This window comes from Monodelphis domestica, chromosome 5 (genome assembly GCF_027887165.1).
Source record: "Monodelphis domestica isolate mMonDom1 chromosome 5, mMonDom1.pri, whole genome shotgun sequence".
NCBI lineage: Eukaryota > Metazoa > Chordata > Mammalia > Didelphimorphia > Didelphidae > Monodelphis > Monodelphis domestica.
Window position 1 is genome coordinate 247346174 of NC_077231.1, and position 72089 is coordinate 247418262.

The 72089-nt window shown below is 34.4% G+C and overlaps 1 long non-coding RNA gene and 1 pseudogene across 1 annotated transcript; both read left to right on the forward strand.

The window, feature by feature from the left end:
* Nucleotides 1–8881: 8881 nt before the first annotated feature.
* Nucleotides 8882–15070, forward strand: LOC130454265 (uncharacterized). The gene is made up of 3 exons (XR_008911923.1): nucleotides 8882–9380; nucleotides 10292–10438; nucleotides 13489–15070. It is a non-coding gene; the product is annotated as an uncharacterized LOC130454265 (long non-coding RNA).
* Nucleotides 15071–42166: 27096 nt separating this feature from the next.
* On the forward strand, nucleotides 42167–42844 carry LOC130454734 (60S ribosomal protein L4-B-like; annotated as a pseudogene).
* The last annotated feature ends 29245 nt before the right edge of the window (nucleotides 42845–72089 follow it).

Sequence of the window (72089 nt, forward strand, 5' to 3'; positions counted from 1 at the left end):
GGCAAACCCTAATAAGTCAGTTGTAATTGCAACAAAGGGGAATGTTTTTACTTAGATGAGATCTGTGACTGAGCTCTGTATTATTGGAGTTGTAACCCCGAGATCCATGATTCCTGCCAAATAAGAGAACTCTCAGACTCTCTTTTTATAATGGATCAAAGTGGTACACAAGGACAGAGAAAGATTGCCTACTACAGACATTATTACTGGGACTAAGAGTGAAAGAATGAAATCTCAGTCCTTACACTTTGAGCTACAAGTTACCACAAAAGGGATTTGCTGGCACCAATAGTCTTTTAATAACTTAAGGAAGTGATGCTGCCCAAGATCTTGTCTAACTATGCCATGTATGTGACTATTAAATAATTTAGACTCTATATCAGAGGTTCTAAAACATTTTATATTTTTTTATCATGAGCCCCTTTAATAATTTTTCTGCCTTTTCCTTATCTATAAAATGAGAGAGTTCAATTAGAGTGTCTTGAAGGTCTAGGAGGTCCCTTCAAATTATTGATCCCATGAAATGTTTAATATTAGACATTTAGATATTAAGATCATATAGTTTAACTTCTTCATTTCACAGATAAGGAAAACAAGATTCCTAAAGATCAAATGACATAGAGTGACAGTGGCAATAAATGACAATTAGAAATGGAACACATCTATTATCTTCAAATTCAAAACTAGGAGCAACTAAACGACAGAGTGGATAGAGCATAAAACTTTTTGTCAGGAAGAATTGAGTTCAAATGTGACATCAAATACTTAGCATCTTTGTGACCCTGGGAAAATCACTTAATCTCTTTTGTCTTACATTCCTCAGTTGTAAAATAGGGATGGTAATAGCAGCTACTTTCTACATCTTGTGAGGATTAAATTAGATAATTTTAAAGTGCTAAGAATAGTATCTGGCACATAATAGGTGCATAACAAATGCTTGTTCACTTCCTTCTATTTTCCTTTTTCCTTCCCTGTCTTCTTCCTTCCTTCCCTCCTTCTTCCCATGTTCCCTACTCTTTTCTTTCTTTTCTTCCTTTCTCTCTGTTTCTTTTCTTTCTGTCTTTTTTCTCATTCTTTTCTTTTTTCCTACTTTGTCACATTCATCAAAATGCTTTTAAATTGTGCAATAAATTCATCATTTGCACCCCAAATTCCCAATATTTTGCAATTGAAAAAACATTTTGGAAACCATGGCGGTTTTTCTACGATATCATATCTTAAACTGGCCCATCTTCCTTTTTCTTCTTAACTCTTTATAATGTAGACTTCCCATTTTGGCCCACTGGTGGGCTGATATTCCATCTACTAATTTTAAAGCTGTGGACAGTTAAAATTACATTTTTAGTTGATATGCTATATGTCTAAGTCATAGATGTATAGGAATCTTTGATCTAATTCCTAAGCATTAGAAGATGAAAAGGAAATATTAATATTGGCTTCCTTCAAAATTTGAGTGACTTGATCTATGGTACAAAGAATAAAGAAAAATAAGATGAGAAAAGTAGGTCTTTGTTCCTTTGAAATGAGAGAAGGAATAGCATCTCTCTTCCCCTCCCTGTTCTTACATCAATTATTTATTTACCCGAAACATATGGTGACCATTATTAGACAAAAGTTTCCTAATTCCCATAGAGATTATTTTAAATCCTTCAATGAGGGTGTGAATTACACAGCTTAATATAGTCCATGAGTGACTAAAACAGAGTATGGAAATTTCACATATTTTATATAATAATAATTAAAAGATTGCCTTACTAAGTGCTTACCCCAATCCATAAATAATGCTTCATATTATAAGTTTTCACAGACCCATAACTAGGAATATTTTTGATAGGATCAAAATAATTTGGAGTAGATATCAGGGGTCAGTCACCTGTACCATGATAGATAGTCTAAACAGACGCATAACTACACCAGGAGAGACACCTGACATTGGACCCTAAAAGAATTAGGGCAAAGTTAAAGGAACTAGTGGCAGATATAATTTAATCTGGGCATTTGTGGTTGTATTGGGAAAAAAAACTTTTTTTCAAAGAAGTGCCCCATTGGGAAAAAAAACAAACTCCTCCCTCATGTTTTCTTTCTTTGAAATTAAAGAGTTGTTTTGGTAATAAGTAGGAGAAATAATACCGACATATCCCTCAATATATATAAATATGATGGATTTTATAGGTTAATTAGGGAGTCTCTTCAAAATGTAGTATATCTGAGGATTGTTTTTAGAGGAATTTGATCTTAAACAATAGAGTAAATAACTACTGTGAAAATATACTCAAATATTCCCTCAAATTATAAGGTTTTTATACCTTTTGTTAATGTAATTAATTTGTGATGCAGATTTTATCAATTAGATAAATATTGAGCTTCTGCTTTATGCATGTCACTATTGTAATTCCTGCCAGAATTATAAAATATATGATGGAATTTTGATCTCCAAGTATTAACCATTTTAGTAGGTAGATAAGAAATAAAAGCTTAAAATATCAATAAAGTAAGACTGCATAGAAGGAAATATCAGATACCCAATAATTGGAGTTGATAACAATAATATAGATTCAGAGATCAGGTCACTGTGTACTATAGAAATCGAGTAAACTTCAAAAAGCATGAAAAAGGATAAAAGTGGTCCTTTGGAATATGTATTGGATTTTAGTAGACAGAGAAGATAAGAGAACTTTCCAAATATGGAAGAAATAAACTCCTGATTTAATTTGTAAAGACAAATAATATTAAAAATAAAGTATCAGAAAGAATAATTTTTACTTTTTCACTATTTGGGAAATAATTATTAAAAGATGATGAAATTAGGTTGGTTGATAAATGGAAAGATGACTCAATTGCAGCTAAAATGCTATTGACTTCAATCCAGGGTTTACTTTGAAATAAAATCCTGGAGTGTGAAATATTAGAAACCTTGTTGAATAGTATTTCTGTGGATAAAGTCTTGATCAGAATCCCAACTTCTTGTTATCCACTGCAATAGATCTGGAGAAAAGAAAGAAACCTTAATATGATCCTGAGGGATGGTTACATTTCAATGCTGTTTTGCAAGTTATGTAAATAAAGTCACAGAGGTGAAAGAATGAGCAAACCTCTTACAATACTTAACATTATGTTAAATGTAATACATGATGGACACACTGTCTTTTGAGATTACCTTTCATTTGGACTAGACTTAACCTATTAAAATTAAATTCAACTTTTTTTCAATCAATGAGAATCAACCTTTTTGCCTTCCTACTTCCCTTCCTTAACCATTAAGAAAGCAAGAAAACCCAGTTATACACACACAAATGGGTATATGTGTGTGTGTGTTCAAATAAAACAAATCCTCAAATTGAAAATGCCCTAAAATTAAAGTTGAATAAAACCATTTCTTAATGTGAATTCTGAGTTCATTACCTCTATGCAGAGTTGGAAAGGCAGCTTTATTATGGGTCCTCTTGAATTATGGCTAGGCATGGTGTTAATCAAAGTTTATATAAATTTTCAGAGTTTGTTTTTGCTCTAACATAAAATGTTCTCCTGGTTTTTCTTACTTTACTAAGTACCAATTCATACAGCCTTCCAAGATTTTTCTACAATAATCACCTTGAACCATTTTTATAGCATAAGAGTATTCTGTCATACTACATAAGTGCTGTCATCTGTCCATAAGCAGTATACCCTTGTTTAGTCCACCACATCTATTTGCTCTTTGCCTTTTTCTTTTCACTCCTGTGCTTGTATAAAGAAGTTTCTATGCAGTTCTTATCTTTTCACAGGATTACTTGGGAACTTACTATTTCATTAAAGATGCATTATTTCATAGTAATATTTTACTGGATTTTTTCTGCATATGTAATTCTCAATTGTAGGGCTAGATCTTTACTATCCTTGAATATTATATTTTAAGTTCTGTGCTTATTTGTTGTAATAGCTACTAAATCTTGTGTAATACTGACTGGCACCTTTTCCATGTATTTTTTTTTCTGGCTACTTTTTTTTAACTTAAAAGCTCTTGAGATTAACTATATTCTTTCTTGCAGTTTTCATTTTGAAAACTTTTTATGGAAGTGATTGCTGTATTCGTTCAATTTCTACTTTATCTTCTGCTTCTATGAAACCTAGTTAGTTAAGACTTAAACAAATATGTTTAGAATATTTTTTGATAATCATCTTTTAGATAATTCAGTGATTCTTAAATGACCTCTCCTTGATTTTTTTCTTCCATTGAGCTTTTTTTCTACCTACTGCAATACTTTATATTATAGATTATTATTATATACATATATATATATATTTTACTTTTGATTTATTTTCTTTTCTTCCTCTTGTCTCAAAGAGCCAATTTTTATTTGATGCATTTTCATTTTCAGGGAATTTGTTCCTTGAACAAGATTTTGTACCTCCTGTGCCAAACTATTAATTCCTTCTCCAATTCTTTATTCCAGAGCTTTCATTTATTTTCTATTTTTTCCTCTGGCATTCATAAATGCATATACATCTATGCCTTTACATATGTATGATTTTATTTCTTTAAAATTATTGTTTCATTTTTTGTAGTGGTTTGAGTTGAATTTGAATCCAAACTATTTTTTGTTTTGTTTTCCCTGCTGACTCTTCAATTGTAGATATTTGGGGCATTGTTTTCTTCCTCTGGGTTTATGTTTTGAGCTGCCTGTCACCACAATACCTCTTTATGGTGAAATTTATTTTACTGTTGTAATTGTTGTTTCTCTCCCTATGTGTGTTTGCTTATTCTTCCAGCCTGCTTTTGAACTTCAAACTTGATGTTAGGGCCAACTTCTGTGCACTTCTGAAAGTTATCTTAATTACTCCTGTTACTGCTTTCTTGACATATAGAGTGCTGTGTTATTCTAATTTCACACAGAGAATTCTGGCTGGGGAATGCAAAATTTCAATGTTTCCAACAAAAGTGATCCAATACAGCACAAAGTCTGATCACTACCCTTTTCCTATTCTGAGTTCTTCAAGTTCCTGTACTGGATTTGTGGGCTGAACCACAGTAGATTACTACTGGATTCAGCCCCTTTCAGCTATCTATAAAGCTGAGCTGGTTGAGTGACAGCTTTGCAAACTTCATTTATTTCTGGGATTCCTGGTCTGGTTATTCTTCTGCAGACTTCATATTGGATTAGAGGTTAAAAACTGAAACTGTGTACCACTCCTGGCTTGTGAGGTACAGTGTTGCTACTTGCTTCTGAATTTCTTCCTCCCTACATATACAGTCAAAGGCATGAAATTGTTCCATATTCTGGAATAACATTCCTGGGAACAGATCCCTTTCTAGTTTCTCAGAATCCATGACCTGGATCTAAATAGTGGCTAACAAAGCTACAAATCAGGACCTGTTCCCAGACACTTCCCAAGGTTGCACCTCAGTATGGATTGATAATTTTCTTGCTACCCTTGCATCTTGGTATTGCCCTCTCTAATCTATTTCTTAACCTCAGATTTTATATTAAAACTGAGTTCTGAGCACTTCTCAAGGAAAGGAGAACAGAGTTTTTCTTTCTTCCTTTCTTTCTTTTTTTCTTCCTTCCTTCCTTCCTTCCCTCCTTTCTTCCTTCCTTCCTTTCTTCCTTCCTTCCTTCCTTCCTTCCTTCCTTCCTTCCTTTCTTTCTTTCTTTTTTCTTTCTTTCTTTCTTTCTTTCTTTCTTTCTTTCTTTCTTTCTTTCTTTCTTTCTTCCTTCCTTCCTTCCTTCCTTCCTTCCTTCCTTCCTTCCTTCCTTTCTTTCTTTCTTTCTTTCTTCCTTCCTTCCTTCCTTTCTTTCTTTCTTTCTTTCATTCTTTCTTTCTTTCCACCTATGCTGCTTTCTTGAAGTGTTGAGAGTGATATTATTCTAGAATCTAAGGATCAGATCATTCTAGGGTCCTGGTAACTTTCACTGCTCTCAAAGCGGTCTGATCCAGAAATGAATCAATCAGTAAAACATTTTTAAACTCCTACTATGTACTAGGCCCACATTGGTGAATGTTTTCAAAATTGCATGCCCAAACCACACTTTAAAGCTACTTGTCAATGTCTGCTTTACATCACAGAGTGGAAAGAGGAAGTACTTGGCATTCAGCCACTGAGCAGATGGGTGAGGTATGTGAAAAATGTTCCTGGGCCCTGTGGAGAGAGGGAATGGATCAGTTCCCACATACACATGCCTGGGCAGCCATGCCATGACTTTACCAACATGATACTAGGCTCTGTGGTATTTGTTGGGGATATAAAAAGAGGCAACAGACATCCTCTCTCTCCAAGGAGCAATCCAGTGGGGAAGACAACACATGCACAAAATACATACAAAGCAAGTTATAACCATATAAGAAAAATGCCCCATAATTGATAAAGGGAAGATATTTGACTAAAAAAGAGGTTGGCAAAATGTTTCTTCTTATAGAAGGTGAGTTTTCAGTTGTGACTTAAAAAAAACCTGGCAAGTCATTTGTCATAGCAGAAGAAGGAGGTTTTTACAAACATGAGGAACAAAGAGAAAGTGTTGGGAGCCTGGGGATGGAGTGTCTTGTTCATGGAATAGCCAGGAGGCCAGTTTCACTGGGTGGAAGTGTATAAGTCATGGGATAAGCTGTAAGAAGTCTGGAAAGTTAAGAGGAGCTATTTGTGAAGGGTTTTGAATTCTATACAGAAAATGTTGTATTTGTTCCAGGAAGCAAAAGGAAGCCACTGGAAATATTAAGAAAGGGGCAGTGTGTGACATGGTAAAACCTGCACTTTCTAAAAATCACTTTAGCAATACTTGGATCATTAACTACCCTTTTCCTCTGATCTCTTATTTCCCAGTAAGAACCTAAAAATGAACCTGGGAAAGAACTTGAGAAACTGAGGCCTCATTCTGATGTCGGTCAAAGAGACAAATGTCGTTTTCTTAAAAGTTTGTTCCTTAATTCCCCACGTAGGGTCTATGGCAGCTTCTTAATTTGGAATATTATCTCCATGCCGAGGTCCTATCTTCTTGTTCCCCTGGATCTGTATAGAGAGTGATAGAATAGGCAGTTGGCGCTTGTATACTTCTGTGCTGCAACTGATTGAGCTCCTTCATATCATTTTAGGACTTTGTTTTGCCCTGGGATGCAACTCAGACTTCTTTCAGTTGCTTTGTTAAAATTTTCTCCTAGCTATACTACTTTCTAATAGCTGTAGGCTCCTCTGAATGTCTCCCTATTACATCCTAGGCAACACAAATGATTCACTCTGACTTTTTTTTCTTGTATTTCTCAATCAGAAGGTACTTTGATTTGTTTCTTAGATATATATGGAGCAGTTTGGGGAGGTTAGTAATAATTCCTTTGGTTTCATAATTGGGGTTCTCTGAATGTTATATTCATCTTGTGTATACACAGTTATTTGCATTTTGTCTCCCTCATTATGATGTTAGCCCCTTCAATTCAATAAGTGTGTATTACATATCTACAAAGTACAAAACATTCTATTAATTTCTGCAAATACAGATAAATGCGAAAAATAAAAAATAAAAATCCTTGTTCTCAAAGTCATGCTTCCTTGAAACCTAGGACTATTTTTTCCCTTTCTTAATATTCCCATTCCTTAACTGAAAATATGAAACTCAGTAACACTATAAATTCTTTAACACTGGACTTATTACTGATCATTGAATATAAAGGACAATGATGAATGTAGAATTGAAAAGAAATTAGCTACATATTATCTTGTAGGTGTGATAAGTTAGGATGAGGTTATCCAATTCAACCTCCCCTTTTCATTCAAGAAACAGCTTTCCTAAATGATTTTTGATATTCATGTTTCATCTCCTTAAAAAGGAATTTAGCAACTTTTCCCATGTAAGACTTTTAATTTTATCTTTGTTTTTTAAGTAGATTTATTGTTAGACAGTCATAATAATGATTCTTCTGTGAAGAAAAGTTCAGTCTTCTTTCTCAAGAAGATATCCCTCCTTAGTATTATCAAAACACAAATTTAACAACCTATATAATTACCAACTGCAGCTCATCAATTTAGATAGATTTGGACAATAGAGACAAACAAATTAAGAAAAATCTTAAATATAGAAGGGTTTAGAATAAGTCAATGAGAAGTCAAATATGTACAGCATTAAATATGAATGAGTAAAGAAAAAAAAGATAAATTATAATTGTGTGTAATGTGTCACTAGTTCTAGCAATAGCCGCTCTTGTCTTCACATTATAAAGAAAACTGATGTAATAGAGGTAATTGAAATACTTGAGCATTGCAAAAAACACGATAATCATTTAGTACTTTTATCTGAAAAGATTATTAATTGTGTTCCTTTGGTTCTGGATATTTTCTGGTTTGTTTCTTCTAAGTCTTATGAAAACTCTTTGTAAGACAGAACTCTGGACTATTTGGGATGTTTATATGTATAAGAATAACAATACACAGCATTTTTATAATTTTTAAAATATTTTTTAAAAAATTCTCACCTTCCCTCTTAGAATCAATACTGTGGCAAAGGGGGTTAAGTGACTTGTCCAGAGTGTCCAGAGTGAAGTACAGAAGTGCCTGAGGTCATATTTGTACTGAGGACCTCACATTTCTAGACCTGGCTCTTTATCCATTAACCCTCCTATCTACTCCCTCTTTAAGGATTTTAAAGCACATTACACATATATATAGGGGTGTATGGGGTGCTCAGGGAGGGATAGTATCTCTGGTAGGGAGGGCTTGTCGTGCCCTCCTAGGGCAGCTCTCCAGCCTCTGAGCCTCACCTGACACCCAGCTCTCACTTGTGGCTCCCAGTAGCTGCTAGCATGAGGCAGCGGCCACACCCTGGGCAACGGCTTCGACAGGCCGGCCAAACCTTGTGAGGGTAGCCATTGGGTTGTCGACCCCTGGTGAACCAGGGCTTTTCTCACCCAGCATGTGAAGACTGCTTCAGCTGAACAGATGGAAGAAACCAACAAGAAGGTTCAACGGCTGAGAGGGCGATGCAGCAAAGCACTGTGGAGTGCTTAGGGCGTGTTGGAGCACAAAAGACAACACGGCCATCCAATGCAGCTGAGGAAGTCTCCAGGTGTAACGACTTTTTGTGCCAATGGACCCAGGCTTCCAACACCGAGAGAGTGGGGCTGTCTCTGTGCATCGACTTTTCCACTTAAATCTCCTTCACGCACAAGTGTCTTTGTGCACACTCATCTATCATAGATGAAAACACACAAAGACAATCATCATCCTCAGTTACCAAGAGACTACTACTACTACACATAATATCTTATTTGACCCTTCCAACAACCATGTGCAGTAACTACTACTATTAACCCCTTTTTTAGATTAAGCTAAAGCTGAGACTTCAAGTGACTTGCCCAAGCTCACCCAGTAAAGAAACTTGTCTGAGCCAGCATGCAGATCCTGGTCTTCCTGACTCCAGGTCTGGCTATCTAATCACTATGCTCCCTAGCTTCAATTTAAGTGTTTATTTGTTTGAACTCAACATTCCTAAACTGTGATCAAATGATTTCAGAACTCAAGTAATATTTCCAAAGACATTTTAAGTGTTGTCTTAAAGGTCCATTAGAATGCATGATCATGTATTTGAATATATGTGAAAATTTTATACCAAAAGAGAAAGTAACATTCATTTTTTGCCATTTTCCCCCTGAAGCCATCATTGACTGCAGCTTCCTTATGCCCAATGTAGTGTCTAATTAGGTGGAACCCATACCTTCTTAGGTCAGAGATATTACATCATATTGAAAATGGAAAAAATATTTAAATAGGAAAATTGTTTGAAATTAAAATAACAGTGGGGAAATGGTTGTTGCTTGATATAGAAGACTTAGTTACCAATTCCTAATCTGCAATTTAACTGTATTTTCCCCTTCACTGAACCTCTTTAAAACTTAGTTTCCCCAACTAGGAAATTCCTTTTCAATTATTCCTATCAATTAGCCCTCAACAACTGAACAAACTTTCAGAAAATGGAGAACTTCCCTGGGTGAGGGGCTATCTGAAGAATGATTCATATTAAAATGCATTAGAAAAACTATAAAAACTTAGAGTATTCTGATGGCTCCTTGAATGATTTATTGTTGAAGAAACAGGACATATGGTTTCTAGGCCATTGATTTAACTGAGGAACATTGTCTTTCTAAAATAAATTAAGATAAAATTGGTGGTGGTGATGGTGGAGGTGGTGGTGGTGGTGGAAGTGGTGATGGTGAGATGAGTAGTCATCCTTGTTGTCTAAGTAATTTAACAATAATGGGAATCATTACATCTATGGGGAGAGAATTAACCACAGAGACAGAAAATAGTTCATTCAAGTCTCTCCACTAACAGATACTGACATTGGGACCTTGTCAAGTTTCTTAACTTGTCAGCACAGCAATCAACTCTTCAAGACAACAAATTCCAGAGTAGTTACGGATTGGCTCTGGTAGACAAGAATTTCTTCACAGGAAAATCTCAACATCAATAAAATCCCAGGTAATGACTATTATTTTCATAGTGTCTTTTTTCCATTATCTCATTTTGACCTTCAAAACATTCTGATATATAAGCACTAGTGACATCCTCATTTTGTGGATGAAGAAACTGTGTCTCATGTTGGTTAAGTGTTATTAGCAATATTGAAGAAAGGATTTAGCTCTAACTCCTTTCTGTATGTCTTTCTCATAGGACTAGGTTAATTATATTCCTTCTTCCCTTCTAGGATGTAGTAGGCAGCTATTTTTTTTTACTTTCATGCTCTTTGCTATTAGCTAGGTCATATCTCAGAGAGGTATTTGGTGGATGCAGGAGCCATTCACAGCCTAAAAATACTGAAAAAGGATCAGAGCCTCCTTCCGCCCGCCCCCCCCATCCATCTGTCTGTCTGTCTGTCTGTCTGTCTGTCTGTCTCTCCATCTGTCTGTCTGTCTCTCTCCATCTCTCTCTCTCTCTCTCTCTCTCTCTCTCTCTCTCTCTCTCTCTCTCTCTCTCTCTCTCTCTCTCTCTCTTCATCTGTCTCTTTTTGTCTGTTTTTCTTATATTTTTCCCGTATATTTACTCAAACCTTAGACTACTTTTTGGGATTTATTTCCCCACTCAAATCTAAATATTTAATCATTTTAACCTGATTCAATCTGAAGATAAATATGGGGTAGACATAGAGATGAAGCCCACAGCATAAATTGCTCAAAGACATGAAACCTTTTTGGAATGGATTTAGATTAGGGTCACTTCTTGTTTCATATATTGTTTGTTTCTTGTTTCATAGTTACATCTATGAAATAATCCTAGAAGTTTCATGAATAATAAGAATACTTATTTTCCTGCAAGAATGTATATCTAACATCACTAATGAAAGATGGTAGACTCCTTGGAAGAATTTTTTTCAAGTCAAATGGTTTGGGTATTATTTTCACATGAAATATGCCTATGCTTTTTAATGAAAGCAAGATTGCATTAATATAAAAAGAACAAATAGTTTGAATTGATTTTAATATTGGGCCTTATATTATAGGATATTCCATCACATTGAAGCCCTCACCTCCATACCATGCCCTAGTCTGAATCTTTTAAATGTGTCACAGATAAAGAATGTTAACACAAGATATAGCACCAAAAAAATAGTTGTTCTGTTTTCTAGTTCTCTACAGAAAGTTGTAATGTAAAGAACACTGTATTCAATGTCAGATAACTTGACTCTGAATCCTTATTTAGACTCTTTATATGTATGTAAGCTTTAGTGAAACATTTGAATTTTCTTCATCTGTAAAATGAATTATATATCTATTCATCATAGTCCATTAAGGTGTGGTTGTATTTGTGTATGTGTTTGTGTGTGTGTGTGTGTGTGTGTGTGTGTGTGTATTGTAAACCTTAACATTTCTTAGACTTATAAATGTTGGAAATTTCACCATTGGGAAATTTCATACTTGAAAAATTTCTTACTGATAGTCTATTGGAATGTGAACCCCATTGGCATGGGAGGTTCCTCCTCCTCCCTTCTTAAGATTACTTTAGGACAGAAACCTTTTGCTGAACAATAGAAAGGGCTTTGACCTATACTTAAGCATAGAACAGGAATTTCTTTGAGTCATGATTGATTTTAGAATTGATACAATAGAGATACTTGGAATGACAGAACCAGGTCTTGGAAATTACAATCTCCACCCTACTCAGTTCTAACAGGATTTAGGAAGGGCTGCAGCATAGATCAAAATTTAATTATTCCAATCTCTACCCTACTCAGGGTAACAGGATTTAGAAAGGGCTGTAGCAAAGGATCAAGATTTAATTATTTGAGAATATGACCTTCAACAGACATGTGCAAAGCCACAGACCTCTGGGCGGTCCTGTGTTAAGCTAGAGCCACCATTGGCACAGGGAAGACATGGACAGTGATTGGTAGATGTGAGAACTGAGGGGAGAGAACGTGGATGGTTTGCTTAAAGAGAGAGGGGTCTGAGGACTGAGGGGTTGTTGGTTGGAGAGTTTTGGCTCTGAGTGGTTGGAGAGGTGCTCTGAGAAGCTTGCTCTGAAGGAAGCTGGAGGTGGAGGCCCTGAGACTGTTTCTCCATTTTGGTCACGTGAGTAATAGGGACTGATCTCCTTTCTTTGCCCCAGCTATCTAAGGGCTTGGGCCTTTTGGCCCAGCCTAAACAGAAGGGGTATTTAAGCCCTATTCCCTTCTCTCCCCTTTCTCTCTCCCTCTCTCTCTCTATCTCTAATTCCTTTCTTCCTCCTGTTTGTAATTAAACTCTATAAAAGGTTGACAGCTGACTTGAGTTTTCATTTAGGAATTACATAGCTGAATTCCTTGGCGACCTTAAATTAATATATATCAGTCTTTTAAAGTGATTTCCTTGTCACAGTATGTGTGTGAGAGAGAGAGAGAGAGAAATATGTGTGTATAGTTGTAGACATAGGTAGTAGATAGAAGTCTTGTTAAATTGTAATTAATTATATTAATGTCAGATATTATTATTAGTTCTGTGACAAGCTCATCAGAAAAGATAAATAGGAATACATCATAGCCATTAATGGGGGTTACTCTGTCAAAATTTCAGACAGAATTCAAAGACCATCAGATTCTATAAATTATGCCCCATTGCAAATATCTTTTATAATATACATTAAACAAATGCACCATCAAATTACTAATTAAAAGTGGAACCAACTGGTCCTTGATTGTAATAAAACTATGGATTTATAGTGAATCTGAACATGACCAGAATAGTTTCCAAATCTAAATGAAACTGTGGTTAGTTTAATGATGAATATTTTATTGAGGGATTTATATCAATTCTTCAGATTAAATGCAAAGTTTATGTGTATATATAGATAGTGTGCTATTTATATAAATATTCATATGCCAATTATCCAAGATGTCATGTCCTTAGATCTTCAATATTTAGTTACTGGTTTGGTAGATAAGTTATCCCCCTGTTATAGATATAATGTATTTCCATGGTAAGCAAGATCTTTTCATTAAACTATAAACAGAAATATAGAACCTTGGGTGCTAGATAATAAATTTTCCCCTTGGGCAGTGCTGGGCAATTTGGAAGCTGTGATTGGCCCATGTGAAAGGGGGAAGGGACAAGAAGTCACTATAAAAGGCCATGAATTTCTGGGGATAGAGAAGTCTACTCCAAGAAGGAAGTCAACTTAAGGAAGATTTGCTCAAGAAAAAAAAAAAGTCAGCTTCAGGAGTCACCTTCAGCTGTCACCTTCAGCTTGAGTCATTGTCTTCACCTGCCTCTTGGAGGGAACTTGGGTGAGTAGATAGCTGGCTTTCCCTTCTTGTCTTCTGGAGAGAGTTTAATTTTAGTTGAAGGTCAATAAGCGCTGGCTGAGCACCCAAGCAATATTTGGTTAGATAGGCTAATGTCTACTATACCCTTTTGTATTTCTCTGCTTTCACTCTTTCTACCTCTTTTGTAAATAAAAGCTATTAAAGTCATTTAGACTCTGAGCAATAATACTTTTGAATTGGCAACAACCACTATCATTTATAATTTTCATATATTTTAGTCAAACCATTAAAATTTAATTCTTACATATTTTGACCATTTGAGCTACATTTATCTCTACACATCTGCAGGTGTGGAGACATTATAAGACTATATTATTCAAACAAAAAAAGGCTTAAAAATAACATAGCAAAATATTTTTTCATTCTTTTGAGTCAAAATACAAAGAATAAAGAGAAGGCACATGTTTGAATGTCTCCTCATTCCACTCAATCATTATTATTAATAATAGGACACTGTAAATAAGAGTAAACTATTTTCTTGAAGTATGTCTTATGAGAAAAGTAGCAGAAAGAGGATGGAATCCTAAAGCCTTCCCAGCCTAGGATGCTATGAGAGATACTTGTACAATGAGATCTATGAATATGTGTGTATGTCAACCTATAATTACATATATATGGATGTATGTACTTTTGTTCAATGTATGCACACACATATGGAGATACACATGCATTTTTATGCATAAACATGTGTATATGTGTGTATATGTATCTTTTTGGAAGAGGTAATACTTGATTCTTAAAAGTTATATTTCACTTTATCATTATAAAACACTACTAAATTATCTCATTTTATCTCGTCAATACCCTTATGACAGTATGTGTTTATATAGGTACCATTTTATAAATAAGGAAAATGAGGCAGAATATAGTTGAGTGATTTGTTTATCAATTAATTACAAATATAGGATATAAATCCTGACACATGTTCAAGACCTATGTTAGATTAGTTCACAGTTTCTTAGGCACAGGGGCCATCTAGTCTGACCTTATTCCTATACATAAGGAAACTAAGGTCCAAAGCAGGTAAGTGACTTGGCCACAACCACAAAGATAGAATTTGGACTTACGCCTCTGGTGCCATATGCATCAAAATTTCCATTTGTAGCAGATTGTTTGTGGGTTGAATTTCAAAATGACATTTGATTGCCAACTTCAGAAATTGGAACTTGACCCTGAAGTATTAGGGACCCATTAATGATTTTAACTTGGGCAATGAATCTCAGTGCCCATTCTAATTCCCTAATATTTCCACTAGAATTCTAAAGAAAATTCCAAGTTAAATTGTCAGCAGTATTCAGTACTCTATTTCATGGAAAGTGCACAGTAACTCACAGCAGTGTTATATTTATGTTTCCAAAAAAACATAATTAAAGTAATAAGCATTGCCAAGAAAGAGATCATCACTTTACCTTTCTCACTTTTTAAGAAAGTGGTGATTTTAAAGCCAATTTAAAAAGTAAATCTGAATTGTGATACATGAGATTCTTCTAACAGGAAAAAAGAAAAAAGAACATTTCAAGTGTTTAACAATATTTTGCTTTATGGAAAAAGAAATAAGCCCAACTTGAAGTAACTTGCTTACCATGGCCAAGGTAGCAGAAAACATGTACAAAGACTAGGGAAGGGAAGGAATAAGGAGTTATTAAATCAGGAGTTTAAGATAAAATATTATCAATACAATTTGATAACTGAACTGATAACGGTGAAGAGTTAATATTCAAATACCTAATATATTTGAATGTCAAAATGGAAAACTTCATTTGTTCAAGGAAATGTGATAGAGAGTTGTGTATGTACACCTGACTTTAATTAATAAATTGAAAAAAATCCAGTTTTATGGCTCCAAAAACAGCATGAGTAGTGAAATTTTATTTTTATTAATTTTTACAATAAAACTACCCTCAATAAAATGTAAAAAATCTGAATCTCAATAAGGATAGGTACAGACAGTAGGAGCATTTTGATACTCCACAACTGGGACCTGGCCTTAGAAAAGAACTTAAAAAATAAGATAGTCTCCAGAGAATTTTATTGTAACAAAATGAATGGAAAGTAACATAATAATAGTATGTTGGTTCTCTCTCGAACCGAGGATGATTGTCTTTGTGCGTTTTTGTGCACAAAGACACCTGTGCATGAAGATTTAAGTGGAAAAGTCGATGCACAGAGACAGTCCCACTCTCTCTGTGTTGGAAGCCTGGGTCCATTGGCACAAAAAGTCGTTACACCTGGAGACTTCCTCAGCTGCATTGGATGGTCCTGTTGTCTTTTGTGCTCCAACACGCCCTAAGCACTCCACAGTGCCTTGCTGCATTGCCCTCTCAGCCGTTGAACCTTCTTGTTGGTTTCTTCCATCTGTTCCGCCGAAGCAGTCTTCACATGCTGGGTGAGTAAAGCCCTGGTTCACCAGGGGTAGATGATCCAATGGCTACCCTCACAAGGTTTAGCAGGTCTGTTGAAGTCGTTGCCTGGTGTGTGGCCACTGCCTCATGCTAGCAGCTACTAGGAGCCACAAGTGAGAGCTGGGTGTCAGGTGAGTGTCAGTGGCTGGAGAGCTGCCCTAGAATATATATATATATATATATATATATATATATATATATATATATATATAATAGTATATAATAATAAAATAATCATAATGGAAATTAGGGGGACAGGTGACATTTTCATTAGACATTTAGATTTTAACCTATTTCTAAGCACTGCATGTAGATTTTGTCTCTGTCTCTAACTACATTTGTAAGTGCAAATCTTGTCACTTCAGTACTCATTTCCCATTAATTTTCTGAAAAATACATATATATATATATATATACGTACATACATACATATACATACATATATATATATATATATATCTCACAACAAAAAATCCTTTCAAAAGAGGCTGAATGGTAAACATTTTATGGAAGATACTGTATAGTATGTTTGGTTATGGGGAACTGTGTTGTTTCACTAGCCATTTATTAATTCTGAAGTTTTCTAAATTTCCTTGCATTTACTAGGTATGAAAAGATGGAGAGGTATAATTTTGAAAGAAGAGAAAATCATAAGTTCAGTTTTAACCAGACTGCCAATTAATTCTGGCTCATTAAAAATTACAACTAGTTTCAGATAGAAATTGAGGCATGGAAGAATTTTGAGTATTCATAGCTTTTAAACAGTTGCAGTCCTCACATGCCAAATTATATTCAATCCATTATGGTTTGATCCAGACAGAAATTCTTAAATGTGAAATGTGACAATGTATAATTCTTTAAGCTAGTCTTGACAAAGTATATATGCTAATGAGTTTAAGAACATTATTCCTAAACTACCAAACAATGGATTTAAGGGCATTCTCTTAAAATCCAAACCTGTCACTTAAAAATCAAGTAAATGAATACTTCCCATATCCAAGATGGTCTCAAATGTCAACCTTTTCAAATACTGTGCAAAAATGTGACTTCATTCCCTTACACAAACTGCCTCCTTTAATTCATGAAAACTCTCCCTAGATTTTTTTCTTATACTTCTTATTTATAAAATTTATTTCCATTTATTCTGACCACTTTTATGGTCAGCAATTATTAGAGGCATGACCATGGACAAGAAATGGTTCATTCATTGACATTTCTTAATTTTCATGGGGGTAAGATTTTGGAGATACCTTAGAAAGGAAGCATAATTAAAATAACATGGAGTTTCTCTGTCAGAAAAAAAGCCCCAAGCAACAATCTGAAATTCTTCTTGGTGTCCCTAATAGTGTTCAGTAAAGATTAAATTTTTAAGATTTAAGTTTGGGGCAGAGAGTTATCAAGTGGTTAGAACATTGGGCTTAGAAGGCTCATCTTCAAAAATTCAAATCTTCTCTCAAATATTGATAACTTGTGTGGCTCTGGACAAGTTACTTAAACCTATTTACCTAAGTTCTTCATCCGTAAAAATGAGCTGGAAAAAGAAAAGGCAAATCACTCCATTTTCTATGCCAAGAAAACACCAAACGGAATCATGTAGAGTCAGATGTGACTGAACAATAACAACAGAAAGATAAAATATCATATCAGTCCATCATTGTGGTATTGGTTTATTAAGTTCTTTCAGTATCAAGAGGCATTCTATCTATCAAGGTTTGTTTGTTTTCAAAATATTCCATAACCAGCTTTCCTAGTTTCAAATCACTAATGCTTAGGGAGATTATCAATCTCTCTCACATATTCCACAAATTCCAAAATTCAAAATTTAGCAGCAAGAGATATCTAATGGAGAACTACTGGACCACTACTGACAGGGTGAAAGTAAAATGCAAATCACAACTTATGTTTTTTTAGCAGGGTTTAGAGAATGATGTTATTAAGTTAGAATGACCTATTAAAGATATAAAGTGTATAGCATACAAAAACTTCTATAGTTTTATGGATGTTTCCAGATAGGAGGCATACTCTTTAGCATTTGTAGATCTCCTAATAACCATAACTATATCAATGTAAGCAATAATACCTATTTATAAGATAATACGTTAGCAGCAGTGCAGTTTGAGACTGAATTCTTACTGATGTAGAAAAAAAGAGTTATGCTTCTGATGTGATTTATAACAAAAACAATTCCTTGGTCATATGAAAACCAAGTAGATTATTATTAGATATTTTTTTCAAACCTCACTTATTCTCAAAAATTCCCCCAAATAGAAATTATGCAAAAAAGTAAAGCAATTACAACTACTTCCACAGAAAAAGGCACTAAGGAGAAAAACTTGACAATAGCCTAATGAATGAAAAAGAACAATTAATCTTTTAGTACTGATAGATTTACACCAGGCTTTTATTCAACTTTTTAAAAATAATATATATTTCCCCCTATTTTATGAAAAAATTTAATTCTGGACATTCAATTTTAAAACATTTTGAGTTCTAAATTCTTTCCCATAATCTGAATCTCCACTCCTGATACCCTACATTCTTTCCTTCTCCCAGAGATAGAAAAAAAAATATGATATAGACTTTACATAAGAAGTCATTAAAACATATTTCCATATTAATCATTTTATGGAAGAGATGAAAGAAGAAAGAAAATTATATATAGTATGCTTCAGGCTGCATTCAGATTCCATTAGTTCTTGCTCAGAAACAGATGGCATTTTTTATTATGAGTCTTGAAGCACTTTATTGCTGAAAATAATTAGGTCATTCACAGTTGTTCATCAAGAAAATATGCTTGTCACTGTGTATGATGTTCTTTTGGTTCTGCTCACTTCACTTTGCATCAGTTAATGTAAGGCTTTTCAGATTTTTCTGAAATCATCCTGCTTGTCATTTTGTGTAGCACAATAATAATCCATCACTATCATATACCACAACTTGTTCAGCCATTCCCCAATTGATGGAGAGCTCTTCAATTTCCTATTCTTTGCTACAACAAAAAGAACTGCAATCCTTTGGTCAAATAGGTCCTTTTCCATTTTTTAATCTCTTTGAGATACAGACTTGGCAATGCTATTGAATAGGCAGTTTTCAGATGAAGAAATCAACACCCTCCATAGTCATTTAAAATAAATGTGCTAAGTAACTCTTCATTAGAGAAATGGAAATTAAAGCAACCTGAGGTACCACCTCACACCTATTGGATTTGCTAATATGACAGAAAAGGAAAATAATAATATTGGAGGGGATGTATGAAAATTTGGACATTGATACCCTATGGAATTGTGATGTGTTTTAAGTATTCTGGAATTTGGGTATATGAAATAGACTCTAAAACTGTAGATACACTTTGAAACATCAATATAATTAATTACCAAATCTGTCTCTTATTTGGTCCTGTAAACCTTAAAATTTCTTAGACTTATAAATGTTGGAAATTTCACCATTGGGAAATTTCATACTTGGAAAATTTCTTACTGATGGTGTATTGGAATGTGAACCCCATTGGCATGGGAGGTTCCTCCTCCTCCCTTCTTAAGATTACTTTAGGACAGAAACCTTTTGCTGAACAATGGAAAGGGCTTTGACCTATGCTTAAGCACAGAACAGGAATTTCTTTGAGTCATGATTGATTTTAGAATTGATACAATAGAGATACTTGGAATGACAGAATCAGGTCTTGGAAAATACAATTTCCACCCCACTCAGTCCTAACAGGATTTAGGAAGGGCTGCAGCATAGATCAAAATTTAATTATTTGAGAATATGACCTCCAACAGACATGTGCAAAGCCCAGACCTCTGGGCAGTCCTGGGTTAAGCTAGAGCCACAATTGGCACAGGGAAAATGTTGGACAGTGATTGGTAGATGGGAGAACTGAGGGGAGGAAACTTGGATGGTTTCCTTAAAGAGAGAGGGGTCTGAGGACTGGGGGTGGTTGGAGAGTTTTGGCTCTGAGTGGTTGGAGAGGTGCTCTGAGAAGCTTGCTCTGAAGGAAGCTGAAGGTGGGGGCCTCTGAGACTGTTTCTCCATTTTGGTCACGTGAGTAATAGGGACTGATCTCCTTTCTTTGCCCCAGCTATCTAAGGGCTTGGGCCTTTTGGCCCAGCCTAAACAGAAGGGGTATTTAAGCCCTATTCCCTTCTCTCCCCTTTCTCTCTCCCTCTCTCTCTCTATCTCTAATTCCTTTCTTCCTCCTGTTTGTAATTAAACTCTATAAAAGGTTGATGGCTGACTTGAGTTTTCATTTAGGAATTACATAGCTGAATTCCTTGGCGACCTTAAATTAATATATATCAGCCTTTTAAAGTGATCTCCTTGTCACAGTCCTAAATTCTTTCCTTATTCATAGATCTGACAGGAAGACTATTCTGTGTTCCTCTAATTTGGTTTTGTGTCGTTTTTTATATTTAGATCACATACCTATGTTCCCATGTTGATCTCATGCCGATTTCTGATATAGCACTTTTTTTCAATTTCCTCAACAGGTTGTTTTTTAATTAAATAGTGAATTTTTGATCCAAAAACATTGGATCTTTTGAATTATAAAACACTGAATTATAAAAAAAATATGAAACACTATAAGTAAATTAGGTGAATGGGCAAGGGACACGAATTGGCAATTTTCAGATAAAGAAACCAAAACTATTAATAATCACATGAATAAAGTATTCTAAATCTCTTATCATCTGAGAAATGAAAATCAAAACAATACTGAGATACCACCTCACACCCAGCAGATTGGCTAACATGATAGCAAAGGAAAGTAATGAATGTTGGAGGGGATGTGGCAAAATAGGGACATTAATGCATTGCTGATGAAGTTGTGAATTGATTCAACCATTCTGGAGGAAAATTTGGAACTATGCCCAAAAGGCACTAAAAGTCTGTCTGCCCTTTGATCCAATATAGCACTGCTGGAAACCCCAAAGAGATAGTAAGGGAAAAGACCTGAACAAGAATATTCATAGCTGCATTCTTGGTCGTGGCAAAAATTTGGAAAATGAGAGGCTGCTCTCAGATTAGGGAATGGCTGAACAAATTGTGGTATATGTTGGTGATGGAATTCTATTGTGCTCAAAGGAATAATGAACTGGAGGAATTCCATGTGAATTTGAATGACCTCCAGGAATTGATGCAGAGTGAAAGGAGCAGAACCAGGAGGACATCATACACAGAGACTGATACACTGTGGTACAATACAATGTAATGGACTTTCTCTATTAGTAGCGATGCAATGATCCAGAATAATTCAGAGGTACTTATGAGAAAGAACACTTTCCATATCCAAAGGAAGAACTGTGGGAGCAGAAACACAGAAGAAAAACAACTGCTTGATCACATGGGTCAATGGGAATAAGATTGGGGATATAAACTCTAAATGATCACCCTGGTGCAAACATCAATATGGAAATTGGTTTTGATCAAGTATACATGTAAAACCCAGTGGAATTGCATGTCAGCTATGGGAGGGGATGGGGAAAGGGGAGAGAAAGAACATGATTCTTGTAATCAAGGGAAAGTATTCTAAATTAACTAATTAAATAAAATTTTCAAAAACTATTAAATGACTACAGTCATTTATTACTAGGTTTTGTGTACCCAATATATTCTGCTGATCTACCACTCATTTCTTAGCTAGTATCAGATTGCTTTAATGATTATTGCCTTTTAATACAGTATGAGATCTGGAAGGACCACCTTCCTTTACTTTTTTTTTGTCATTAATTCCCATTATAGTTTTTTTTTTCTTCCAGGTGATTTTTTTTTATAGATCAATAAAATATTTTTGAATGTTTTCCTTGGAATGGGACTGAAAAAGCATATAAGTATTTTTTTCATTTTCATTATAGTTCATTGGCCTCTCTATTAGCAATTAATATTTTTGTCATTGTTTAGATCTGACTTAATTTGTATAAAGTTTTTTGGGTAATTAAATTCTTACAATTCCTGAATTTATTTTATCAGATAGACTCCCAAATATTTTATATTATCTATTTTAAATTTAAATGAATATTTTTTCTATCTCTTGCTACTGGACTTTTTTGGTGATATATAGAAATGCTGCTAACTTATGAAGTACTATGTTAAATCTTGCAAGTTTGTTAGTTGTTAATTATTATAATTAATTTTAGGTAATTCTCTAAGTATTGAATTATATCATCTGCAAAGTGATATTTTTGTTTTATCATTACCTATTCTAATTCCTTCAATTTCTGTTATTTCTCATTGTTATAGTACATTTCTAGTACAACATTGAATAATAGTGGTAATAATGGACATTCTTGTTTCACTCAATCTTATTTGGAAGATTTCTAGCTTATCCTGCTCATCATTTTAAGAAAAGCTCCATTTATTCCTATGCTTTAGTATTTTTAGTCAGAAAAAGTGTTGTATTTTCTCAAAAGGTTTTTTTTCTGCATCTTTGAGATAATCATATGATTTTTGTTGGTTTTGTTATTGATATGGTCAAATATACTTATAGTTTTCCTAATATTTTAACCATCCTGAATTCCAGTTATAAAATCCACCTTGTTATACTGAATGGCCTTTTTGACATATCACTACAATCTTTTTTGCTAGTAATTTATTTAAAAATTTCCACCAATATTATTAGGATTAGCCTATAGTTTTCTTTCTCTCTTTCTGTTCTTCCTCATTTAGGTATCAGTGTCTTATTTGCTTCATTAAAGTAATCTAGTATGATTCCTTTTTTCTCCATTATTTTTAAATAATTTATACATTATTGGTGTTGATTTTTTAAATGTTTCATAGAATTTATTCCTGAATACAGCTGACTCAGGATTTTTTTTAAATTTTTTTCTAAAATGGGATTATTTAAGTGTTCTATTTCTTCTTCTGTTAATCTAGGAAATTTATGTTTTTGTAAAGATTCATACATTTCACTTAAATTATCCAATGAATTGGCATATAATTGGATAAAATAACATGTATTAATTGCCTTAATTTACTCTTCATTGGTAGTGAATCTACCTTTTTCATTTTTGATTCTGATAATTTGCTTTTCTCCTTTCCTTTTATTAACCAAATTAACCAATGCTTTAATCTATTTTATCATTGTGTTTCTTTTTTCATAAAACCAGCTTTTAGCCTTATTTATTAAATGTCTTTCTAAAGTTCAATTTTATTGATCTTTTTTTTCTAGATTTCCTATTTTGTGTTCAAATTGGAATTGTAAGGTTCTTCTATTACTAACTTTTTTAGTTATGTGTCCAATTCATTGATCTGTTCTTTTTCTAATTTATTTATGTAAGAATTTAGAGATAAAAATTTTACCCTAAGTATTCCTTTTATTGTATCCCATAAATTTTCATATGTTATATTATTGTTGTTATTCTCCTTAATGAAATTGCTGATTTCTATGATTCGTTCTTTGTCCCACATATTCTTTAGAATTAGGTAATTTAGTTCCAAATTAAATTTTAATTTGACTTTCCATGACTCTTCATTGAAGGTAATTTTAGTTGTATGATGATCTGAAAAATATGTCCTTAACATTTCTTCTTTTTTACCTTTGTAAAGTTTTTATGCCTTAATGCATAAATAGTTTTTGTGTAGATATGATATACTACTAGGAGAGAAAAAAAGCATATTCTTTTATCTTCCTTTTCAGTTTTCTCCAGAGGTATATATATATATATATATAAATTCTATTCATCTCTTTCAGTTCTTTTTGGTTTGCCTTTGGGTTCAATTTATCTAATTCTGAAAGGTGAAAGTTAAGATCTCCAATTAATACAGTTTTATTATCTATTTCCTTCTATAAGTTGTTTAACTTCTTCAAAAGTTTTTATGCTATACCATTTTGTGCATATAGATTTAGTATTGATATTACTTGATTGTCTATGGTAACTTTAGAAAGTTATAATTTCCTTCTTTGTCCTTTTTAATTAGATCTATTTTTTGCATTTGTTTTATATGAGATCATGGTTACTACATTTTTTTTTCTTTTCTTACCTCAACTGAAGCATAATAGATTCTGTTCCAGTCATTTACCTTTACTCTTTATGTATCTCCATGATTCAGATGTTGTTTCTTATAGATAACATATTATCGGTTTCTGATTTTTGATTCATTTTTCTATCTAGTTAAATTTTATGGGTAAATTCATTTCATTAACAATTAATGTTATGATAATTAGCTGTGCATTTACCTCCAATTCTATCCATTCATTATGTTTCTAATATGTGGTTTATTTTTAGCATTATCTCCCTATATCCTTCTTTCTTTCTCTCATTCCCTTCTTTCCCCCTTCTCTTATCGCAGTCCCTTTTTACTTTCCTAGAGGGCAAGAAAGATTTCTATATCAAATTGAGTAGTTGTGTTATTTCCTCTTTGAGCCAAAACTGATGAGAGTAAGGTTCTAATATTGCCAACCTCTCCCTCCTATCTTCACCTCCATTAAAATAGCTCTTTTATGATTCTTTTTATTTGAGATGATTTACCCCATTTGATGTTTCTCTTCACTCTACTTCTAGTTCAGTCTTATTTCTCCTCTCTTAATTTTGACTTTTTTGGATAAAATCCCATTGTAATTAATTACACCCATTCTCTGTCTATATTCATTTTAATTGCCCTAATATTGATAATGTTTCGAAGAATTAGAAGTATTATCTTCCTTTGAAGAATATGAGATTATCTTTTTTGAATCCTTTATAGTTTTCTTTCCTGTTTACATTCTTATACATCTCTTAAATATTTTATTTTCATGTCGAATTTTCTATGTAGTTTTGATCTTTATATTAGGACTGTTTGAAAGTTCTCAATTTCATTTAATATCCATTTTCCCTTGAAGAATTGTATTCATTTTTTCTGAGAATATAATTCTTGGAAGTAATCCTAACTCCTTTTCCTTCCAGAGCACCATATTACAAGCCCTCTAGTCTTTTACAATAAAAGCAGCTAAACTTTATATTAGCATGAATGTGGCTCCATGATATTTATGTTGTTTCTTTCTGAATGTTTGGAGAATTTTTCTCCTTAGACTGAGAAATATGGAATTTAGCTATAAGATGCTTCTTCCTATAAGGATTTCTTTCTACAGGTCATCAATGAATTATTTTAATTTCTCTTTTACCCTCTGGTTTTAAGGTATCAGGTAAATTTTCCTTATTTATCAAACTTCTAAAAACAGTTAATACCAATACTACATAAATTATTCTTTTAAAATATACATCTTTTGTGAGAGTAAACAGGGGAACAAATAAGAAATGAAAATGTGAGATTAATAAATTAACTGAATATTGATTCAGTAATTTATAATGAAATTCTGCCAAATAGTCTTAATAATTTCAGCCAAAAAACCTTTTATTATAATTAAGCTAAATTTATATCAGGAATGCAAGGATAGTTCAATTTTAAGAAAAATAATCAGCACAATTTATATTAATAACAAAAATAATCCAAAATGACATGGTTACTTAAATAGATGGAGAACAAATTTTTTTTAACCCTTACCTTCTGTCCTGGAATCAATATTGTGTATTAGTTCCAAGGCAGAAGAATGGTAAGGGATAGGTAGTAGGGGTTCAATGACTTGCCTAGTATCACACAGCTGGGAAGTGTCTGAGACCAAATTTGAACCCAGGACCTCCTGTCTCTAGGCCTGGCTCTCAATCCACTGAGCTACCCACCTTCCCCCAAGATTAAAATCTTTTTACAAAGTGAAGAACTAATTTTTGTTAAAAAGAAAACATACAGTGCAATGTGTTTAAATATCAAAAATAGTACCTGCTGCAAACCAAAAGCAAGCAACATATGCAGTAAGGATCCACTAAATGTTTTACTAATAACCTGTGAAGACTGGATTTAACTATCTCCTGATTGTAACAATGAAGGTATGTAGGTCTTCCTTTATTGGGAAGATTGAATTGTAATCCACAATCTGTTTTTAGATTTTAGTCTACAAAAGGTGACTCATTATAACTACAAAAAGGTCTTAAGTAACTACAAAAGTTGAACTAACAAAAAAAGGTGTTAAGTAACCCAAAAGATATATTCTAACCAAAGAAGGTGTGAACTAAAGAGTGGGCAGTTCTGGAGAGGAGTGTCTGCTGTGATTAGTAGACATGAAATTTAGGGGAAGTGACACAAGAAAAAAAATCTTTAAAAGAAGACCAGAGGCCAGAAGATGATATATTCAGTTCGAGGATTCCATGGAAGATCTCTGACTCAGAGTTGTACTGGAGCAATTGGACCCCTGGTGGAACTCATGCAGGAGACATCAGACTGCTTTTCCTTTTCGAAGGTCACCTTTGGTGAGTGAAAGGCTGACTTAGACTCCCTCCTTTTAGGAGGCATGAAGCCATGAAGCCTCCAGGTAAGGCCCATCGTCTTGAGACTCTCTTCCCCTGGCTGGGACTTACAATTTCTAACTGGTATCAGAGGAAGCCAGAGCTCCATATCTCTCTCTCTCTCTCGCTCTCCCTCCCTCTCTCTCTCTCTCTCTCTCTCTCTCTCTCTCTCTCTCTCTCTCTCTCTCTCTCTCTGTCTCTCTCTCTCTCTCTCTCTGTCTCTCTCTCTCTCTCTCTCTCTCTCTCTCTGTCTCTCTCTCTCTCTCTCTCTCTCTCTCTTTCTCTCTCTCTCTCTCACTCTCTCTCTCTCTCTCTCCCCTTCTCTCTCTTCCTTAATATCTTCCATCTATTGTAAAAAAAAAAAACCCTACCATAAATTCCATTTACTTTAGTAATTCATTTTGGGATTTAGAAATTAAATCCGTGGTGACCACCTAATTAGTATATTCAGAGTCAAAACACAATTAAATTAACAAAACACAATAGTAAAGAAGAGGTTTCCAGTCTCCCTGCTATAATTTGTTATGCTTTTAGAAATACTGGAAATAGCAATAAGAAAAAAGAAAATTTAAAAATATAAAGATAGAGAAAGAGAAGATAAAACCATTTCCATTTTCTAAATACATGGTGGTTTACTTAGAAAGTTCTACAGAATCAGCAAACATAATTATTGAGATAATATTTTAGCAACATTGCAAGCAAAAAAATAACCCTAAGAAATCATCTTTCTATTCAAAAAGCAATAATCCAAAAAATCCTATTCATAATAATTACAAAATGAATAAAATTTGATGAAAATTCTACAAAGCCCAAAGAATACTTCCATAGATTTAATTGCAAAGAACCCATTAAAGAAGTGAAGAATACTTTTAAGAAGTGGAGGACTTTTGAGTTCTCATTTCTGGGCCATGTCAAAAGCATAAAATTAATAATACTAACAAAATAATTTTATATTTTTAACACTAAATAATTAAATAATCAAATAGATAGGTTGTGGATCTATAATAACTATAAGAAAATTAGTTTGGAGAAATTTGGAGAAAAAAATCTCTACATTATTAATGAAAATAGTAGATAAGATGTAGGAATGAAAGAGGAACATATCTAGACTTCAAAATATATTATAAAGCATAAGTAATCAAAACCTTTTTGGTGAAGAAAAGATATAATCCAATGAAACATAGTAAACATGGGAGAATGAGAAGAAATGCAATTCAATTACCCAGTGTTTACTAAAGGAGAAAACTTTAATTAGTAAAGTATTTTTCACTTAACAAAAATTCTGGGGAAAAAAATCAGATTGGCAGAAATAAGTCTTAGGCCAACATGTTACAACATGTTCACAATAAATATAAAAAGGGTAAATTAGTGATATAACTTCCATAGCTATTGGTAGAAAAGTATTCTTAGCCAAACAAAAAATAAGAATAGTTACTAATAAAATAAATTATTTGAATAATATTAAAGGCAAAAGAGTATATTATATATATATATATATAATATGTATATATTGTGTATATGTATATATATAATTATGTGAATGGAAATGATTGAATGGGAATAAAATATTTGTATCAAATTTCTGATACACTATTAAGGATTTGGTGTCTAAAATCATTGTATTTATTTTTTCCTCATTTTTTTAATTCTGAAAGGCTATTCTTTGTTATGTGGAATGTAGGATAGGAGAAAAATATGAGGTGAAATTTGCCAGTGTAAAAACAAAATATATTGATCAAATTATATGAAAAATTATAAAATCTCACTTGATATTCTAATCTTGAATATTTCTCAATCTGGATGGGTATGGGTACTGAATTTGTGGATACTATTTATAAATATATATATTTGTTCTTTTGCTCAGATCCAGCCTTGGTATACAATCAACATTCCATATGTTGGTGCCTGGTAGTCATTGAAGGTGTGAGGTCACAAGGTAGGAAGTTATTTTTGCTATAATAGACATCTTCTTATCCTAAGAATTACTTTGGAAGAATTGTTTGAGATAGAAAGCAAAGTCCAGTGACTCTTTTAAAATGTTACCAATGAGGGAAGAAAAGTTTGCTAGTTGTTAAAAAATTGATTTTTTTAACTTCTAGAAAAAAGATTCTTGGAGGCAGAGTAAAGATGGTAGCTTAGAAGCAGCAGAAGTTCAGACCTCTGAAAACCCTTACATACTGATCACAAACTGAATGCTCCTAGGGGACTGAAAATCAAACCTAACAACAGGAAAGAGCCAAGGAACCCTCCTGCTGGAGTCAGTCCAAAAGGTATGGCCCCCAAAAGCCAGAATCCAAGAACACTCGGTTTTAAGGGGAAGGCAGAAGGGAGGTTCCCCCACACACACCTAGAGAGCTAAGCCTACAGGAGCAGCAGGAACCTCTGGGTGGGCAAAGGTGCTGGTCTGGAGGGTATACCTTGTGGGCAGGGCTGTGCCAGACTCAGAGCATAGAACATAGGTGGTGGGGAAGGAGCTGGAGAGGGAGTGCAGAGATGGAAGCCTAGACAAAGCTGTGGAGACCCTCCATATTGCTCCAGCCTTCCAGAAGGTTTTGGCCTCAGGGCACATCCAGCCCAACCCAGCTGAATTAATCCCATCAAAAGTCTTTAGAGATCAGGGAAACCAAAATCCAACACTCCTCCCTCACAGACTGTTGGACTTTAATCCAATTAAAAGCCTCCAGAGGACTCGGAAGCTCAAACTCCAACACCCCTCTTCCACAGACTACAGGACCGTCTGTCAAAGCTCCAAAAGGAGAGACTGACAGAAAACCCCGAAACCAAAAAAATGAGAGGAGCAAGAGCACAGACAAATACAGGGAGCAAAGAAGGGGTAAATATGAGCAAACAACAGAAAAAGAAGAAAGAAATTATAATAGACAGCTTCTGTACAGGCAACAAGCAAAGAGAGAATGGAACAGAGGGGGAAGGATCAGCAAACGATAAATCAGAAATCCCCAGTGAATTGAATACAAGCTTTGGAAGAATTCAAAATGCAATTCAAAACACAATTAAGAGATGCTGAAGACAATTGGGAAAAGAACCTAAAAACTAAGATAAGTCATCTGGAAACTGAAAATGGTGTCTTGAAAGCCAAAATCAACCAGCTTGAAAATGAGGCAAAGGAGATGAAAGATGAGGCAAAGGAAATGAGATATGAGGTAAAAAGAATGAAAGATGAGCTCCAAAGAAAATCAGACCAGAAGGAGAAGGATGACCAAAAATCCAGGGATGAAATCCAGTCTTTAAGAACCAGAATACAACAACTTTAATTAAGTGACCTCACAAGGCAGCAAGACACTATAAAACAAAACCAAAAGAATGAAATAATTGAGGAAAACATGAAACATCTCATTCACAAAACAGAAGACTTAGAAAATCATTAGAGGAGAGACAATTTAAGAATCATTGGTCTACCAGAAGACCATGACAAAATAAAAAGCCTGGACATAATATTACAGGAAAGTATTCAAGAAAACTGCCCCAATATTCTAGAACAAGTTGGAAAAGTGGAGATTGAAAGAATCCACAGATCACCTCCTGTACTTAATCCCCAACTGACAACACCCAGGAATATTATAGCCAAATTCAAGAACTATCAGACCAAAGAAAAATATTACAAGCTGCCAAGAAGAAGTCATTCAGATACCATGGAACCACAGTGAGGATAACACAGGATCTGGCTGCATATATACTGAAGGACCAAAAGGCATGGAATATGATATTCCAGAAAGCTAGAGAACTGGGTCTACAACCAAGAATCAATTACCCAGCAAAACTGACTATATTCTTACAGGGGAAAGTATGGTCATTAAACAAAATAGAAGAATTCCAAGATTTTGTAAAAAAAAAACAGACCTGAACAGAAAATTTGATGTCCAAGCACAAAACTCAAGAGAACCATCAAAAGGCAATTTAAAGAGAGGAAAAAGAAAAACAAAACAAAACAAAACAAAAACAAAAACAAACCTTTTATTAAGAGTCTCAATAAGTTAAAATGATATGTATCCCTATAAGAAAAGAGGTCATTTGTAACTCTTAGAAAAAAAGATTCTCTAAAGGTATAGCAATAACAGGGTACAGAATCCACCTCCAATATATAAGTGTATGATAGTCCCTTAAACATATAAGGTCTCCTTTGATAGAGTGCTCAAATTTAAAGTAAAATTTTAGAGAAAACATATTCATAGTTTTGGCACTGAGAGTCATTTTTTTTCCTTTTGTGGAGCCCTATGTATCTCTGCTTTATTTGTGTGTTTGTTCATTATTTCATGGGTTTGTTTGTTCATTCATCTGTTTGTTCAATCATTATTTATTCATTTATCTTTTGTATTTGGTTGTTTTCATTTGTGTCTGACTGTGACCTAATTTGGAGTTTTCTTTGTGAAAATATTGAAATGGTTTCACATGTTCCTCTCTAGCTGATATTGCAGATGAAGAACAAAAACAAATATGAGTAAATGATTTGCCCAGGATCACCACATAACTAATACATATCTGGGGCTGGATTTGAGCTCAGGAAGATGACTTCCTGATTCCAAGCCCAATATTCTACCCATTGTGCCAACTACCTGCCTCACTGAATTCATAAACAGTACTTTTTAAGTCATTCCTCTCCCTGAAAAAAAGTATTTTTCATCTTCTTTTGATGGCCTCATTCTCTATTTAATTTTTTTGCATTTTTTATTTCTTTTTTTTGTAAATGTTTTCTGATTACTTTTTAAAAAAATTTTAAACATAGTTTAAAAAATTTATTATCTCCAAATCTTTCTTCTTCTCTACCTTCCCCATTTATTTAAATATATTTTTCAAGCACCCCCCAAAAAGTGAAAAAAATTATGTTCTAATCTACTCTCAGATTTCATTCATTCTCTCTCAGTAGGTGGATAAAATTGTTCATCATTAGTTCTTCATATTTGTCCTGGATCATTATATTGATTAGAATAACTAAACTTTTAGTTTAACATCATTACAATATTTCTGTTGCTTTGTACAATCTTCTTTCTGTTTTGCTCACCTCACTTTGCATCCGTTCACCTAATATTCCTCAGGTTTTTCTGAAACAATATTCATTTTTGGCATAGCACAACAGTATTCCATGAAAACCATATGCCAAAATTTGTTCTGCAGTCCCAATTGATAGACATCCACTGAATTTCCAATTTTTTGTTAACACAAGAGACATGACTATAAATATTTTATACATATATGTCCTTTTAATTTTGTGATATGTATGTAGGAAATTCATTTTTATTGGAATTTTTATGTATATGCCAAGCCATGGAGTCTCTATGTCAAGTATATCAATGAACATTTTCTTCACAGTAAAATGAATTACTTCTTCATGAATTAGTGTGCCTAAGACAAAGCAGCAAAGTAAATATCAGTAAATATCATGTTGTATTCAATGTTCTAATAGTGATGATCTTCTCTGAAATTGACTAAGAAGAAATCAGATGATGAACTCTAATCTGACTCAAACTCAAAAGCATTGTGGGTTGATCAAATATTCCCGTAATTTGTACTCTATTAGGTTCTGTGGCATGATATATGGATCTGAATTCAGGAACATGTTAAAATTCAACTCTTTATTTTCCCCCCTTCAGATCTAAATGAAGCATAAGAATTTCCACAGATATGAATACTATTGAAAATACCATGGCACTCATTTCTTCTTGGTCTTTCATGTTGACCCTAAATATGACAAAATTTTCTTGGAGAATAGCTCCAAGCATCCACTTAGCAACTATAGAACTTTTGTGAAGGATCTTCCTGAAAGGAGTAGAGGGAAAGAGCAGATTTTTGAATCAATTCCTAGAGTTTTCATAGAACTAAAGCAAGGACAGCTAGATATTCAAATAAAATAATTCAGTAGTTGTAAGAAAAATAATGGGAAATACAGTAAGTCCAGAATACATCTGGTTTGCTAATTTCACAGGAGTTAGAGAGAAATTTATTTTCCTCACTCTTTAGGAGATGAAAACTCAGAGGTCTACCATCCCACTAGAAGGAGGAAGGCTTATGGAAAAGTATGGGAACCCTGTATTCCCCTGCAACTACTCATATGGGTCCTTCTCCATATGCCCTACTTTGTGGATAATATCATTTCTTTACTGTTCTGCTGTCAAATCAGTCAAACTTTTCAGGACATCACTGTCAACATCAAAAACTATATATGACAGTTCAGAAAAAAATCTACTTGTGATTAATGTACAACTAATGCCAGGTGCTCACTGTCTATCAGTCATAGTACCATGTTTCCTGTTTGATAAGCTAGAAACCTTACAACCATCTTTATTTTTTTCCCTTTGTCTGCTATATCAGCTCTGAAACATGAAGAAATTCAGTGACTTCTTCTAAGCGGCAAAAATAGACCAGTAGAAATTGAACCCATTTCTCTGACATCAATGTTCTTTTTCACTCTAACCTGTAAACACCCTAAGTAAAATTCAAAATGTAGTTAGATAGTCACAATGGATTTGGAAATATAATGGAATTTTGAGACTGGTCCAAATCCCTCATTTTAAAGATGAAAAACTAAAGCTTTTAGAAATTAAATGACTTGCTTAGGGTCATACAAGTAGAAATGGAAGAACTGGGATTTTGCCCCACATCTTTTGAAACCAAAATCAGCTAATTTTGTTCTATAACATGTGTTGATCCATTCCAAGATATAGAATTATGGAGGAAATAATGTGTTTGAGGCTTGATTGCAGTATATATGTAGAAGAAGCAAACTAGAATAAAGACTGGCAGAGGAAATACTATCACATGCCACCATTCATTCCCTTGCCTATGGCTATGTAAGAATTACCTTTTCCTGTTTTCTAAAGGTTGCAGAAAGTAGTACTAGACTTGGAGATATTTTAGGAGTAATTAGAAGGATTAAAAATTAAAGTTATCTGGTCCAATAATTCAAAGAAATATGCAGATATTGAAGTCTCTCTATATATGAATATGTCTACACACAAAAAGAGAATTAAGGACAGACCAATGAATGAAGAATAGATTAAGAATTTTGAAAATATATCTCCATTTAACGTTATCCATTGGAATAATTAGATTTTGGTTACCTCATCATAATCTGTGTTTTACTTCTAATTTCTGCTTCCTTCATAGTCTGTCTTTTATGATACACAGACATAAACACATACACACATATTTATAACTAACACAGGATTAAATATATAGTTCCCAAAGGAATAGGACTAATTAAAACACAATAAAATATACAGTATTATAGATAAAACTGAAGTAATTAATAATAATTTATGTGGAAAATTTAATCTTTTAGTTTTTGAAAATAAATTCATTTTTGTTAGAGAGTTAATAATTAATTTGCAATGTTTATGAAAAGACATTGACCCAATAATTCTGTTTTTATTTCTAGAAATTAATATTTATATAATTTAAAAGTTTGGTGAAAATTAAGATGAGCATTTTAAACTCTCATAATTAGATCAATTTCTATTAATTTATAGTCAAGAGTGGTACATTTATTTAAGGTTAGGGAGATATCATTTGCATCACATTAACATTTTATTGAGGTAGCTAAAAATATTTGCAGTTATCAGAATAATGTAGCTTATTAGCTTTTTTTAGTACATAGCATTGAGTTGATTTTTATATAAACAACACGTTTTATGGTAAAGAAATCTGGTTGTTTTCATTTCATGCTTTTTGGTTGCTCAGTTATTTATTTTCCTAGTAATTGCAGCATATATCACTTATACCCCTGTCAGCTTTAGAATTTTTCCTCACACTGTCCTTTCTTTAGGGCTATGCAAACTCCATTTATTTGTTCTAAAACACACTCTCTCCTCCCTTTCCTCTCACTGTGGTTACACACTTCATATCTGTTCAAAAGTTGCTAAGTGGCTATAAGAGATAAATAAAGCTTCTTTAAAAAAGATGGTTTAGCCCATTTTAGGGCCATTCTGATCCTATATCCAAGTAAGGTTTTTTGGAAGAAACTCATCTCGGACAAATAGGAAGTTTTCACAACTACAAACCATCTAAACAAGTGAAGATATATATGAGAGTTTTTGTCAACAAGGCAAAATAGTTCCCTTCAGTTCTGACACTAGGACATTCTCTATCATGCCAAAGATATAGTAATAAGTTTATCATCCCATTTAGGACTTTAGGCAGGCCTGAACATCACCCCAATATTGGAATTGATGTGATTTTTATTCAAGACTAAACAAAGGGTATGCAGTAAATAGAGAGCCACTGGTAGTCAGGAAGACATAGGTTCAAATTCTACCTCAGATGCTTACTATTTGTATGAACCAGGGCAATTCACTTAACCCTATTTGCCTCCATTTTCTCATTTATAAAATAAGATGGAGAAGCAAATGAGCAACCATTCTAATACCTTTGTCAAAAAAACTCAAATGGTATCATGACAAGTCAGATATGACTGAACCAACTAAACAACAACAAACTGCTCTGAACAAATGGAATATCTTGAAATCAACCAATAACGAATAATCCAGTAAGAATAGAAATATGGGTTGGTACTATTCCCTTGATGGTTTGTGACTACACAAAGGATTAATCTACTTCATAAAATCCAAATATTAGAAATCAAAGATTTAGTAGAGAAATTATGGTTCAATGTTTCAAGTCAGGAGACTTGTATTTCAGTAAAAAACAAAACAAAACAAAAAAACTAACAGAGATTTAATGCCAGCTTCAGCACTTATGGTGTATGTGACCATGCACAAATTATTAAGCCTCTGTGAAACTTACTATCCAGAAGTGTAAAATGGGTATAATACATGCTGTCTTTATCTCACAAGGAGAAGGAACCAAACCTGGTACATCAGGAGTTAGTAGGACCAGACTTCCACATGGATTGAGGTACCAGCTTACTGATCTCATCTAAGGGGAAGGCAATATGTGGTTACAATCAACATTATAAGTTGCAGCAGTTGTCATTCCACAGTTATAGTTTTCCTCCTTGACTAGGTCATTTTTGTTCTTTCTTCCTATGAAAATGTAAATGTGATTGGGAAAAGGTGTCATGGTTTAAATCATTATTAGCTTAAAATTTAGTGGAGATCAGCAGAAGAACTAAGGTCCTTTTGAGAAACTGGGGAAAATATGCCAAGAAAGAGAATAAATGTCAGGAAAAGTAGGAGGATGTGGAAGATAAATAACTTATTTCATAATTTTGGTTAGTTATAGTCTTTTGAGAAATAGTTCTTTTTAGAATGAGGCAAATATAATTACAGTAACATCATAAACATTGCATATTGTTTAATTGAATGTCCTACAAGCTCCTCAAGCTTATTTTGTCCAAAATCAAATAAATTATCCCTTTGTCCACCTGGCTCACTTCCCAGTTTACTTACTTCTTCTGATAGCATCTATCATTTGGCACAGCAGAAACAGTCCTGGCTTTAGAAGTGGAAGACGAGAGTTTAATTTTCACCTCTGAAGTTCATTACCTCTGTGATCTTGGGTAAATTATTTAATTTATTTGGTCCCTATTTTCCTTAGGATGGGTAGATGTTTCAATGAACAGAGTTCTGAACCTAGAGTTAGGAAGACCTGGATTTAAATGTGGTCTCAAAAACATTTAGTAGCTATATGACCTTGGACAAACAAACCACTTAAACCTGTTTGGCCTAGTTTTCTGGTATACAAAATGTGCTGAGAATGAAAGTAGTATCTTTGCCAAGAAGACCCCAAATGGTTTCAAAGAGGTAGACATTACTGAACTTACTGAATTACAAAAACAGTAACCTTTTTTCTCATCTACTATAAAAACAAAGGAGTGTATAAATGAAAATCTGTTACCCTAAAAAGGAACTACATTTCCTGGGAGCCCATTGACTTCCTGTCATTATGCACTTCCTGTAGACAGTGGATATTAACAAGTGGGTAGTCCTCTTAGCCTTTTTCTTGGGCTTGCAGCCAGCATGGTGGTGAGGGTAAGCTAAGCTTGGGGATTTTAAATGGGCTAATCAGCCATGGGAACGTGGTCTTTTATTTTTGTATCCTCTTTATTTCTTGATTTCTAATGATCATTAATAAATCTCCAAAAATATAGCATTTTTATTATTGACATTAATTTTCATTTTTACAGTTGTAGGTTGGAATAAGAATTACTCAAGCTCTAGATAAAAGTTTAGATGGACCTCTGGCTTAGGCTTGAGAATGGCATATTCTTTAATGCAAAATCTTCATTCTTTTCTCCATAAAATGGCCAATGCCTCTAGCACTACTACAATGTTTCTAAAACCATCATTTCTCCACTCACACTGCTGTTGCCCATGAGATTTGATTTCTACAATTCTACCTGTGAGATTTGAACTCTGTCTGCTTGTTTCTTCCTTTTTTATTTATTTTTTTAATTTTAAACATTATTTTATTTGGTCATTTCCAAACATTATTCACTGGAAACAAAGATCATTTTCTTTTCCTCCCCACCCCCTCTCCCACCACCTTTCCCTCTCCCATAGCCGACGCATGATTCCACTGGTTATCACATGTGTTCTTGACTAAAACCCATTTCCCTGTTGTTGGTATTTGCATTAAAGTGTTCATTTAGAGTCTCTCCTCAGTCATATCCCCTTAACCCCTGTAGTCAAGCAGTTGCTTTTCATAGGTGTTTTTACTCCCACAGCTGATCCTCTGCTTGTGGATAGTATTTTTTAGATCCCTGCAGATTGTTCAGGGACATTGCATTGCCACTAATGGAGAAGTCCATCACCTTCGATTGTACCACAATGTATCAGTCTCTGTGTACAATGTTTTTTTGGTTCTGCTCCTTTTGCTCTGCATCACTTCCTGGAGGTTGTTCCAGTCTCCATGGAATTCCTCTACTTTATTATTCCTTTTAGCTCAATAGTATTCCATCAACAATATATACCACAATTTGTTCAGCCATTCCCCAATTGATGGGCATCCCCTCGTTTTCCAATTTTTGGCCACCACAAAGAGTGCTGCTATGAATATTCTTGTACAAGTCTTTTTCCTTATTATCTCTTTGGGATTCAAACCCAGCAGTGCTATAGCTGGATCAAATGGCAGACAGTCTTTTATCACCCTTTGAGCATAGTTCCAAATTGCCCTCCAGAATGGCTGGATCAATTCACAACTCCACCAGCAGTGAATATAGTGTCCCCACTTTGCCACATCCCCTTCAGCATTCATTACTTTCCATAGCTGTCATGTTAGCCAATCTGCTAGGTGTGAGATGATACCTCAGAGTTGTTTTGATTTGCATCTCTCTGACTATAACGGATGTAGAGCACTTTTTCATGGGCTTATTAATAGTTTTGATTTCTTTGGCTGAGAACTACCTGTTCATGTCCCTTGCCCATTTATCAATTGGAGAATGGCTTGATTTTTTGTACAATTGATTTAGTTCTTTGTAAATTTGAGTAATTAAACCTTTCTCAGAGGTTTTTATGAAGACTGTTTCCCAATTTGTTGCAACCCTTCTGATTGTGGTTACATTGGTTTTGTTTGTACAAAACCTTTTTAATTTGATGTATTCCAGATTATTTATTTTGCATTTTGTAACTCTTTCTAATTCTTGCTTGGTTTTGAAGTCTTTCCTTTCCCAAAGGTCTGACATGTATGCTATTCTGTGTTTGCCTAATTTTCTTATAGTTTCCTTCCTTATGTTCAAGTCATTCACCCATTTTGAATTTATCTTGGTGTAGGGTGGGAGGTGTTGATCTAAACCTAATCTTTCCCACACTGTCCTCCAATTTTCCCAGCAGTTTTTATGAAATAGTAGATGTTTGTCCCCAAAGTTGGAATCTTTGGGTTTGTCATGTACTGTCTTGCTGAGGTCACTTGCCCCCAGTCTATTCCACTAATCCTCCTTTCTGTCTCTTAGCCAGTACCAAATTGTTTTGATGACCACTGCTTTGTAATATAGTTTGAGATCTGGGACTGCAAGGCCACCTTCCTTTGTATTTTTTTTTCATTATTTCCCTGGATATCCTTGATCCTTTATTCTTCCAAATGAACTTTGTTATGGTTTTCTCTAATTCAGTAAAATAGTTTTTTGGTAGTTCAGTGGGTATGGCACTAAATGGATATATAAGTTTGGGTAGAATGGTCATTTTTATTATGTTAGCTCTTCCCACCCATGAGCAATCAATGTTTTTCCAATTGTTTAGATCTAGTTTTAATTGTGTGGAGAGTGTTTTGTCGTTGTGTTCATATACTTCCTGTGTTTGTCTCGGCAGATGGATTCCTAAGTATTTTATATTGTCTCGGGTGACTTTAAATGGAATTTCTCTTTCTAATTCTTGCTGCTGAACTGGGTTGGAGATATATAGAAATGCTGATGACTTATGTGGGTTTATTTTGTATCCTGCAACTTTGCTAAAGTTGTTGATTATTTCGATTAGCTTTTTGGTTGAATCTCTAGGATTCTTTAAGTAGACCATCATGTCATCTGCAAAGAGTGATAATTTGGTCTCCTCCTTGCCTATTTTAATGCCTTCAATTTCTTTTCCTCCTTCTTATTATAGTGTGGAAATGTTCAAACCCCACGTACCTTCGCCTCTTTGGGGTACTGGGGAGTACTGGGGAGTCCTTCTGTTCCTCCAAAGGTGATGTGTATGCTCCTTTGATGTAGTCTATTTTGTTCGGTGCCGGGGAGAGGAAGTGTGTGGCATCTAGATTGCAGCCATGATTACCCGGAAGTTCTCCTTCCTTTTTTTAAATTGGGAAAATATCTATAGAATCTACTTCACAGCTGTTGTGAGAACTGAATAAGCTGACATATGTAAAATAATCCCTAAGTCTTAAAAGGCTATATAAATATCAGATGCTATTAATACTACTATTAAATTTTGAGCCCAACTATGACTCATTTCCAACCTTTCTTTTCTAACATCCATTATTTATATCAATTTCCAGTAGATCAGCTTCCAAAGATTTGTCCTCATCACTATATTACTCAACAACATTCTGAAATTCCCTATTATTTATTAGGCTAAAATACATTCTTCCAAGTCTGACTTTTAAGTTTCACCAAAACGTGTTTCCAACCTTTATAGGCTTACTTTACATTATTGCCTTTCACACATTTGCTTTTTAACAAAATTATACTTTTGGTTATTGTGAATCTAAAAAATTGCTCAGACTGTAACTTAGAAGATTTGGTTAAGCTATTCCCCATTTTAAACAATGCAGGTATGTGGTCAGGAATGTATTGAGAACTTTAAAATTACTCCATCCTGTTCAGACAGTACCTTAGGTTAGGATAAAGTTGTAAACTCCTGATGGAACAATGAAAAAGTCCCTAACTCATACTTATAGTAAAGCTAGAACCTTAAGCTAGATCTAGTTTTAGATCTAATATAAAGGGGTGCTAAGTACCTATAAAGGTTAAATTAATCACTAAAAAGTCAAGCAACTTACAAAGAGCAAGCTGTGAAATACTCAGAAGATATAATCTAATCAGAGAAGGTGATAACAAAAGATGTGAACTAAGAATGGTCAGTCCTGGGGAAAACGTCTACTGTGATTGGTAGATGTGAACATTTAGGGGAGGTGACATAAGAGAAAATTTCTTTAAAAGGAAGGAGAGTTCAAAATTGAGTTAGTTGGAGTTCATACTAGTTGGAGTTCAGACTAGTTGGAGTTCACCATGGAGGGAGAGTTTGGAGTTAGTTTGGAGGAGCTGGCTCTCTGAACTTGGAGTTTGGAGTTAGTTGGAGGAACTGGGTCTCTGAACTCAGTTCAGAAGTTGAGGATTTCAGTGAAGGACTGGAGTTTTGCTTGGGACATATCTTGTGGTGAGTGATAAAAGACTGACTAGTCTCTCTTAAGGCTCAGGCCTTCATACTATTTACTCTCTACTCTCTCTCCCTTTCCTTAAATTCCTTCATTTGTATTAATTAAAATCTCCATATAACCCAGCTGACTTGTGTATTTTCATATTTGGGAATTTCTCCCATGGTGACCACTTATTTTTTTTATTTAAATCAAGACACTAAAAATTATCTTTACAGTTTTGGCAATTCACAGTCTTGAAACCCACATTTTCACGGTTACATTATTTTGTCTCCTCTCAAACTCTCCCAATATTGGGCATTTAAACAGGCAACCTGGAATGTAATTCCACTCATTCCTCCTATAGGTGTTTCTTCTTCAGGAAACTTCCAATTCTTCCAGGGTACCAAGATTCCCTACTATAAAAGTAAACTATGCCTCCTGTCAACTAGAAAAAACACAGAACTATTAAATAGTCAAAATCACTCTTTAATCAAGGGAAAAAGGGGTTCAGCACTACTAAGTTCCAACAACAGAGCTGCTCCCCTAGACTGCACAAAGTCTGGATGCCCTGGTCACTAACCCCTGGGAGTGCCACCAACTCAGAATGGATTCAGAGGAACAAAAGAATTTGGGGAACCTATATACCATTCTAGATTACCTGGGGGCTTATGGTGAGAGGGACAGTTTACAATGGTAAGAAAGGAAAATGAGGAGTTCCAGATAGGAATAACAATGAGGGGCTGATGCCCCACAATGGACACAAAAGGGAAAAACCCAGCCCAGGGCTGGACCAGCTTGGCAGTAGACATTAACCTAGGGAGAGAAACCATTGGGGCAAAAGACATACTTAATATTGGACGGGATTAGCTGCTCCCACCCAAACTACCAGGATGTCCATTGTCTGGTGAAGTGGGACCTTCCCTCAGGGGGAAACCTCTCCTGTGACAAGGTCAAAACCTGGGGTTTCTACCCTCAAACTAAATAAACTGGGGATTTCTAGATTTCCATGTTGACACTCCTCAAATTTTCTCTTAATTCTTTCAGTGACACATTCTATTGTCCCTATCATATTCTGTTATTGTTGAGTCATTTCTTACTCAATAACCTCATTAAGATTTTCTTGTCAAAAATATCAGAATGATTCATCATTTTCTTCTCTAGTTCATTTGCTAGGTGATACACAAAGGCAAGCAAGAGTATATGACTTGCTCAAGGTCATATAGTCAGTAAGGGTCTGAGGCTGAATTTGAACTCATGGTGATGAATCTTCTTGATTTTATTTCAAGAATTCTATCCACTGTCCTATCTAGCTTCCCCTATCATTTTCTACCTTGGTCCAGACTAAGTTGTTGGCATAATGTATGCTTGTCTTGGATCTCAAGTACTTTGAGGGCATAGACTTTGTCACAGAACCTCTCATATAAATAGCCATTTAGATTTTTTATTGAAGTGATAGATAATGAGATGGCTATTATTAGTGAATATATTATATCAATTCATCTTGGATACATGTTATGATGGGAGAAAACAAATAGATTTGTTTCATTTGTATAGCAAAGCACTTTAAGAATAAAGTCATTTAATTTCTGTGTTGCAGAATGTAAGGACAATTATTTTTTTTAAATCCTTACCTTCCATCTTGGAATCAATACTGTGTATTGATTTCAAGGCAGAAGAGTGGTAAGGACTAGGCAATGGGGGTTAAGTGACTTGCCCCGGGTCACACAGCTGAGAAGTGTCTGAGGCCAGATTTGAACCTAGGACCTCACATCTCTAGGCCTGGCTCTCAGTCTACTGGGCTACCCAGCTGCCCCCTGTAAGGACAATTATTGAGAAAAACAAGATGAATTTGTATCATTCTTCTTTCCCTTCTCTCATTTTTTTGGGGGGGAAAAGCAGAATTGTGTTCTTTGCCAATAATTTAGCAAATTAAATAATCATAACAATGTTTTAAAAACAACAACATTAAATAAGGTTATTGTAGCCTAGCTCACTCCCTGGTGCCTACCATGACTTGTCCCATAATATCCATATACTCCAAAAAGAAGGAAGTGTCTGAAAATGTCACCTTTTCTTCTGTCCTAATGGCTTTGATTCAATCAGATATTGTGAAATTTGTTCATACCAACTTGAGAAAAATAATCAGCAACTTAATGCTATCAGTGTATATTAATCAGTCATTAAAGCAGTGCTAAGGATTGGGGAACTGCCAGAGCTGTTGCTTGAATTCTTCATGTTCACAGTGGAGGGACCCACTATTCTTGCCACGGTGCTTTTGAACATATGTGCTGAAAGGATGATATGTTGGCTTCCACCAAGACTTGGTGCTATTGGTGTCATAGAGTGAACACAATGAAAAAATAATATGCCATCAACTCTGCACTGGCAGCCTCTGCCCTTCAGGCACTGGTCATGTTCAAAGGTCATTGAATTGAAGAAATCCTGGAACTTCTAGTGGTTGAAAATAAACAGGAGGAGAATAAAGCTATGGAAAGACTTTTGCTGCTTAGAAATCTGAAGATGCAGAATGACATCTCTGCTTCTCAAAGTATGAGAGTTTGTAAGGGTAAAATGAGAAACCATCCAACAGATCCAGCATAAAGGGTGTTGTGTCTTCTAAAATTAAGAGAACTGTATGACCGAGACCTCCAGAAACAATCCAGGCATGACTCTGCTTAATTGAGCAGAATGAACCTTTTGAGATGTTCTCAGTAGGTGTGAGGGTTGTTTTTGTATTTGAATTGAGAGTTTATTCTTCAGGTTGGAGTCCCTGTAAGGTACATGGTACAGTCCTCCTACTCTGAAGACCCAGACACAATATGACCAACAGAGACCTTACCAAAACTGACAAGGAGGGCTCTTCATGTAATATTTAAAAAATTATTTATCAATGAGTACTCAAGAAAATCCCACTCAAGAACTTGACAATAATGGTGAAACTGAACCCATATGGCAAGACAGTGTGCCAAAATATACTTCTACAGTCAGGCAAAGAATTAGAAAATCAGAGAAAATAAAAGACCTGCTGCAAGATTATGGTAGCAAAGAAAGGGGTAGATGACAAGAAGGAGAAACTCGAGGAAAATGAGAAGCTTGTAGGAGCAAATAGAGCAACAGAGCATAAGAAACAAGTAGAAAAGAAGCTTGGGGGAGAAAAAAAATTCTAGCAGCCAAAAAGCCCTGAATAAAAAAATCTCAGCTGAAAAGAAATCCTCTGGGAGAAAGAAATATGCTATACAAAAGAAACCTGCAGCTCAGAAGAGCATGTCAGGGTGTCAATTTGCCTACAATCCATTATATCAATATTGTGAATTTCTTTTAAGAAAATAAAGTCAATTAAAAAAATAACCAGGTCTATTGTGTAGTTAGAATTTTGTACCCAAGAACTCCATTTCCCAAAACACCACTTTCATCCTGATGTTACATCCTTAAGTTTTGGAGTTAAAGGTTTCTGTAAACCCGCCTTCTTGATCTCTTCTCCCATGGTCGGAAAAACAGCTCTCTGCTCAGGCTTTACTTTTGTTTTTCTATTTCCTCTACTTCAAGTGATTATTAATAAATCTTATAAAATATAATACTTGGATTTATTGGATATTAAATTTAATCTTACACTTTTTAGATTAGGAATTAAATTTATGTCTGATTTCTACAAAATATTCAAACCCATTCTTTTTATTATTATTTTACATGACAATACAATTTTTAATATTAGTTTTCTGACATTTTGTGATCCGTTTTCTCTTCCCCTTCCCACTTTGCCCACAGCCCCAAAAGAGAAGGCAATTTGATATAAATTGCACGTTATTATATAACCCATATTTCTGTGTTCATCATGTTTTGAAAAAAGATACATAACACACTAGAGAAAAAAAAAATCATGCTGAACCCATTTTGGAAGAACTATGGTTCTTCCCTATGTACCCCTTAAAGGACTATGTTAAATTTATCTTTTTATTTATCTTCATACCAATCCTATTAAGTGTTACAAACACTATATCAATTTCATTTCTGAAAGTAAGCAAAAAATATATATAATTTGTTTACCTGAAGACTTAAGCATATTCAGTTTAAAAGAATGAATTATATTAGTATACATTTCCCTAAAAGCATATACTCAAATCAGAAAAGGGGAATGAACTGATCCATGAAAAACTATAATGTGACAATGATAGCCTGGAATTTAAAGAAATTTTGATAAAATAATTTGGGGTATTCCTAAGATCTTGGAAATGTGGGATTAGAAAGGAATTGAGTTGGGTTTTATGGGGATAAAATTGCCGATCACTTAACATTTAGTAGCTTTGCTATTTTATTTTTTAAATACATAAAATTATCAGGCAGTTTAGCTCATCAATCTTATGTAACATTTGAATGTTACTTTAAAAATTAAAATAAGAAAAAAATTGAAAGTGTGGGGTAATGGGGCAAATAAACTACCAAATCAAAGTCTAGTATCACAGGGTATAGTGTATTCTTTTTTTTTTTTGCTTTTCATCTCTTTGTGTATTTCCCTTATTTTCTTAATATTTCCAATATTTGTTATTCCAATAACACAATAGAATGTATTACTTTCAAATATCTCGTCTATTCAGTCATTTCTCCCAATCATTTCATTTTTTATTTCATTGTTTTTTCTCATAATTATCAAAGCTCATTAATATTTTCATACAAACACTGACTTTTACCCTTTAATTATATCCTTAGGGCCTACCACTAATAATGGGATCTTTAGGTCAATGTGTATGAATAGCTTCATAGCTCTTAATATATAATTCTATATTATTTTCTATTTTAAAAAATTCACAGTTGCTCTAGCAATATATTATTAAACCTGCTTTTCCATATTCCTATTAGTATTTAATTTGATCACTTTAGCCCATCTGGTCCTCAGTTAGGATCTAATACCAGGGCCATATTTAGTCAGATTTTTCACTAGATAGCAGACATAACCCATTGCCAGGACCATGCTTTTTCCAAAACAAGTTTTCTAACTTGGTCATCCCCAATGGAACTTCTGTTCCAGTGCCAAAACCCTTCAGCAATACAGGATTAACTCCATAGTATAATGAATGTTAAGGTATAACTTTCAGAGTATTAATACTCTCTAAGCCATTGTTGTCACACCAAAACTATGTTACTATGTTTATATACTATGTATGCTCAGGCTTATACTACTAACCTCATGGAAGTGTGTGTAGACTCTCCAGGTATGTATCTTATTTAAGGTTCTACTCATGTCCTTAACTTCTTTTTCATTTGTTTTTTGTGTTTGTGTGTGTGCGTTATATGTATCTAGTTCTCAGAGGAAAAATTAATTTCTACTTTTGTTATCAATTATCAACTGTATCTCATTTGGTTTTTACTTTAAAAATCTCGGTGCTATAATACTTGATGAATATGGTCAAATAATTATAATGTTTCGTTATCTAAAGTAATGACCCCAAAGTCAATATATCTTTTTAGAATAGTCCAATTTCTCAATCCATCCTCAATATAAGTACTATGTATCAATAAAGTAAAATAATAATCAAGACTTAAGTTATCATCTACTATATTCCAAGCACCATGCTAATAGGTTCTAAGGATTCAGTCAAAAGTTAAAAATCTATCATCTTCAAAGAGCTCATCTCATTTGGCAAAAATAATATGTACATGCACATTTATAGATACATGATTGTGATCAGAAATAAAAGTTGATGGAATCAAGAAAAGGATTTATTCCAAAAGTTGAAAGTGAGTTGAAATTTGAAAAAAAAAAAAAAGTTGGTATTTTGAGAAGGTAAAATGAAGAGTAAGTCATTCTATCAAATTCAGTACCAAATATGGTACTGATCCCAAAACCAGGCAGGTCAAAAACAGAGAAAGAAAACTATAGACCAATCTCCCTAAAGAATATAGATGCAAAAATCTTAAATAGGATACTAGCAAAAAGGCTCTAGCAAGTCATCACAAGGGTTATTCACTATGACCAGGTAGGATTCATACCAGGAGTTCAAGGATGGTTCAATATTAGGAAAACCATCCACATAATTGACAATTTTAACAAGCAAACTGACAAAAATCACATGATGATCTCGATAGATGCAGGAAAAAGCCTTTGATAAAATGCAACACCCATTCCTTTTGAAAACACTAGAAAGTATAGGAATAGAAGGGCCTTTCCTAAAAATCATAAACAATATATATCTAAAACAATCAGCAAAAATCTTCTGCAATGTGGATAAACTAGAAGCCTTCCCAATAAGATCAGGAGTGAAACAAGGATGCCCAATATCACCTCTATTACGTAACATTGTACTAGACACACTAGCAGTAGCAGTTGGAGAAGAAAAAGAAATTGAAGGTATTAAAATTGGCAATGAGGAGACCAAGCTATCACTCTTTGCAGATGATATGATGGTATATACTTAAAGAATCCTAGAGAATCAACCAAAAAGCTAGTTGAAATAATCAACAAATTTAGCCAAGTTGCAGGATACAAAATAAACCCACATCAGTCATCAGCATTTTTATATATCTCCAACTCATTTCAGCAACAAGAATTAGAAAGAGAAATTCCATTTAAAATCGCCCTAGACAATGGAAAATACTTAGGAATCTATCTGCTGAGAAAAACACAGGAACTATATGAACACAACTACAAAACACTCTCCTCACAATTAAAACTAGATCTAAACAATTTGAAAAACATTGATTGCTCATGGGTAGGACAAACTAATAAAATAAAAATGACAATCCTGCCCAAATTAATTTGCTTATTTAGTGCTATACCCATTGAACTACCAAAAAACTATTTTTATTGAATTAGGAAAAAAAAACATAACTAAGTTCATTTGGAAGAACAAAAGACCAAGAATATCCAGAGAAATCATGAAAAAAAAAATGCAAAGGAAGGAGGATTTGCAGTCCCAGATCTCAGACTATATTATAAAGCAGCGATCATCAAAACAATTTGGCACTGACTAAGAGACAGAAAGGAGGATCAGTGGAATAGACTTGGGAAGAATGACCTCAGCAAGACAGTCTATGATAAGCGCAAAGATCCCAGTATTTGGAACCAAAACCCACTATTTGATAAAAACTGCTGGGAAAATTGGAAGACAGTATGGGAGAGATTAAGTTTAGAGCAACATCTCACACCCTACACCAAGATAAACTCAAATGGGTGAATGACCTAAATATAAAGGAAATATTACCAAATTAGGCAAACACAGAATAGTATACTTGTCAGATCTTTGGGAAAGGAAAGACTTTAAAACCAAGCAAGAGCTAGAAAAAAAATCACAAAATGTAAAATCACTAATTTTGATTGTATCAAATTAAAAAGATTTTGTACAAGCAAAACTAAAGCATCCAAATTTAAAAAGGAAGCAACAAATTGGGAAACAATCTTCATTACAAAAACCTCTGACAAAGGTTTAATTACTCAAATTTATAAAGAGCTAAACCAATTATACAAAAATCAAGCCATTCTCCAATCGATAAATGGGCAAGGGACATTAATAGGCAATTTTCAGTTAAAGGAATAAAAACTATCAATTAAGCACATGATAAAGTGTTCTAAATCTCTTATAATCAGAGAGATGTAAATCAAAACAACTCTGAGGTATCACCTCATACCTAGCAGGTTGGCTAACATGACAGCAAAGGAAAGTAATGAATACTGGAGGGGATGTTGCAAAGTCAAGACATTAATTCATTGCTGGTGGAGTTGTGAACTGATCCGACCATTCTGGAAGACAATTTGGCACTATGCCCAAAGGGCGATAAAAGACTGTCTGCCCTTTGATCCAGCCATAGCACTTCTGGGGTTGTACCCAAAAGAGATAATAAGAAGAAAACACAATATACAAAAATATTTATAGCTGCACTCTTTGTGGTGACAAAAAATTGGAAAATGAGTTGATGCCCTTCTATTGGGGAATGACTGAACAAATAGTGGTATATGTTGGTGATGAAATAGTATTGTGCTCAAAGGAATAATAAAGTGGAGGAATTCCATGGGGACTGGAACAACCTCCAGGAATTGATACAGAGTGAGAGGAGCAGAACCAGGAAAACATTGTACACAGAGACTGATACACTGTGGTGCAATCGAATGTAATGGACTTCTCCATTAGTTGCAGTGCAGTGATTCTGAACAACTCTGAGGAATCTATGAGAAACACCACTATTCACATTCAGAGGAAACACTGTGGGAGTAAAAACACCCCCCAAAAAATTGCTTTAATACATGGGTCAAAGGGATATGGTTGTGGATGTAGAATCTGAAATGAACATCCTAGTGCAAACAACAATATGGAAATAGGTTCTGATCAAGGACACAAGTAATACCCAATGAAATTGTGTGTCAGCTGCAGGAAGAGTGGGTGGAGGGGAGGGATGGAAATAAAGTGATTATTGTAACCAAGGAATAATGTTCTAAATTGACTAAATAAACTAATTCAAATGGAAAAAAAGAAGTAAAGCCATAAACTCAGAAGACATAAAAGAAGAAGAAGAAAGAAGAAAAGACGAACATAAAAATACCTATAACCAAAGCATTGTGACAAGGAAATCACTTTAAAAGACTGATATATATTAATTTAAGGTCGCCAAGGAATTCAGCTATGTAATTCCTAAATGAAAACTCAGTCAGCCGTCAACCTCTTATAGAGTTTAATTACAAACAGGAGGAAGAAAGGAATTAGAGATAGAGAGAGGGAGAGAGAAAGGGGAGAGAAGGTAATAGGGCTTAAATACCCCTTCTGTTTAGGCTGGGTCAAAAGGCCCAAGCCCTTAGATAGCTGGGGCAAAGAAAGGAGATCAGTCCCTGTTACTCATGTGACCAAAATGGAGAAACAGTTTTAGGGCCCCCACCTCCAGCTTCCTTCAGAGTAAGCTTCTCAGAGCACCTCTCTAACCACTCAGAGCCAAAACTCTCCAACCACCACCCCAGTCCTCAGACCCCTTTATCTTTAATGAAAGCATTCAAGTTCCCTCCCCTCAGTTCTCACATCTACCAATCACCTGTCCATCAATTTCCCTGTGCCAATGGAGGCTCTAGCTTAACACAGGACTGCCCAGAGGTCTGTGGCTTTGCACATGTCTGTTGAAGGTCATATTCTCAAATAATTAAATCTTGATCTTTTGCTACAGCCCTTCCTAAATCCTGTTACCCTGAGTAGGGTAGAGATTGGAATAATTAAATTTTGATCTATGCTGCAGCCCTTCCTAAATCCTGTTAGGACTGAGTAGGGTGGAGATTGTAATTTCCAAGACCTGGTTCTGTCATTCCAAGTATCTCCATTGTATCAATTCTAAAATCAATCATGACTCAAAGAAATTCCTGTTCTATGCTTAAGAATAGGTCAAAGCCCTTTCCATTGTTCAGCAAAAGGTTTCTGTCCTAAAGTAATCTTAAGAATGGAGGAGGAGGAACCTCTCATGCCAATGGGGTTCACATTCCAATAGAGTTCCCACTCTCAATAGGAAATTTTTCAAGTATGAAATTTCCCAATGGTGAAATTTCCAACGTTTATAAGTCTAAGAAATTTTAAGGTTTACAGCATCAAAGAAAAAATGCTAATTGGATTCAAAAGCCCAACAAGAATTACTAGCAAAGTGAATGAAATATGTGTGTTCAACAACAACAACAACAAAAATAGAGAAAGAAATGAGAGTGATGAAAGAAAATTACAAAAAGGGAATTAATAGCTTCCTAAAAGTGGAACAAAAATATTGAAAAAAATAACATCTAAAAACTAGAATTGGTCTAATAGTTTTAAAAGGCATAAGAAAATCACTTTAGCAAAGAACTATCTTACAAAGCAGAATTGGCCAAATGAAAAATGAAGGGCAAAAAGTTCACTAAAGAAAAGAAGGTCTTAAAAAGTTGAATTGACCAAATTGGGGGTTGGGGGGAAATTACAAAAGCTCATTGAGTAAAATAATTCTTAAAAAATAAACTGGGAAGTGGCAGCTAATTATATCAATAAATTATTTTTAAAAATTCAAAATAGAAAATATGCAGAATAGCTTACTCAAAAAGCAATTGACTTGGAAAATAAATTGAAGAGTACTAATTTTAAAATTAGTGAACTACCTAAAAACCATGGCATCAACAAGAAAAAAAAATGGGCTTACACATCCTATTTGAGGAGAATAACAAGAAAAGTTGCACTGATAACTTAGATCCAGAGAATCAAATAGATCCATAGATCAGCTTCTTAAAGACATATCAAAATCAAAATTTTCTGGAATTTCATAGCCATATTTTAGAGCTTCCAGATTAAGGGGAAATAATTACAAATAGCCATGAAGAAGAAATTCAAATATTGTGTTGCCAGAGTCAGAATCACAAAAGATTTACTACTTTTCACATTAATACTGAATGTGACATTCTGGAAGCCAAAGGAACTAGGATTAAAACCAAGAATAACCTACCCAGCAAAATTAAATATTCAGGGAAAAGATGTGGATATTTGCTGTCTGACAAAGTCACAGGTGGAATTTGGTAAGTGCACAACAGCCCCAAGAAAGGATGGAAACATCCACTCAGAGCCCTCTGTGTAACTCTTTTCTTATTATTACTTCCTTATTATTGGAATTGTTATGATTATTGTTCTTACCCAACCCCAGGAAAACAGATGAGACCAAAATGCCTGCAAGATTGAAATAGATGTTCCACTCTATACCCCTAAAATATTGCCAAAAGATTCTACTTATAAAATTAAACCTAAGGATTCCTACATAGCCATTTAAGATAAGGGATAATAGATGGAACCCCCCATTTCTAGGTATAAAACCTCTAACAAAGCTGTATTTAGATTCTCCATCCCCATACAAGCCAGGGACAAGAAGACTCCCTAATTCAGGATATTAATTGCCTTTCTTGGAAAGGCTGGTACATTCCACCTCACTGATTTGTTTTGCTAACTATAGCCAAGGTAATATTATATACCTTAGTGAACTATTAGAAAAATAAAAGCCTGATATTGGAATAATATTTAAAACTGGGTTATGTTGATTAACATACACTTGACAACAGTATTGTGCTGATTATCTCCTTATAAATCTGATTATGTATTTGATTGATGTAACGAATAATCACTCTTGGCTTAACTGTATGTCTAAGCACCTCACACATTAATGAGGAATTGACCTCTAGCTGTGCTACACCCAGGATGAGAAAACATTCATCTTCTAAAGCTTCGCGTTTGTTATTAGAATCCATGGAATCAAAGTATGTAGGGTAATTATAGAATGTTAATCAAACAATTTGTTAAAAGTTAATGAATGCCTCATTACATTACTTGTAAGGAAGCATGTATGTTGAAAAATGAAACTGTATGCCCAATAGGTATGAAACCACTAAGGGTATAAAAAAAAAGTCAAGCCCAAGGCAAAAGCAGAACAGTTTTTTGTGACAACTGGCTACAGGTGAAAACCTCAATTGGGTTCCCATGTCTTCTTCATTTACACCGACGCCGTCACACCACCAAGGCCCTCATACCCTGTGGGATGGCAAGCCCCCCTCGCAGCAAATATTTAATGAAGAAGACTTTATTTTATTTTAATTTTTTTGTTTATAATATTTTTTCATGGTAACATGATTCATGATTCCCCACCCACACTTCACTCCCTTCTCCCCAAGTTGACAAGCAATTTCACTGGGTTATATGTGTATCATTGTTCAAAACCTATTTCCATGTTATTCATTTTTGCAGAAGAGTGATCTTTTAACATCAAACACCTAATCATATACCCATCAAACTACATGATCAAGAATAGTTTTTTCTTCAGCATTTCTATTCCCACAGGTTTTTCTCTAGATGTAATGAAGAGGACTTTAGAAAATTAAGAAAATTTCTGATGAAAACTATTCACATATTAATTGTTATTTTTTTCAAGATTCAAGAAAAACATAAATGATAAAAATGAAGACATTATCGTGAGATTTAACAAAGCTAAACTGTTTACATTCCCTTATGAATAAATAATACATGTAATTCCTAAGAATGTTACCTTCTGTAAAAATTAAATTAGTTTCTAGTAATAAAAGTATGATATTTCATGAGGTTTATTAAGGATTATTAGAAATCAAGGAATAAAAAAAATACAAAATAAGAAAACCATGTGCCTAGGGCTGATTAGCCCATTCAGAGTGCCCAAGCTTAGCTTACTTACTATATCATTGCAATGGCCAAGAGAGAGCCTGTGAGGCAGAGAGACAGTTAAATACTCATTGTGATCTCGCCCAGGTGGAGACTCAGGTAAGATTATAGGGAATTCTGGGAAGTACCACGGACTTCTGGGGATTGAAGTCTATGGTTCAAATCTCCATTTCACACTTCATTAGGACAGTTAAAAGGAGGTCATGCATGTTATTCAATAATGTTTGGATAATCTAAAATATATGAAAGGATAAGAAAGATGAATGCACTGGGGAAAGGAGAAAAGGAGAGGCAATTGAGAAACCTCCTACATAATATGAAAATGGAGCAATTTATTTATTTTGCCTTAGCTAAATTTAAAAAAAGGGAGGGCTAGCAATTGTGATCTAAGAAAAAGCAAAAGCAGAAATAGAATAAAATAGATAATCATGGAATATAAACTTTGATAAAAGGTACATAGACAATGAAGTAACATAAAAAAATACAGCAAATTTCTCTGGTAAAGTCCTCTTTCTCAAATACATAAAGGAAAATATAAAATTTATAAAAAATAAAAAGAGCCATTCTCTAACTGACATATTGTCAAAAGACATCAAAATACTCTAAATCACTATCAGTTAGAGAATGGTGTATTAAAACAACTCTGAGTTTCCATGTCATAGCTATCAGAATGACAAATCCTGGAAGGGATGCAGGAAACTATGTACATCAGTGAAGTGTTGGTAAAACTCTAAAATGACACAAAGAGGATGGTTTAAAAAAACAACAAAAAAAAACATGTAAAGACCTAAATAAACTGATGCAAAGTGAAGTGAGCAGAACTAGAATATCATCCACAGTAAGAGCAATATTGTAATGATGATCTACACTGAACAACTTGGCTACACTGATCCATAAAATGATCCAAGAAAATTCCAAATAATTCAGGATAAAAATTCTACCCAACTCTACAGAAAAAAAAATATACAAACTATAAATTGAAATATAGGGTTTTTTTTAATTTTTCTTGTTTTATTTTGCATGTTATTCTTAATATGGAAATGTACTTTACATGGTTTCACTTGCACAACTGACATATTGCTAGCATTATTAGTAGGTGAGGGAGGATCAAGAGGAAGGGGGAGAATTTTGAACATTATTTTAAAAAAATTAAATATTTTTAAAAACTACCTGGGCTGAATGTTATGTGAAGGGAGTAATGTGCTATAAATTTTTAAAGTTAATTTTGATGCCAATTATGAAGAACTTTAGTTTACAGAGGAATAAATATTTATCCTAGAGATCAAAGGGAGGCATTGGAATTTACTGAGGAAGGACAGCTACCTGTGCTTTAGGAAAACCACTTCAGTGCCTATATAAATGGTTAACTAGAAAGGGAAGATATTTGAACTCAGGATATCAAACAGGGAGCTGGCTGTTGCAAGTATTCAGATGAAAGTTGATGATAACCTGTTTAGTGTGCTGAGTATGTTACTGGAAGCAAAAAGATAGATGATAAAGTTGTGGAGATAGGATATGGTGATTCATTTATTATGCAGGAGGGTGTAAGAATGACTTGGGGATGATATTCAAGTTGTGAACTTCTTTGACTGGAAGAATAGTAAAGTCCTCAAAAGAAATAGATACATTAACAAAGTGGGTTTTGGAGGGGGTAAGGATGACTTTGGTTGTGTACTTGTTGATATGCCTAAAGCCCAGGGTGGGTCTGTCATTCAAAACTTATCTTGCTCAGGAAACTTTAAGGCTCCCTATTGTTTCTAGACCTTTGTTAGATATTTTAAAACCTTCACAATTTTATTCTAGCTTCTTTTTTTTGTACTTATTTTCACATTATTTCCTCAGATGTTCTACTTTACTTGCAACTTGACTTTACTTGTAGCTCTATATTCACATTACACCTCTTTCTGCTGTACTTGGAGCATCCTCATACCTGGAATACTCTTCTTCCTCACTACTACCCATTAAAATTCCCCAGGTCCATCCAGGCTTCAGTTCAGAAATTATTCACTACACTGGACTGTTCTGATCTGCCCTCCAAATTTAAGTTCAATTCTCCCAAAAATTATTTTGTATTTACTTCATATATAATTTTCATTTATTTGCATATATATATATATATTATTTTTCCACTAGTTGAGGCTAGCCTCCAGGCAAAAACTACTTTTTCTCTTTTTTTTTCCTTTAGATCTTAGCAAACTACATCACACATAGAAAGTTCTTGATAAGTGCATCTCAGATCAAATTGAATTTTGCACTGTTTTGGCTCCCAGCTGGATTTCTGGATCACAAAGATTTGTTAGAAGCTACATAAGTTTGTCTGGAAGGTATAATTGAGGCCAGATGTATCTCTAGTATAAAGCACCAAGTGAAAGTCTCTTACACGTTTATGCATTACTGCACCATTGTAATGTATTCCACTCAGGAAAAGTAAATTTTATAAGACTGAGATATATAGGGTCAATGGTCTCTGTATTTCTCAATCACTGTCTCTATTTTTCTGCCTGTCCCTCTGATTCTTTATCTCCCTTTGTTTCTGTTTCTCCTCTCTCTCTCTCTCTTTCCCTCTCTCCTCTCTCTCTCTCTCTCTCTCTCTCTCTCTCTCTCTCTCTCTCTCTCTCTCTCTCTCTCTCTCTCTCACTATATACATATACTTTCCAATGAATAAGAGAATGAGTCATATTTATTTTATAGCAGCGATTTCAGGATAAAATCTTTAAATAATAATTTAAAACCTATCATGCCTTTGAATGGAAAATGAATGTAGTTTTAGTGTGCTTTTATGAATGTATGGAAAATATTAAGACATATTTAATAAAAGTATGATTTTAAACAACCTCCAGATACTATAATTAGCTATATGCTGCATCTCAATAATTAGCTGCCAAAATCTATTCAGTTAAATACTTGGAAAAACTCTCAAGTAAAATCACTGCAATAACCTCTCTTCTGGCAAAGATGCAGGTGCACTAGAACTCTGAGTTAAAGGTCACTTACAGATTCTATTCCTACTCTTCAGTCAGCAGAAGTTGCCAGTTGAATCTTCTAATTCATACTTATAGATATTGGGCAATTGCTTCAAACATGTGGGCTGGTGAAACAAGTTGGGGTTTGAGACAACTTGGGATGATTTCTTATGATGGTGACAGAGCCTAAAGATGAATCTGTTCCAATTTCCTTTACTTCACTGCCTATGTATATATTATATTCCCTCCTAAGTTTTACTTAATCTCATCTTTTATAAAGTATTTTCTGACCATATCACTAAATCATAATTTCTCTCTTCTCTAAACTCCTATAGTTTCCCTCAGTTATTTTGTATTTGCTTATTTGTGTATCTGAGAAGGTTAGTTAACTTTTGGTAGTCATGATTTCCTACTCAGACTTAACTCCTGTAAGGCAAGGATTTTTTTTTCATTTTTGTCTATCATCTCATTGTCTCATATAGTGCCCTACATGTAATCAGTATTCGATAAATATTTAGTTATTGATTTATGGTTATTCTTTCACTGGAACATTCTAATATATAGTAGTCTCTCGGTGACCGACAATGATGATTGTCTTTGTGCAGTTTCATCTACGGTGTACCCTCATGTGGCTTTGGAGTCCAAAGGCTGAGACGCACAGTTTGCGGCACATGGGGCCTGGGACACCAGTTGTTACAGGAGGTGCGGATGTGGCCTGGTGTCGGCGTTCACGCGCAGCGGCAAGACGTCGACGTCGCTCATCTTCAAAGGTGGCGGCAGCTGCCTGGTGAATGTGGGCTCACCAGCTGCTTCTGACAGAGGCAGCGAGTTCTAGTTGCTTTGGTGTCATGCCAGCCCACTTCAAGTTGGACTTTAGCTGATCCTTGAATCTTCTCTTTGGTCACCCTTGTTTCCTGAGTCCAGCTGACAGTTCACCATAGAATACCTGTCTTGGTATTCGCTGTGAGTCCATGTGGATGATGTGTCCAGACCATTGTAGCTGGGTGTTGAGGACCAGGACTTCGATGCTGGTGGAGTTGGCTCTGTCGAGTACTTCCTGGTTGGTGATTCGGTCCTGCCATCGGATCCTCATGATTGACCGGAGGGAGCGTTGGTGGAATTGCTCCAGCTGTTTCATGTGCTTCCAGTACAGTGTCCATGTCTCACAACCGTATAGGAGCGAGCTGAGGACCACTGCGTTGTACACTTTGAGCTTCGTCGCAGTGCTTACACCTCTGTGTTGGAGGACTTTGGAACGCAGCCATGCGAGTGCCTGGCTGGCCTTTTGGATCCTGGCATTGATCTCGTGGTCTAGGGACCTGTCGTTGGCGATGGTGCTGCCCAGGTACTTGAAAGTGTTGACGTTAGAAAGCTGCGTGCCATCGATTATAATGCACGGCTGGTTCGTTGGCCTCCCTGGTGCAGGTTGGAACAGCACCTCTGTTTTGCTGAGGCTGATAGTCAGGCCAAACAGTTTTGTTGCGGTGGAGAACCTGTCCACAATGGTTTGGAGATGATTTTCTTGGTGGGCCATGAGAGCACAGTCATCTGCAAAGAGAGCTTCGAGGATGAGTCTCTCTGTTGTCTTTGTTTTTGCAGTCAGACGGCGAAGGTCAAATAGTGAGCCATCCAGTCGGTATTTGATGTAGACGCCCAGGTCTAGATCCATCACAGCATGTCGTAATACTTGGGTGAAAAATAGGTTGAAGAGTACCAGAGCGAGGACACAGCCTTGTTTCATGCCATTGGAGATGTTGAAGTGATTGGAAGTCTCTCCACCAGATAGGACTTCCCATGTCATGTCGACATGAAAGGGCTGGATCAGTTTGACAAATTTTGCTGGGCAACTGAGCTTGCTGAGGATCACCCACAATGCGTCCCTGTTCACTGTGTTGAATGCCTTTGTCAGGTCAATGAAGACAATGTAGAGACTCAGGTTCTGCTCAAGGCATTTTTCCTGCATTTGCCTCACCGTGAAGACCATGTCGATTGTGCTGCGATCTGGTCGGAAGCCACATTGTGATTCAGGCAGGTTCTGCTCTGAAACAGATGACAGGAGTCTGTTGAGTATAACACGGGGGAGGATCTTTCCAGCAGTGGAGAATAGTGAGATGCCTCTGTAGTTGTCACAGGCTACTCGTGAGCCTTTGTTCTTGTATATGGCTATGATGGAGGCATCTCTGAGTTCTGGGGGCATGTCTTCCTCTTCCCATATGCTGGTCAGCACTATGTGGAATGCCTGGAGCGCCTTTCCATTTAAGGCCTTGTACACCTCGGTTGGGATCCCGTCTCTACCTGGTGCCTTGCCTGCACTCATTTGTTTAATGGCTTTTTGGACTTCCTCTATTGAAGGAGGGACATCAAGTTGTTCAATGGAGCGGTTTTGGGGGATCTGGTCAAGGACGCTTTGGTCAACTGAAGAGGGTCGGTTGCGAAGCTGAATGAAGTGTTCTTTCCACCTGTTGCTGATGCCTTTTTTATCTTTTATGAGAGTGTCACCGTCAGAGGATAGCAGGGGAGTGGTGGTGGGTTTTAATGGCCCATAGACAGTCTTGAGGGCACTGAAAAATTGTTTGTAGTTTTTCATATCAGCAAAAAGCTGGATTTCTTCTGCCTTTTTTTCCCACCATCGGTCTTGCATCTTCCTGATCTCATGCTGAGCCGTGGCTTGGAGAGACTTGAATCTGTCCTTTTTAGGAGCAGAGTTTGGGTTATTTTGCCACTCCATAAAGGCTTTGTTCTTCTTGCTCAATAGGTCTTCAATAGCAGTGTTGTTCTCATCGAACCAGTCCTGGTGGTTGCGCCTAGGACTGCCTTTGATGTTTCCTTCACTGAGTCTCTGAACTGGTTCCATTTCTCGGTTGAGCTTCCAGTGAGTGGTCCCTTGGCAGACAGCTTGTCGTCCAGGCAGGACTGGAATGTTTGCAAATAAGATGTATCTCTAAGATGACTCATGTTGTAAAATGCGCGAACTGTCTGGGCGCGTTTTGGATGGCGAGGCGCAATGCACATTTGAAGAGTCACTCTAACCAATCAATGGTCTGTCCAGCATTCAGCTCCTCTCATGGCTCTGGTGATCTGTACATCCTGAATGTCTCGCCGGCGTACAATGATGTAGTCAATGAGGTGCCACTGTTTTGATTGCGGGTGCATCTACGTTGTTTTATATTTGTTCCCCATTCTGAGCACAGTGTTCGTGATGGTGAGTTCAAACTCTGAGCATTTGCTGAGTAGCAGTAGGCCGTTGTTTATTTTGCCCACGCCATGTTTGCCGAGCACTACTTTCCATCTTTCATGGTCCTGGCCAATGCGGGCGTTGAAGTCTCCCAGTAGTATCAGCTTGTCATTTGTGGGCACTGAGTGTAGGACGGCACTCAGATCAGAGTAGAACTGCTCGATGGTCTCCTCTGTGCTGGTCAGTGTCGGGGCACATGCGCTGATGATTGTGGCATACTGGTCTTTGCGGAGAGGCAAACGGAACATTCTAAAGAGACTTGCTAACCACCGCACTTAGGACTGTCACCACAACCAGACTAAAATTTAAATAAGAAATATTTGAATGACAAAATAAATGAAAATACAATAGAACATATATAGTTAATATACAACTTTAAAGCCAATATTCAGCCCATAAGAATTCACTTGAGCTATTTATTGACCCATATATTTATTTATTTTTTATACCTCTTTCCTGATGTTCATGATGGAGCCACTGCTTTTGAGTTGGGCTATTAGTCCACAGGCCTGAAGTCAAGGTGAGTTCTGGGCCTTTTGGATTATCCAATAATTACTGGAATATTTTTGTTGAAAAGTTCATCCCTACATTTTGCTTTCAAGCTCAAGGAGGCATGAGACAATGATTAACTTCAAATTATTGATGATGGATTATATAGAAAGCTTAATATAAAATGTATATGAAAAAAGCCCTCCAGTGTCATAGAAGGAATTGACAGAGTCTGAATGCTGATTGAAGCATATCATTTTTCACTTTATTTCCTTCATGAGTTTTTTCTTCTATATGCATTGTGTCTTCTTTCACAATATGAAGAATATTGAAACTATATAGTGTATGATGCCACATGTATAAAGTATATTATATTGCTTACTATCTTAGAAAGAGGGAAAGAAAGGCCGAAAAGAACATGAATCTTGAAAAGTCAGAAAATTATTATTTGGAATTGTATCTACATGTAATTGATAAAAATATAATAAAATAGTATAAATTGAATCATATCTATATCTCTCTTGAAACTTTTAAGCCAAGAAAAGTCACTGTTGATGGAATTTGCTATTTATTGTATTCTGGAGGAATACGTCCACATTAATTCCAAATATGGAATTAGAACTCTAGTCCTTTCTCATTGAAATTGAGAACACTTCAAAGGCATGTGGGTAGAATGAATTATGGTACTGTGAGGAAAGTATGGGAAAATATACTCCTACATGAGGGAATGTTATCCATAGTCTGGGCCATTAAAATATTTGCTCAATTTGTAATACTTGTTCCCCAAATTTTCCTTTACACATAGCTCTAACATTCATTTGAATATATTTGGAAAGTTTTACTTTTCCAACCTTTGCCTACCAATTCATCTCCAGAAAGACAGGGGAATATGTATTCTTTAGTTGAGACTAAATACTTGACTCATCTCTTTAGAAAACGATACAACCTATAGTATCAAGGTTCCCTGGAAAACATAATGGATTTGGAATAAGAATGGATTTGGTATTGGTTTTCTCATTCATTAGACAAATGACATAAGGTAAAATACTTAGCCTCTGACACACAGGTTCCTAAAAAAGGAATGGCAATGTTTCTATTTTACTTTGAATATCTCATAATTAATAGATATTGAGAGAGAAGAGAATTTGGAGACCATCTAATCTACCATATTCACTTTGCACATGTGAAAACAGGCCTCATATATTTAATGTCTTTTGATTTTAAGTCTAGCCCTTTCTCCACTGATCCTACCTGTTTCTTGATTGACACAATTCATGTAAAAAAGTACTTTATTATAATGTTCTACATAAATGTCAATTTTTACTATCATTTAAATGGAATATTGATGTGAGGGAGTTTGACCAACTCTGAAATGAAGACGACTGTCAAATCTATTCCATTTTTTATAATTATGGATCAATCTTTTTTTCAAAGGAATTATTATTATTCATGTCTGTTTTTATACCAATTTGTCCTGATATGTATCCTTCCATAAAGTCTTCCCTTGCAAAAACAAAAATAAAAAAATAAGAGCAAAATCTCAAACAGAATTACATCTACTATCTAAACCATTTCCTAACCACAGTGCTGCCCTTTCTTCTTTTTTTTTATTTTTATGTAGAAAGAAAACAAATTCATAATGAATTGTGTAACAGACATTATATACAATATTTACCCATAGCTATGGTCATTCTATGTTATTCACTGAAGGAAGGATTTGAGAAATATTATCTGAAGTAAAGTTAATCTCAAAGGAGGAAAGTGAATTGTCCGTTAAGAAATAAATGGAGCAACTGAGTCTTCCTTTGAAAGTGGGTACACTGGTCCTGAGAGCAGTAAAAATACAAAGTATATATAGTGAAATGAACATGAGAAATAGTCATCTATGGATCCTAGTGTTTCTTTTTTATTCTTTGCATTCAAATGCCCTTCTTTTAAGTTTCATTATAACTGAATCAAAGAGGAAGATGTTCAATTTTTATACTAACAGAGTAGTACAGAGATCCTCTAGTAACTAATGGAAGTTTCATATTTGGGCTAAAATTGGTGGAAATGAATTTCCTATTAAGGAGCATTAATTTCACTATTTTCTCATTTGCTTTAAATGCTTGGTAAGTACTTAGACGTGTGTTAGTTTGCAACCAGATAGGAATGAAGTAGAGTAGGTAGGATCCTTCTGACAATTTTAATAACTAAGAGTTACTCCGTTTGACAATCAGAGTGGAAAAAAAAAAACCCTTCAATTCTTTCTTCTTGCTTTCTTTCCTGGGTTAATTAGACTCAAATGTTTTATAAAACTGAATTCAATGTCCTCTGCCCTCACCCCCAACCACTGTCCAAAAGTATTTGATGAACTCCTTGTCATTCATATCTCCTCAATCATTAACCAGTCATATTCTGGTCAAACAATTATCTTATCATTCATTCATAGGACACCTTGTGAAACCTGGTAGGCATTTTTCAACATTAATGGGATACAATTATACTCAGGTAATATCCAATGCATTTTGCACTGAGTGAATCATTTAGGATGAAAAAAAAAAGGCCAAAGGAGAATATGCCAGACAGAGTGAAGAGGGTATGCTATTATTTATATTAGAGCATATGAAAAGCTGTCACTAGATATATGTTCAAAATAAGCTCTTAGAGATTCTCATGAGGTAAGTTTGGTCAATTGTATAGAACCAAGTATTTAATTAGTAGTCCAGGAAGTTCCTCCACTTTTCTTCTTTCCTCTTTTTTGCCCTTCCTCTCTCCCTCTTTTTATTCAGTCTCTTCTCTCTGCTCATACTCCTTTCCTCTTCCCTCGTTGTTCTTTGTGCACAGAGGAACCAGTACTTTATTTTAATTAGAGAAAGCATCTACTGTTCTCCTGTGTGTTTCTCTGGGCTTTTTTGTCTGTCTGTGATCACAAACACAAGCCTAAATAGCTTTCCTCACCATGCCTAAGAACCATAAAAGATAAACTGCCAATAGCAATATGAATGCACATAGCTACAGCTAGTTACTGCCTGCCTAGTACTTCTTAGTGAGGCCATTCTCTTTCTTCTAAGCCCTAGATGACTTTAGAGGTCTTAGCCACTGACAGAATCACCTACTGATCCTCTTTGCTGTTATTTACAACTACTACTACTACATCGTCTATTCAGTTATTCTGATTCTCTCTCTCGCTACCATGCATTACGTGTACTTTTCTCATATACTTAAAAACTCAAGGAAGCTTTGGTTAGTTAAACTCTTTCAGATATAGAGCATTTTGCACTTTAGAAATCCCTTCCAAAATAAAATGAAGCCATGACATCAGTGCTTATTCCTGAAGTTTCCAATGGGAATGTCATTTTTGATTCACCTTTGACTAATCCCACAGTTGCTAAATCAAAGAAGGTGGCAAAAAACAACAGGATTGTTTGTGTTCACTATAGATATATATCTCTAAAGAGCTTTCTTGTCATTAATGCCTAAGGGGTGATCAGCTCTTGTTTCCTATTTACTTAGGACAATGTATATCTCTTTTGCTAAGCTTTTATTTTTAAATGCTAATGTTGGGATGTGTGTGTGTGTGTGTGTGTGTGTGTGTGTGTGTGTGTGTGTAGGATATTGTAGGATATAACATAGCAATTAAACAAGATGTTTCTCCCCAAAATAGCAAGTTAAACCAGAAAACAAAAGGTGTAGAGAAATAGAAAGTAATTGAGGAAATAGAGAAAACAATGTTTGTTATTCAATTTGAAACTTCTCTCTTCAATGTTTTTCCCATTTTATTCATCCAAATGGTGTTCTTATAAGAATATTTCCAACTAATTTGTTAATTAAAATCTCCATTATATTGAAGAGTGGGATAGGATACTCATTCATCAATTGGAACTTATTTGTTTCAAGACTTTTAAGGTTGCATGATTGCATCATTATCAAGACTTTACCCAGAGAAATAGATTACTCCCATCGCATGTCTTATTCTGTGCAATTCTGTTCATATTTTCTTGTACAATGTTCATTATGCTTGTATGACAGTATTTCTGAATACTATGACTATTGAATCAATGAAAGAACATTATTACATGTTTTATTATATCTAGCTACTTTTCCTAACTTAATTTGCTTAAATGACATTCTACTTTATGAAGAGGATTAACTCCTGGGAAGAATCCCAGTGTGAGAGGTCTCTAAGGACCTCATAGGCCTATGTGAATGAGAACAAATTTTTTCATTTAAGATATATATTTAGTAAAAATGTATCTATTTTAATAACTTTTTGATGATAAAATGCTATAAAAAAACAATGGCAGATCTCATATATTCATTGTCCTTTCAGGTTGATCATCAAATGTTTTCAAACCAATTTGGTTTACTTAATATTCCACTAAATTCTATGATTTCCTTCTCTCTTAACCTATCTTTTTCCCATTTTGTAGATTATATATTTAAAACCTTCCACCAGGACCATTTATCAACTTTTCATAATGAATTTACAAATAATATTGCCTTTGTTCATCTGTTTGACAAGGACAATGAGGTGTGTGTATTTGTGTGTGTTTTTTTTTTAATAGAATGAGGAGGGTATGTTTTAGGCTAATTTTGCCTCCTTATTATAGTAACTTTCCCATATCAGTTAATCATCTCAAGGAAACAGAGTCAGGCCTTTATTTTTATTCATTACCTTTTTTAAAAAATTGATTGTTCAAACAGATCTCGCTAGTTACTATAGTTCATTTCTTTGTCATCATTATACTTCTTTATAATTTGATACATACTTTGATTTTTCATTTCCCTGAAAATGCTGATTTGTCTTCTTATGGATAGAATACACCAAAATGAGTTCTAAATATTTAACCAGTAATATTAAAACATAGTCTATTTTAAATTTCTTCTCAAAGATATCTGAAGCTTTTCAAATCCATTAAATTTGCTTGGCCTGCTCAACAAATAACCATGAAGCACAGAAACGTTTTCTGAGTAGTCTACAAAATTTTTACCTCTTCTATGTCTTGATCCCAAATTGTATTTTGTGACATGCCTTTTGCTTTCATTTCCAATGCTTAATTTTTGCATGGAGATCAGAAAATGTCATACCATGTATTGATTTAAGTTAGAAGATCTCATCGGTTTCTTCAATACATATTGTGATGGATTATATGTACTTATGATACTTTATTTATCTTTGTCTGATTAATACAATTTAATATTTGAGAGTCCTATGAAACAATGATATTTTATACAGAAAAAATCTAGCATAAAACCTGATCCACCAGTTTCTCAATTCTCTCATATGCCCTTTTTAAAAAGCCACTATCTGAGTTTAAAGACTAACCAGCCCCGATAACTACCTACGGTCAAGGTGTATACCTTAGTTTTAGTGAATACTCATGCTTGCTAGCTTGCTAACTAAAGGAATAAAGTCACAGGAAATCAGATTGTTGCAAACCAACAATGATTTGCTGACATTGCTACTGACATGACACTTTTCTCTGCATGTAACCCCCTCATTTGAACCTATATGCAATCTTCGAGCTTTTCATCTCCATCTCAGTCACTTAGAATCAATATTTCTGACAACCCGCAACATCTTTTCCTGTTCTACTGACTTTATGTTATAGTCAAATTTTGGACTCTTTGCCCCTTCCATTCAGGTAAGACTTTCCACTGAAGGTTGGTGGATCACCATTACAAGTAAGGTTTTTTTCTATGGGGTATACAATAGGTAGATGCTGCCTTCTAATTGTTCTGTTCACTCCTGAGATTTGACACTATAATATGTATATTTCCTCCTCATTTTGCTGTCTTTTATAACTACTATCATTATTATTTTAATAATATCTGGTGATTTATATTCATCAATGTTTCATATCAATTCTTCAAGAAATATTTTGTATACATGGACATAGTTTTTAGCTCTGGGCTAACAATTCAAATCTGTAGTCATAAAGCAAATTTCTTCTAATGTATTTGAAAAAGTTGTGGAAACTGCAATGTTTCTTCTAGAAAACTGGTGTATTGTTTTAGGAAATGCTCTTTTTGGTAAGTCATGTGATCCTAGAGTCATCTGAAAAACTGAATACTTACTTATTTTCAGAATGATGTTTATACACTAGGAGAAGCTGTCCTGGTGAGATTTCAGTATAAAGAGAAATTGAAGATTCATTTGGGAGAATGAAAACACTGGAAGTAAACAACTAAAATGGTTTATTAACTTAGGTCATACATTCATAGCTTAAACAAAAGCAATAGTAAAAAATTAAATTTTCTGTTCAATAAGTTCCAAATCAGATTATTACCAAATATGGACAAAATGGTCCATTTTATTATTGATATGCATTTTAAACTGTCAGACCTCCATCAGTGTAAAAAATGTTTAGTTTTGCAAATAAGCCTTGACTTTTATCTTCTTTGGGAGTTGCTAAGCATTTTAGTCCAATAAATATAGCTTATAAACTTCAATATTTGTTATGTTTTTCAAGAAATCAAATTTAAGGTTGGAAATGAATCTCCTCTTTTCTATACGAATTAATATTCTGAATGTTTTAGTACCTATAGAAAAGAGCAGCAAGATAGTACTTATTCTTGAATATGCAATTATCTACAATAAGGAGTAAAACCTGTATAATATAACTATAAGGAATTTTAATTAAATTTCAGGAAGACATGCAAAATGTAAACTTCTGATGGTTCACTAGCAATAATATATATAAATCAATTTCAGGTGTGTTAAATAAATAAAATGTTATTACTATTCAGCACTGGGATAAAAGATTTATCTCATTTTCAGAAAAAAAAACTGTACAAGGAGATCTATATCTACATACCTTTATCCATGTATCTATCTACTTATCCCATTATCTACCTATTTTCTATCTACCTATCTATCTATCTGTCTCTCTGTCTTGCATCTGAGCTAAATGTGTAGTCAGCAGTGCTTACCAACCTTCACATATATAAATACTCTCCATGTGAACTTATTGTCAATATGAATTTTGTTAAAATAAAACTTCATAATTGATTTTATTATATCTCTCTTTGTCATTTGTATATTTTCCCATTCATTTTGATTGTTCTTTTCCTCCTTTGATTCCTTGTGTTTTGGGGGTAGAAAAGGACATATTCTGAATCAGATGTACTGCTTTTGCAAGAGAACTGACTATACCTTTCATCAAATCTCTTCATGAGTCATATAAAATCTAAGTGACATAGAAAACTTTAGGAGAAGGATCTTCCCTGAACATATTAAGTTCTGTCATAATTTCCTTATCTTATTTTCTGTTAGATTTCTTATTTAATATTTAGTTTCCTTGGTTTTCTTAGAAAACTGGAATAACCCATCAAAATATATCAATACATTTTTATCTAAACATAAACATTAATGTAATTGAGCTTTGTTCAAGAACACACAAAAAAAGTAGGAAAAATCAACATCAGGGAATATTTTACTATAACTTTCCTAATTAGCCTACAGGGATATCTTCATTGTACTGTATTATTAATGGCATTATAAATTTTCTACCTGAGAATTGCCCCAAAAAGAAATCCCCTCAATTTTTTTTCATGAGATATCCTGGACTAGTAGATAAAGGTGTCTTAGAACTATGAAAACATAGATTAAGGTTTTGCTTCTGACCCATAATAGTCATTTGGTCAAGATTGAACCACTTAACTTCTCAATGACCTAGACAACTTACTAAAACAAAAAAATTCATATGAGTTGTAGATCTATAGCAGTGGAAGGACATTCCACACTTGGAATAGCCAGTAGTCATGAAACAATGTCTTAGGCCATTCCTCTCTTTAAAAGGCCTTTCATTTAAATTATAGGTTATTAACTATAATATGCTTCTTTTCTTTATCCATTTTGAATCACACAATTGTATATAGTTCATATTTTAGATGTACAAATACACTATGTATGTCAAAAGATATGTAAAAGAAATACACAAAAATAATTCATCTATAATATTTTAATGCATAATTTTGAGTTTACATAAATATAATAGATTAACCACAGATCTATTTGAACTATTTTAGGAATAAGCACATTTCTTAAAATTGATGTGTCAACTTTCCTTTATTCAGCAATACCAGTGTCATGTTATGAGAACTCAAACATTAGTACTATTGTTTCTTTCTAAAATGAGTGTCATTCTGGAACACTAAATTGTAACTGGTTTGATGTTCTGTCTATAGGCAACCATCAATCAATATTCAAATGGATTTGGAATCCCATCCATTTAGTAGTTCCTCTGCTTTGCTGTAGATTAAAACACATTCATACCTTCCTTTCCTGTGACATTCTCATCCATGACCTCTGATATTCCTTTAATATTCTTTATCTTTTGTTCTTCTAAATGAATTTTGTTATAATTTTTTTTTCTAATTCAATGAAAAAGTTTCTTGGTAGGTTGATAGGTATGATACTGAATAAGTAAATTAATTTAGGTAGGATTGTTATTTTTATTATAATAGTTCAGCCTATTCATGAGCTATTAATGTTTTTCCAACTGTTTAGATCTAATTTTTTGAGAAAAGTGTTTTGTAATCATGTTCATATAATTTCTGCTTCTGTCTTGGCAAGTAGATTACCCAAATATTTTATATTTTCTAAAGTCATTTTAAATGGAGTTTCTCTTTCTAATTCTTGATGCTAATATTTGTTGGAAACATAGAAATGCTGATGATGTATGTGGGTTTATTTTGTATTTTGCAACTTTGCTAAAGTTATTGATTATTTTCATTTGCTTTTTAGTTTATTTTCTAGAATTCTCTATAAAAACCATCATATCATCTATGAAAATTAATAGTTTACTCAATAACTACTTTAATTCCTTCAATTTTTTTATCTTCTCTAATTGTTGAAGCTAACATTTCTAGTACAATATTAAAAAATAGTGGTGATAATGGTGATCTGCAGATATTTTAAATTTCTATTTTACCATCCTGTTCAAAAATATCAGGACATTATTCTTTGATAATATCTTATAATATGATGTCTAGTCTTGTTATCATGACTTTCAGATAGTTAAATAATTCTTAAATTGCCTCTCCTGAATCTATTTTTCTGGTTTGTTGTTTTTTAATGAGATATTTAATATTTTCTTCTATTTTTTCATTCTTTTGATTTTGTTCTATTGCTTCTTGATGTCTCATGAAGTCATTAGCTTAAATTTGCCCAATTTTAATTTTTTAATAAATGAATTTTTTCCACAACCTTTTGATCTTCCTTTTTCATTGGGTTGATCCTTCTTTCTATGACATTCTTTTCTTCATTGAAATTTTGTTCCTCTTTTTTCAATTGACCAATTTTGCTTTTTAAGTTGTTATTTTCTTTTTCATTTCATTCATTTATTTTCTACCACATTTTTTCTTCCAATACTCTTATTTGATTGTTGAATTATAATTTTGTTGAGTTCTTCCAACATTTGTCACCAGCTGTCATTTTTCTTTTAAGTTTTGTATGTGGTTGCTTGGATATCACTGTTCCCTGTTGACTCTGGGCCTTACTCTTTATCATCATAGACATTTTCTATGTTTAGTTGTTTCTTTTGCTGTTTGCTTATTTTCTGAACCTTTTTTTTTTTTGTCTGTGGATTGGGAGTTCTAAAAGCTGCTGATTCTGCTTCCTCTTCTGATGGCTTGAAGGACTCAACAATCTGGGATATTTTGCCCTGGGGCTAAGTCTTCAACACAGTACAGATGTGAAAGGACCAAACCAAGAGATATGGATATTCAGCCATTTCTGCTGGTTGACTCCTGGGCTTGGGACTTCAAGTGTTGAGTGTGGGGTATAGGGTGCCCTATTGTTGGTATAGGCAAGGTCCTGGGATCCTGAAGTTGGTCTATGACCAGGCTCAGATCCTGTTACATCAGCTGAGGGGTGGTTGGCCAGCACTCCTCCATTTACAGTTTTATTTCCAGTTCCTCCTTATGCATTGAAAACTGACTCTTTTTTGCCTACCTTTCAAGTTGTTTTCCATTGGAGATCCCTTTCTCTCCATCTTGATGTTGGTTTTTTACTCCTGTCATTTTGTAATGCTTTTTGAAGAAAAATTTTGAAAGATTATCAGAGCCTTCATTGCTAGTAAATCACCATCTTGGCTCTATTGTTCTCCTGCTTTTCAAACATTAAAGCACTATATTAATATGACAATGATGTTCATGTTGTTAAAGTGGAGGATGATTATGAAGGTTTTAATGTTAGGCATCTTGAGATTTTGTCTTCACAGCCAATGCTTTTGGGGAAATTGACACACTATGGAGAAAACTTTTATATAGCCATAATCCCTTTTCTGATAGGGGTGGAGTTAAGATACTGAAAACATGTAGTTGCATTGAAAAACAATTAACTTTTTTTAAAAAAAACTATGTGTTCTGAGTTTTATATCTATTTATTTTTCCTAAGATAAGAATATCAATTCTTATTTGAGAGTTTTGAAATTGAGAATGTTTTGTAAACCAGGTTTTTCCAGTTTATATTTTCCTATCCAAAAGTACTTTGGTGTCTCTTTCACTGTATCCCCAGAGAGCCATTTTTAGTAAAGTGAACTAGTCATTTGCCATACATTAGCACACTATCTTGAAAGAGCTCTTGTCTCTTTCCAAAGACTTAATAGCCCCAAGGAACAGCCTACATGCTAAAAAGTATTTGGCTTGATAGATGTTTATTTCTCATAGAAACTGTAGTAGAATAATTCATTGCTGAAGTTTTGTCCATCAACTAAAATTATGAGTTGATAAGGATGTGAGGAGAGATGCAAGTGAATGAATGAATAATGAACTTGGTAGTTATAGCATCTGATCTTGTCTTTCACTTTCCTCACTGCTTTCCCTTCCTACCTGTGTGAATTGGAGCAAATAACCAAATCTTCCTATCCCTTATTTGTTCAATGAAGTTATTCAGCTCAATGTCTTTAAAGGTTTCTTCCAGTTTTAAATCTATGACCCCATCCTCCCATGTAGAAAAATAAAACATCAGTGACTACAGGTGATAAATGTGAAGTCCAATTAGCACTTAATTGATCTTGACTTGGTGTCTGACATTTTCTTTTGTTCTCATTCCAAGAACCTTCCCTGAGTGCTAGAAATGAATTATGCTCGTAGGATACAGGCCAAGTCAATCTACGTTGCTGTGGGTGGAATGCAGAATATTAGAAAAAATAGAGCTGTACTGTTTGGATGTGAACTGGAACAAAGGAAAAGTGCATCTTCTCTGGGAAAATGGATTACACCAAAAGGTAGGACTTGAAATGTGGTAATACAATATTGCAAAAACAAGCAATGTATCTTTGGAAAATAAAGATATGAAAACAGAGGATCTTAGCACTTTGTTTTATAATAGATCCAGGAGATAGTGGCTACATGGATTTAATGTTTGGAAACAAAGGCTTTATATTTTAATGAATGCATACAGCCATTGCCATCTTGTGAAAAGCCTTCTGTAGATGGTATTGAGTAAGTAGTGTTTTCATTACATAAATTATGTAAACACCATTTCCTGACTCACTCTAATACTGTTAAGCCAGGCGTTTAGCATTTCTGCAATATGATGAACAGAAAAATAGCATCTGGAATGGAAAGGTGATCATAGGAATGGCTACTATTTGCAAAAAAAAAGGATTTGGGGAGTCAGGTGTCAAATAAAAATATCACACCTACAATTCAGGAAATTTACATGAGAACCAGCTATTTGTATGAATGACCTTCTGCAAATTATATGGTGACATCTGGGTCTCTTGGCATATCACCAAGTGCATTGCTCTCTGACTGGAAAAAAAAATTGACTAATGAGCAACCAAAGAAAAAGAAAGACTCACAATCCAAATACCCATAATAAGAATTGTCATGTTATACAACCCATTAAAATGAAAAACAACTCTATAATACTAATAAAATTGTGAAATAAAGAAATTGGTATTTCACTGAGATAAAGTTCTGAGCCAGATTAATCATTGGGATAACAGGGAGCTACTTCTGGGCTCATATTTTAATGAATAAATAACCGTCAATTTCCAATCCTATAACATTGACTATGACTCATTACCATTTGCTTTATGAAATTCTCCTAACTGTCTCAAGGTAAAAATGATAATAACTTAATGTCATGCCTTACAGTTAACAAAATCTTGAAAGACAAAAAAATATGACAGAGAATTTTAGTCAAATCACTAAGGAAGCATTTAGGAAAAACAACATATGACTACTTAGAGCAAAAGAAAATAATGTTTCAAGTTGTAAAAGGGTAACTGAGAATCCAAAAATATATATTGTTTATGCCTTCCCACTGTGTGTATGTATATATACATTCTTACATTAATACATGTACACATATGCCTATGTGCGTGTGTGTATGAGTACATATACATATATATCAATGCTTGCACACATAGTTGTTGATATAGGCCTATATCTACATTATTGCCTATCTATAACTTTCTGTTTATATCTAGAGACAAAGACAGAGAGAGATGAGAATATGATATGGAGATTTTTTTTCCCCTTCCCTTCCCTTTCTTTCCCTTCTCTTCCCTTCTCTTGCTTCATGAAAGAAGTTTAAATTTAGTCAAATAAGAAGAGCAAGTAAGACCTGGAGAAGAAGAATATAATTTTAGATTAAAACTAGGAAGGAAGGAAACCAGATTTCTGTAAGTGAAACCTTCCTTTTTTACCCTTGAACTACACTGCATGTAACACTTCTCTTGTGATCCTTTAATGAGGTTGTCATGACTTATTTTGCATTCTAGTTATTTCTGAATGTTCTATCCCACAATTAACTGTAAGGTTCAAGAGGCAGGGAACTAGTCACTATTTAAATTTGGAAAGATATTTTGACAATAGAGCCCACAGTTTCCCAGCATTTATCAAGATAATAAGAATAGCTCTTTTTTATGTTTTTGAATACTCAAAGTTGTGATTTCAGTGGTAGAAGAAACTCCTTATGAGTTTGTTGCTTTACTTAGATTTGGCAGCATCTGTTGTGCAAGTTATAGTCTAAGGACTATGCTAGGGCTCTTGAGAGTTTGTTACTTGCCTATAATTCCTGTC